The sequence below is a fragment of the Malus sylvestris genome, chromosome 13 (genome assembly GCF_916048215.2).
Source record: "Malus sylvestris chromosome 13, drMalSylv7.2, whole genome shotgun sequence".
Classification (NCBI taxonomy): Eukaryota; Viridiplantae; Streptophyta; class Magnoliopsida; order Rosales; family Rosaceae; genus Malus; species Malus sylvestris.
In genome coordinates this window covers 22,543,448-22,615,536 of record NC_062272.1, presented here as the reverse complement: position 1 = coordinate 22,615,536, position 72,089 = coordinate 22,543,448, and the positions used below count along the sequence as shown (strand labels likewise).

The 72,089-nt window shown below is 38.0% G+C and overlaps 3 protein-coding genes and 1 non-coding gene across 7 annotated transcripts; 2 read left to right on the top strand and 2 right to left on the bottom strand.

Moving 5' to 3' along the window:
* Positions 1–42,108: 42,108 nt before the first annotated feature.
* On the top strand, positions 42,109–48,752 carry LOC126596192 (auxin response factor 19-like). The gene is made up of 14 exons (XM_050262704.1): positions 42,109–42,758; positions 43,093–43,211; positions 43,645–43,743; positions 43,842–43,898; positions 44,043–44,198; positions 44,274–44,358; positions 44,459–44,549; positions 44,735–44,899; positions 45,047–45,169; positions 45,346–45,421; positions 45,526–45,664; positions 45,943–47,783; positions 47,888–48,078; positions 48,187–48,752. Exons 1-14 carry the CDS (start codon positions 42,695–42,697, stop codon positions 48,323–48,325), a joined length of 3,345 nt encoding a protein of 1,114 aa, XP_050118661.1. The 5' UTR covers positions 42,109–42,694; the 3' UTR covers positions 48,326–48,752.
* A 636-nt stretch (positions 48,753–49,388) lies between these two features.
* On the bottom strand, positions 49,389–56,650 carry LOC126596193 (proteasome subunit beta type-6-like). Its single transcript, XM_050262705.1, has 8 exons — positions 56,392–56,650; positions 56,179–56,255; positions 55,306–55,361; positions 54,762–54,834; positions 54,338–54,449; positions 53,410–53,483; positions 50,250–50,324; positions 49,389–49,799 (listed from the first exon to the last, which is right to left on the bottom strand). The coding sequence occupies exons 1-8, from the start codon at positions 56,504–56,506 to the stop codon at positions 49,662–49,664; spliced, it is 720 nt and encodes a 239-aa protein (XP_050118662.1). The 5' UTR covers positions 56,507–56,650; the 3' UTR covers positions 49,389–49,661.
* A 59-nt stretch (positions 56,651–56,709) lies between these two features.
* TRNAP-AGG (transfer RNA proline (anticodon AGG)) lies at positions 56,710–56,781 on the bottom strand. Its single transcript has one exon. It is a non-coding gene; the product is annotated as a tRNA-Pro (tRNA).
* Positions 56,782–59,297: 2,516 nt separating this feature from the next.
* Positions 59,298–70,921, top strand: LOC126596601 (DExH-box ATP-dependent RNA helicase DExH10-like). 4 transcript variants are annotated; one of them, XM_050263235.1, is made up of 17 exons: positions 59,299–59,858; positions 60,273–61,237; positions 61,755–62,069; positions 62,247–62,351; positions 62,481–62,549; positions 62,918–63,085; positions 63,174–63,245; positions 63,328–63,444; positions 63,933–64,142; positions 64,259–64,417; positions 64,735–64,824; positions 64,956–65,048; positions 65,268–65,421; positions 65,704–65,852; positions 65,938–66,033; positions 66,531–66,623; positions 70,531–70,921. In XM_050263235.1, the coding sequence occupies exons 2-17, from the start codon at positions 60,275–60,277 to the stop codon at positions 70,639–70,641; spliced, it is 2,964 nt and encodes a 987-aa protein (XP_050119192.1). In that variant the 5' UTR covers positions 59,299–59,858; positions 60,273–60,274; the 3' UTR covers positions 70,642–70,921. The 4 variants fall into 4 exon arrangements, with proteins under 4 accessions (XP_050119195.1, XP_050119192.1, XP_050119193.1 ...); XM_050263236.1 differs by having other exon boundaries at positions 60,206–61,237; positions 62,293–62,337; XM_050263234.1 differs by having other exon boundaries at positions 60,206–61,237.
* The last annotated feature ends 1,168 nt before the right edge of the window (positions 70,922–72,089 follow it).

The window sequence follows — 72,089 nt, the reverse complement described above, 5'->3', positions numbered from 1 at the left end:
CTTATGAAATTACAACTGAAGGTAATCAATTCATATTGCAAGTATGTTCATGGCTTTGAATTCCCCCTAGCTAAGGGGGGTTTAGTTCCTCATACTCACAAAGCAAAGATAAACAAATTTAGACATTGAAAACAAAAGAATGAAAACACCTAAAAACGCTCCAACAATCCAACTTGAATGGCAAGCACGTCCAAGGGTCCTCCTTCTTCTTTTTGTTGCGGCACAATGTGTGGTTTGATGGATGCATATGGATATATGGATGGGAATGGCTGAATGTGTTTAGGTTGGATGGAGGTCACGACAAGGAAAGGGAAATGAAGGTGCATGGAATTGTGTTTTTGTTGTGGGAATGTGTAGAATGGTTAAGAAGAAAAGACTCTGCCTTGCGGCAGAATGTGTCTTCCTCCCTTCTCCCTAAACTGTCCCTCCTGGATGTGTCTTTGGATGGATATATTTATAGGCTAGGGAGAGGATGTAGTGGGTGGTGGTAATGAGTGGATGTAGTGGTAGGTGAATGTGTTGGGTGGTTGTAATGAGTGGATGTGTTGAGTGAAATGAGTGGATGTAGTGGTAGGTGAATGTGTTGGGTGGTTGTAATGAGTGGATGTGTTGGGTGAAATGAGTGGATGTGTTGGATGAAATGAGTGGATGTAGTGGTAGGTGAATGGATGTGTTGGGTGAAATGAGTGTGCTAAAATGGTTATTTATAGGGAGAGGATGATGCACAAACTTCAAATTTCATCCATTCTTTTTGTTCCAAGCATATGCTATCCATTCCATGCCAAAAAATGCTCCAAAATGCACTTCTTTGCCACATTAACCCCTTGGACCTACAAACACACGAAAATAGCTTAAAATACTAAAATAACTACGAACTAACAACATAAATGTCAAGAAACAAGCTAACTAAGTCGCATAAATATACTCCTATCAGGCCCGGGTCGGGATGTGACAAAAAAACACACCCTTTAGTTTAAATATATTATTGTGTAAAGAAGAATAATGTTCACATACCCAACAAAAGTAAACAAAATGTATAGGTGATGATCAAATTATGAGGTAGTATGATTGAGATCTTAGTGTCCAGAGGATACAAAAAAAGTTGTAACTTAACAAATTAAAGTTGGGATATGTAGAGAATGTGTATATATCAGTTATGCTCTTCCATAATTTTTCGCATAAGTGAAGCCCCACAATTATTTTTTATATTTTTTATTTGGAAGAAAGTAACTTATATTCAGATTTCAGAGGGAAAAATAAGGGAGTTTTAACGAAAAGTTCGCAGTACTGTTCATTTTAACGAAAAACCACATTTTTACACTAAAAAGTCAATCCTGGTACTATTCACTTTACCTTTTATTTTGTCTTTGTCGTTAAAACACAAAGTTTTCAAGCTATTTTCATTAGTTTTTCTTGGAAGAAAATAACTTATATTCAGATTTCAGAGAAAAAATAATGTAGTGATTAATAAATTAGCAATAATTAGCAAGCTCATACCAGGGAGGAAGCTCCATTCATACATGATCACAACTCAAAGAAAACCTACCTTTTTTTTTTATGGGAAACCAAAGAAAACCTACCTAATTAACGAGCAAAATGACATTTCAAGGCATGCACATGCTGTATAATAATTATATAGAGAATTAGAGTGAAATTTATAAAAGAAAGAAAAGGAAAACTGTATATAAACAGGATACATAATAAACAATAGAACAAGTAAAAAGTACAACTTAATTCGTAAAAAATGAGGTAAATTATCCGATTTTCTTTGAAAATAAAGGAAAATAAAACCAATTCTTTATTAGTATACTGATATTCACTGTTCTAAAATTCTAGGTGGTTGGTCTCCGCCCCGATTAGTTCCTAGGCATTTGAAAATTAAGAAAGTGTGCCTAGACCCGCTTAGGCGTCCGCCTAACTCACCTAAACCCGTCAAAGTACCCACTTAGATCGTGACTCTCACTTAGACATAAAATTAATAACTTGCATTTTGCATTTTATTTGTCAATAAAATGTATGAGACTTGTTGAATACTTGGATGAACACTCATTATATGCTTATTTCCCATGTTTTAAATATATATGTCCTAATACTTTATAATCTACATGTCATTTTTTGTTTTGCATTTTATGTATTTCTATACAACTATGTGTTTTCCAAAGTATAAATAGGCATTATTATACAATATTTATACATCTGCAACCCAACTAGCCTAGTATCTTTAAAATCTTACTGACATCCGTGTACAATTTACTATTTTAACAAGCGATGCTAGCTGGTTTTATATATAATTAAGAAGAGTTGTTTGAATGAAAGAATATTGACAACTCTTTCATTTTTTTTCTTTTTCCAACAGCTCATTTTATTACTTGGGAAAACGTTTTTGTACCATATTCAATATTTATAATGTGACAAGTCATTATTTGATATGACTTGTTCATATTAATTATGATATATGTGATGTGAAAATGAGGTCTCTCTAAACATTATTATTTTAGCTTCTATTATTAAACGCGGGACATACGAAAAAAGTTTAATCACATATGCGCTCATGGACATATATATGATGATTTGCGGGATCAGGAACAACAAATGTTAGGTAATATTTGATATCAAGCTTATAAATAGGATGTTAACTTTAACATTATCCTTAATAATGCCTTCAAACCCACGTAAGAATTGCATTTTTATGAGAAAATGCTCTTAGAGCTCAAGCGCCATAACTGAGCCTTGAGTCCTAGACCTAACCCTAGTTAGAAAGCCGAAGCTCATGATCTAAAACCTTAGAGTCTGACCCGTAAGAGAAAAACCAAACCCTAGCTCAACCAAAAGCAACTTCATATCTTAGAATTGTTTGATTACTTGATATCATTCCATTCTCATTCTCATTGGGCATGTCATATAACCAAAAGCAATTTCATATATCTTAGGTTTGTTTTTTATGAGGATGTGAGGAAATATATATATATATATATAGAGAGAGAGAGAGAGAGAGAGATGTGAGGAAATATATATATATATATATATATATAGAGAGAGAGAGAGAGAGAGAGAGAGAGAGAGAAAGAGAGATTTTTAGATCAAATTATGTGTCATCAATAAGAAATAAGCACGCTAATCAACACTTAATTAATAATCCAATAATTTCCAACCACATTATTTAGTTTACAAATTTGATTTAAAAAATTTAGTCTTTCTAGCATTACTCTTATATATATATATATATATATATTAGATGACACACCCCGACCCATGATGTCCACTAGGACTTCAAATCCAGCTGTGTTGGCCGACACCTGGAAGGTGACAAGGCCATAAAGTGTAGTGATGCGGAAGATGTGAATAAATTTAAACCTAAAAATGCCTAAATACAAGAGTGTGCCGTGAGTGGGTATGAACCCATTTCACACGTGATGACAGAGCATAAATACAATACAGTAAAATAAGGTGAGAATTATAACATTGATGGTAATCGTCTACACCAAGATTTGCGAATAATCCTCGTCGGCACGAAAACTCTACTACTAGAACCTGGAGGGGAGAAAAACAAGGGTGAGTGGGCCTGAAAATAAAGTTTTAATAAAAACCTTTTGAAAACATTATAATCCCTTGCCGTAAAACGTGTATAGTTTCCAGAAAATAATAATACTACGTAAGTACGAAAATGAATGCACAAGTGCAGTGAAAACAGAAACATGCTATGTCACAACATCTCAACAATAATAAATGTAAGCTAAGTGTGAAATCTGTCTAAATTAACATGCTAGTCGGAGTCACCTAATGTGACATGTACGACTGGACCTACTGCTCATCAAACTATGTTTGCACAGAAGTTGGAGTCACCTAGTGTGACCTGTACGACAGGGCTGGGTGTAAATATGTACGCTCTAGTGCTATGATCACGTGATGGCTAGCGTAAATCGCGGGTCACCTACGAGTCGAAACTACCTAATGCAGTCTGTACGACAGGCTAGCACCTACTTGGATCCAAGGCGAGCGTGCCGTGCGGAAGGTGAACATACACGTGAAGCCTGTGCACTGGCTCAGGGCAGGAGCACTAACACCGGGATGCAGTAATGATGAGCTCTAAATGAATATATGTATGCCAATATGATGCAACAATTCCAATCACAAAGTAAACTCACCTGAACTTACCTGCGCATTTTCACATTTTCATAACAATGTAACATTTTAAATATAACATTATTTAATCATGGCATGATATGCATAACCCAGTTCAAAGCATTTGTGGAAATTATAAAGTTTATATATATATATATATATATTATGTTGACGCACAAAATTAGTGAGGACTTTGGTACAACAGAAAGTGTTAAGTTTGTGACCTTCGCTAGATTGCTCCGGTCACTAGAGTGGATAAGTATGTAAATGGATAAAGACAGGGAAGCAAACACAAGATGTACGTGGTTCATCTAGATTGGCTACGTCCACGGAGTAGAGAAGTTCTCATTAATTGTGAAGGGTGTACACAAGTACATAGGTTTAAGCTCTCAATTTATGAGTACTAGTGAATGATTTAGTACAAATGACATTAGGAAATATCGTTAGAGAATGATCTCTATTTATAGAAGAGAATTTCTAGTTTCATTCTGACATTGACACGTGTCGTGTTGTGATTGACTTCTGATGTTAACACGTGTCGCGCTATGATTGGCTTTTGATGTCGACACGTGTCACGCTGTGATTGGCCTCCTGATTAAAGGGAAACTCTTCTGGGTCCTTGACTGTATAACGTTGATCAGTACTCAGTAGTTTTGGGATTGGTCAAGTATGGTACAAACAGTGCTCCCCTAAGTTCCCGAGTGAGGGAATATCATCGGTTGGTGACTTGCAAGATCCAAGCCATTGAGTAATCACAAAACTTCTAAGTACTGAAGTGTGGTATGATTTTCACTTGCCTTATATGTCTCATATGTAGATGTGACATTTTCTCTGGAAGTACTTTTCCTCCATCCAGGGGTGTTATCTTTAACAGATGAAGATGCACAAAGTAATGTATCAATTTCACTTGAAGCTTACTTGTAGTTTCGGGCTTGGTCAAGTGCGATACAACCCCTATAGTAGGAGTCCCTCAAGTCGTCGAGCTAGGAGATTTGCCAAATGAGGTAACAGACAAGGTAAGTAATCAGACTTCCAAGTAAGTAACCTGGATCGGAGGTTCGACTTCGACTTCTGGTTGATTGTTCTCCTTTTCATTGTGTCGTAAACAGCAAAAAGGATAAGGAGACGCAAATAAAGAAGAGATGATATGAGATACTTTTGCTTTTGAAGAAGTAACTTTCCACAGGCTTATTCTTGAACTCGGCTGGAGGGTTTTCTGGTTTCCTACAAAGTATAAGGCCGACTCAAGAATTTGAGGGTCAAAACAAGTTCATCAAATCTAGAGTACGTTCGACCCTGATGATATGAGATACTTTTGCTGTTGACAAAGTAATGGATGTATTGGCACGTGTTCTGTTACGCTTGTCTCCACATGCTTCCTTGTATCATTTTCACTTGCCCTATCTGTTCCTCAAGCAGATGTGGTATCTTCTCTGAAAGCATAAGATGTTGAAGATGAGTACTAGAGAGCAATGCCAGGTAAGTAATCAGGCAAGGGGTTACAGGCTGTCAGTTCCTGACTGGAAGCTTGATTCCAAGTGCTAACTGATTGCTCTCTTTCTCCTTGTCTTGCAGGTACGAACAAGGCCAAAGGAAAAGACAGGGAAAAACATGATATGGGATACTATTGCTTTTAACCCTGATGATATGAGATACTCTTGCTCTGGTGTGGCTTGTTTGCAGAGGTATTATCGGGGGAAAATAAGCTGAGTATTTCGAGAGACTCTGCTGAGAGTGCCCTCTTGGATGTGAAGAAAAGTTGAGCTTTTTTTATTTGCAGGTATGCCTAGATGTGAAGGATGAAGGTCGACATATATAGGAATTATCCCAACAGCGAATGGTAACGATGTTCCTTTACCCTTCTCGGTCATAGCAATGTAGTGGGAACTGCAAGATTCACGTGTTTTAACTTTGTCAGAGCATTTTGAAAAAGTGGTATGTGGTATCTGGAAAGCTGATGTTGCATGTGAAGATTGCAGACAAGCTTCATCTAAGGAAATGTAGCTCTTGAAGTTCGGAGAGCGGTGCCTCTTCGGTTTTCGAACAAGCAATCATGTCGGGGATCTTGCTCTCGAGATTCGAAAAGCGATGGCTCTTCGATTTTTGAGAAAGCAATCCTGTTAAGAGTTTGGCTCTTGAGATTCGGAGAGCGGTGCCTCTTCGATTTTTGAGCAAGTAATCCTGTTGGGAGTCTGGCTCTTGAGATTCGGAGAGATATGCCTCTTCGATTTTTGAGCAAGTAATCCTGTTGGGAGTCTGGCTCTCGAGATTCAGATAGTGGTGCCTCTTCGATTTTTTAGCAAGTAATCATGTTGGGAGTCTGATTCTCGAGATTCAGATAGCGGTGCCTCTTCGAATTTTGAGCAAGCAATCTTGTTGGGAGTGTTTTCTCGAATGTGAGTAAAGGTTGGACATTTTTGCCAGTTTGCCTTGCCACGGAGCACGGAGGTTGACACACATAGGGACTTTCCAGTTATCAAGCAGTGATGATGTTCCTTTACCCTTGTGGGTAATAGTATGGTAGCTGAACCTTCAAAATTTATGTGTCTAAACTTTGTCAGAGATCTTTGGCAAAGTTATCTGTGGTACCCGATGAGCTGATGTTGCGTGTAAGGATTGTCAACATATTTTACTCAGGAAAATCTGTTATTGCTTGTAGGAATTTTTCCCTTATTTTTGTACTTCAGAAATTTATTGCACCTCATTTCTCTTTCATCATTTCTGAGAATGTCTGGCCTATCCGACTGTCATTTTGACTTGAACTTTGGTGAAGAGGCAGCCATGCCCTCTCAAGACAACATATGGCGCTCATCCTTCTTATCCCCTACTGTCCTCTTACAGTTGGGGACTATGTGATAAAGAATGATATGACAGTTGCAATGGTGGCCAGGAACCTTCATACTCCCAAAGATAACAGACTACTTTCCAAACGGTCTGATAAGTTGGCTGTTAAGGATTCTCTAGCTCTCAGTGTTCAGTGTGCAGCATCTGTGTCTAATATGACCCAACGCCTATTTGCTCGAACCCACCAAGTTTAATCATTGGCAGCTGAAGTGATAAGTCTCAAACAGGAGATCAGAGGGCTCAAGCATAAGAATAAACAGTTGCACAGGCTCGCACATGACTATGCTACAAACATGAAGATGAAGCTCTACCAGCTGCAGGAATCTGATGGTCAGGTTTTACTTGATCATCAGAAGTTTGTGGGTTTGTTCCAAAGGCATTTATTACCTTCGTCTTCTGGGGCTGTACCGCGTAATGAAGCTCCAAATGATCAACCTTCGATTCCTCCTCCATCTGGGGTTCTGCCTAGTACTGAGGCTCCGAATAATCACCTTCTGGTGCATCCTCTTTCTGGTGCTCTGCTGACTGCTGAGACTTCTCCTGAGCAACCTTTGTGAAGGCTCCCTCTTGTTTGTTTATTTTGATACATGTATATGTACATATTTGTAACTTATCGAAGATATCAATAAACAACCTTTGCTTCATTTCAACGTATTATGTTAAATACACTAAGGCCTTCTTTAATAAGTTCTTTGAATTTTTTTCTTTTGTTGAAGCTTGTATGTTGACGCTTTGAGAGTGAAACATGTATGTTGAGGTAGTGCTCCATTAATTTTCCGAGTGAGGAAAACTTCTCGGTTGGAGACTTGAAAAATCCAAGTCACTGAGTCGTCGCCTCCCTTCCGAGTATCAAGGTGCAGTAGCATATGGTACAAGCATATTATAAAAAGGAAAAATACCCACTCATCTAAGTCCGCGCTACAACTCCTTAGCACGAATATCGAGACGTCACGAACGATCGGTGCCTAGAACAATTATCAAATCATGTCTAAGAATTCTTATTAATAGAACATGTAACTTACATATCCAATTTGGGAAGATTCGTATGTCGGATTATGGATCCGTAAGTTTCTAATATCCTCAAATATTACGTACTATAATGTATCAAAGTTTGGTGACAATCCAACGGTCGGATTGTCGATTCATTTACTAACCAAGTGGCAGCCATTAACGGAAATACAACCAAACAACGGAAATTTCAGAAAACGGAGGGTGGATTCGGGTTTGGCATGTCGAGGAACCTAAGGAGGGACCTCGGGTTCCTCCTAGCGCCGCCACATGCGCCGACATCACACTCATAAGCTCACGCGCACCGCGCGCATGCAAGTATGATGATGTTTCGATGTTTATAGATCGACTTGACAAGTCAACCCATTTTTCATTCGTCCAGAAGGACTACATTTTTTACCACTTGGTAAAATTACCCATTCTTGAATTTATTGGATTTTCTGGCATTTCGATCATCATCTTTTCTGATTGTGACTCCATATTCACTCCTTTATGCTGGAAAGACATTCTAGTCAACTTTGGGTACGTGTCTACTATACTGCAGTTCATATTAATTCGAAGACATGTAGACTGTTCAGAAGAATTGCTTGGATATTGAAATCTAGTTATGATAATTAATTCTTCAATCACCTGTCAAATACTCCGTCGAATGGATCGTTACCGTTGGTGATTGAATATTCTGGAAGTTGTTTTTGTAGGGTGATGGCAGGCAATCAATCTAGATATCTTGAACTTTAAATTTGATGGACTCGTTTTGACCCTCAAATTCGTGAGTGTTCTTTTAGCATTCTCGACTTAGTCTTTCGCTAAATTCGAGAAGAATTCAACATGAAACTGCTCGCTAAGACATCATGAACTTCATTGTTTGACCATTTGGTGTGTATATCATGATTGCATCTCTCTGTGATACACGTTTTATTTCCAAGTTTTGGGAAGCCTTTTTTAAGGTTATGAGTACTGAGTTTTTGTCTAGTACCACAGTGCACCCTTAGACTAATGATTAATCTAAAACGAACTACTCAAACTTTAGTGGACATCCTAGGTCAGGGTGTGTCATTAGAGCCAGCTGGTCGACATGAAAAGCCAATAGCCAAACGCTCTCTACAACACTTAATTTTTGTTGTCCACGAGTTAGGCTTAAATTAACCACACGTGAAGAGGCACATGAAAATGTAAAGAAATATCGCACATCAAAAATGTACCAAAGCTTGCATGGACTTATAGAAATTAAGTTACTTTTTATATTACCAATTAATTTGATGATAAAACATCAACTTATTTCATAACTACATACAGTAAAGTACTTTTCTGTTCAAATGATATTTTTTTTGTTACGATGAAATATTTATCTTCAATCTGTCTTCTTTTTCTTTTCGATGAGCATGCTTCATTATCGTTAAAGAGATGTCAGTATTTTGTCCGCAAATAATACTTTCTCTTCGAATAAAACAAAAAATGAAACATGTCATATCGTCACCAAAACATGTCATGTGATCGTTCTTATGATGAGAATAGAGATTCCATGTTTCTTTTTAGGATATTCCCGGTGAACTAGGGATAAAAAATATGTGACATAGGGCCGGAAGTATGAAGGATTTTGGCATTTTAGGTTATGTTTCGACGATGTATTTCCAAATTCAGAGATAAATGTTAAGTTTTTGAGAAATTGATCACAAAAGCTAAATATGAATCATATGATAGATTATAAATGTCTTATATAAGCATTATAAAAGTATGCGCGTGAAATTTTTTAATTACTACTTAGAATACAAAATTTATAAATGAACTAGGGATAAAAATATGTAACAGAGGGCTGGCGATATGAAGGATTTTGACATTTTTAGGCTATATTTCGACGATATATTTCCAAATTCAGAGATAAATGTTAAGTTCGTGAGAAAGTGATCACAAAAGTTAAATATGAATCATATGATATATTATAAATGTCTTATAAGCATTATAAAAATATGCACGTGAATTTTTTTAATTACTACTTAGAATAAAGAATTTATAAATGTCTAATCCTCTCATCTAACTCCTTATAATTTGTGAATGAGGATCTTTTTTGGATTGCCTTTGCAGGAATCCTCTTTAGATCCTTTTATCTTTCGTTACGTACTATTTATGTTTAATTTTAAACGAAAAAATAATTTTCAATTGCAAAATGACAAATGAATTGATAAGATAAACTAAACACTAAAATCCTCACGAAAAGAATTCGAACAGAAGGTTGTTCCATAATCTGTCACATATTAGCTTTGGTATCGGTGTTGGAATACTAGGAAATCCTTCACCCAAAGCTAATGCCCCAAACCTAGCAAGGGCTAGAGTTTTCAGGACAAGGATTGTCTGCTCTTCCATTTTTCATGCCCTTCCATGCCCTTCTGTTTTGTGTGGTCACGATTAAGCCACGTTAATATTTTATATTATTTTTTTATAAAGATAATAAGATAAAAATGAATAGTAATATAAAATGTTAACGATCCGTAACGACATAAATAAGAGGATATGGAAGAGCATGGAAAAAAGAAAGGCAGACAATCCTTATCTTTGACTTTGGCCTCACAAAATGTGAGAGAAAAAAAATAAAGAATACAAGAGAGAAGTTTTGGAACGCTAATTCGCAGAGGCTCCCAATTGCACTAAAAGACAAAAAATGCAGGCGTGCGTGCTCTCTACTCCAAAAGCACAGTCCCAAAGTTCCACCACCATTCTCGCTCCTTCTCGAAATCCCACTTTTTCCAGAGATTTGATGTTACTGTGGTCCCTACTGTCTCAAAGCCCTTTCCCTCCACTTCTAAGTTGGAGGAGGATTGTCTGCCCTCCAAGTTTCGGTGCCCTTCCATGCCCTCCTGTTTTGTGTAGTCACGGTTAAGTCACGTTAATATTTTATATTATTTTTTTATAAAGATAATAAAATAAAAATAAATAATAATATAAAATATTAACGTGGTTTAACCGTGACCACACAATCAGGAGGGCATGGGAGGGCACGGTAACTTGGAGGGCAGACAATCCTCCTCCTTCTAAGTTAACCCTAATTTCTGATTTATATGATTCTTTCAGTACACGTGGCATTCTATCAATAGGGCGGTGACTCCTGCGCGCCACTAACATCGGACTCTGTGAGTCCGTTAAACCTGCCGGGTTTCCGGCTGCTTGAATGCACGCTCGCGCCACTGTAATCACTGTCAAGAAAGGATAACCGGATAGGGACATTATATTCCTCAAATATATTATATTTTGTTTCTCATGAGGAGTGTGAAACAAGTAAAACTTAGAAATATCAAATGTTTTAGTTAGACCTCTTCTAATATTTATAAGAAGAGAAATCCAATTAGATTCAACGATACTTAGTATTTAACAATTTGTTTGAATAGTCACATAGTACTATGGTTTAGTGATATTTCTCTTCAGTTGTAAGTGAGAGCTTTTAAATTCGATTCTTACCCAAGGCGAATTTGAACCACATTATTGCTGGCCAATTGTGTGGCTTACCCCATTCCCTCACCCCCTTAGTGTAGATAATATCATCTGTTCAAAAAACAATTTGTTTGAGTATGATGCCAAAACGTAAAAGTGCAAACAATCTGGATCTTCAACGCCAAATTGTGAGTAACTACTAATGAAGAATATTTAATTCAATGTACGACTTTTATTAACGTTCTAAACAGCTTACGTGTAAAAATGTTTGACAAGAGAACAATATTACTTATGTTGCGTATTCTAAACGCTTTGCAATGGTTTTCAAAAACTAGCAAGGGACCTCAGCATATTGCATTAATCATATTCTTTTACTAGCTACAGCCTACATGTAGCATATTATTTGTACAATTAAATAGCCTATGTACACGAAGTGTCAAGAAATAGTCCCCCTTGTAAGATGCACCTTCTTAGATAAACACGAACTGTCAAAGAATAGTCCTCTTGTAAGATGATCCACCTTATGGTTATACAAACTTTTGGGTGAGAAGGGAATATAAACACGAAAATAGACTAACACTAATCAATCATTGGTGTAATGGTGTTGCGTTGTTCAATATATTCAAGTTCTTTGGCCATGAGTGAGGATGATAACACATCTACGGTCTTAGGATGATCATGTTACCACCACTACATTTTATTTTATACCGAATTATATTGAATCTTTAATTTTCAAGATTTAAAGTTTCTTTTTCGTGTCTTAAATAACGAGAAAAATCATCACAACTAATTATCTTTTTTAAAATAATCAATCACTTGTAGGAAAGTCATTATATAGAGGTCGTGCACATGCAACGCCAGCTAAGGTTTTTTTTATGAAGCTTGCAGTTGGTGATGATATTAATTTATATATATGGATTAGATAGGCTTTTAGCCAAACCAGCAGACCCTACAACCCACCTCTCCAGGAAACATGAGGTGTGGATCCACACCGTGACACCAATGGCATTTGCTTGTTGGGATTAAGAAAAGAAATAAAAACGAATTAACACTGTTCATTTGAATTAAGTTATTCTCATATTTCCCTGAAAAAAGTTAATGTAACATATAGTAAAACCTCAATAAATGAACGGTCAATCCCAACCTGGGCCAGTGTACCAAGATAATAACTTCCAAATGTTTCTTATAATCCTTCAAGGCCAACGAGTGTAGAAAATAATAACTGATGAAATACACGAAAGAAATAAGGCAGAAAGTTCATAATACATAGAAATTTTTTACTTAACAACTTCTATTTTCTCAATTCAGCTCTTTCTCAAAATCCTTATCTCATCTCCAAATTTTTCTTTTCCTAAACCTTATCTCATCAGTCAATGCAGATTTTTCTACTCCTTTCAAATTAGATTCCATGGAGAAACAAGAAATGATAATTATAATGATTTGGAGTTTAAGAGATTACGTGTGTGTGTGTGTGTGTCGAGAGAGAGAGAGAGAGAGAGAGAGAGAGAGAGAGAGAGAGAGAGAGAGAGAGAGAGAGAGAGAGAGAGAGAGAGAGAGAGAGAGAGAGAGAGAGAGAGAGAGAGAGAGAGAGAGATTATGTTCTATGTACATATATCTTTCTTTTTTTTTTTTTAGAGAAAGACGATATTCAATATTCATTTCAAACAACACAGAACAAGTACAATTTGAGAACAAACTGAGGAGTGTGCACAGTGGTCCTCAATAAAACATTGCCGAAGCTTTCAACTCGGTCCAAGGAAAAAGAGTGTCCCGCACAACGAAATGACCTATCCTCAAATGTCAATACATAAGCAAATTACAAAATACCCCTAAGCAAATCAGGGGGATCTTCCGCCCTCAAACTTGTTAGCATTCAACCATTGATGTGCAATGAGCGTCAATCGTGCAGCAAAGCATGCGACCATGACTTCCACACGCTGCAAAACCAGCCTGAACCATCAGCTGAAAATGTCTCCAACAAAGTGGATTAGTTGGACCAAACAACCACTTACCTATGCCCGTAGAACTACGAACACAAGATCAAGGTCACTCGACACAAATCGCCGTATACGAACATCGTGCAGACTCTCTCCTAGTGAAATCCAAGAAGACCTAGGAACCCTAGAGAGTAAACCTGACAGTTTCTGGCACGAAACGAAAACGACACGAAAATAACGGATTTCAGGTCAACACGATAACTTATCGAGTTATTATCAGGTGACCCGTTAAGAACCTGTTAATAACGAGTTCTTAACGGGTATACATGCGGGTAACACGTGGGTAACTCGTTTCGACCCGTTAAGAAAACATTTATTTTGATAATTTTAAAGTTTAATTACTAAAAGATTTATTATAAAATACAATAGCCATATTAATATATACAATATATTCTATATTAAATATATAGTTTTGTATTATTATTCTATATAAGTTTTTTTAAAAAAAGTTTTAGTCATTATTTATTTTTATTATGAGAGTTTCTTATTATCATTACTAGGATAAATTTTACTTAACATGTTGTTGTCCAATATTAAAATAAACTAATATAGTATTTGTATAGGCAAGAACTAAGAAGACATACATACAAGTATGAAAAATGTGAAAGAATATATAAACACTAGTGATTCATCATTATTCCTCCACTAGTAGATAATGATTACACTTACATTATCGTTCAGATTTTTAAAATCATCCAAACCTTCACGAATAATGTTTTTTATTTGAGGAAAAAATTAATAAAATTAATAAAATTAATAATAATTATTGTAGAAGTGTAAAAAATGTAAAAAAAATAATATATACAATCACTCATAGTGACGAACTTTACAACTTTCATGAAGGGGTCAGCTTCGAAATCCAACACTATAATTCATAAACCTTAAATTTATATTTAACCGTCGATTACCATTTACACTTTATTATTCTTATTGAATTTCATTTTTTAAATTTTCTTTTTTAAAAACATAATCATCTGGCGGATGTAAGAAGATGAACGGTTCAGATCTTTGATATCACGTTTTGATATTTACGGTTAACTGAAATATGAGTCAATATCATATAGTTTGTAAAAACTTTATAAACATCGAGCAATATTTTCACTAACCATAAAACTCTGAATATAATATCAACGATCCAAACTGTTCATCTTCCTGCATCCTCTAATAGATCAAGTTTTCAAAAAACAAAATTTGATGAGAACAATGAAGTTTAAATGTAAACAACAATCAACGGTTAAATTTTGATCTATGATTTATATGATTATAGTGGCAAATTTCGAAGTTAAGCTCTTCATGAAAGTTGTAAATGACACACCCCGACCGAAGTCAAAGCATGCTGGCCGTCACGTGAGAGTGACGTAGTCATGTGCACAGTGCGGAAGCGAAAAAGATAGCAAATATACGAATAATTAAAAACCACATTACAAGAATGCACTACTAAACAGAAGGTGATAGGAGTTAATTACAACAGTAAACACTCATATTTCAGAGCATAAAGTCTAGGTGCAGTCCAGCAGGACAAGTACTAGTTATACAATACCAGGAATGTCCTACTATAATATGGATAAGTCAAAACTGCCAACGTCCTCTAGCCACCAACAGCAATCTTACTTAAAACCTGAAGGAGCGCAAAACAGAAAACGTGAGTGGGCAAAAACAAATGTTTTACAAAATCATTTCATTTATCAACATACTAACCCCTCGCTGTAAAGCATATATTAATTTTCTAGAATCAAGATGTAAGCATATACGTATATATATCTGAAATCATAACCATCCAATTCATGCTTCACAATATCATTTTCATATGTATGCCATGCTAAAATATAACAAAGTAACAATCCAGGTAAGAATAATTTCATAAAAGTGTGATATGTTAGCCGGAACTCCTACTGTAGTATGTACGACTGAATTCATAGCTCAAACTCAATCTAGCCAGAGTCACTACTATGACCTATACGGCAATATACTGCACATACGTCGGAACCCCTGGAAAGGGTCTGTACGACAAGGTTAGGTGTAATATAATTATGCTCAATTTACTCTCTCAATACTAGCTGTGTGATAATACGTTAGTCACCTACGAGTCGGAACCACGTATAGTGGTCTGTAGGACAAAACTGTGCACCTAATTGGATCCAATGTGAGCATATGGTGCGGGAGGTGACATAATATACAGGCACGTGCCAACTCTCTCTGGCTAGATCGCAATCACCCGGGGTGCAGGTTTATGAGCTCATCGTTCATCAATACATTTATAATCATTCTATTCACAACTAAGGCCTTTGTCTTAATCACATCTCATATAGACAATCAACATGTTCATCTCATTTATTGAATGGCTGCATCTAATCTCTTGTTAGACTGCCTACGTACCCTAAACAGGGATCAAGCTGTTCGTAGTTCACCTAGACCAAACATAACTTACCTGTACTTACTTGTGCCTCCACAGCACCACAATTATATATATACAACCATGAAATGTATATTCAGAATATAAAGGCATTTGGCATATTATTTCAAAGCATACTTGCATTTAAAGCACATTTCTGGGAAATATATCAAGTATATGATTATATACTGAAAACAAAAGCCCACTCACTGATAAGTTGAAGGGTCGTAGCCCCCGAGTCACCCGTGGATACGCTCGTCCTCGGGATAGGTTTCACCTATATGCGAATTAACTATAAAAACGTTATTTTTAAGCACATATACAAAACTAGCTAATAACTTCTCATATATTGCTCAAAATGGGTATATGAATATACCACAGTGATCTACTCGACGTCGCGGACGTCGAGATATTTTTAAAATAATTTTCCTAAGGCCCACGCGCCTTTACGCGCAGGGGAGGCCACGGTGCCACGCGCCCCCCGCACGCATCATCTTCTTCGTCTAGACGCCGAAAAACTCGCCGGCGCCGGAAAACTGGGCAACCCTGTAATCGACGATTTCTCACTCGTTTCTACACCATTTTCCACATACTTTATACCAAAATGAAGATCTCACAAAGATGAACACAACCATACCTGACTTGACCTCCAACTTGCTTGGAATTGGCAGGAAAAAAGCCTCGATAATTCCGGTCAAATTTGGAACTCCTCGTTCTCACTATTCTGATGTCCAAAATCTTCAAACGAAGTACTCCGAGCTTCATATGGACCTCATTAAGCTCCCTATAAGCTTAGATTTCCCTAAAACACAAGGCATTTGGCATATTATTTCAAAGCATACTTGCATTTAAAGCACATTTCTGGGAAATATATCAAGTATATGATTATATACTGAAAACAAAAGCCCACTCACTGAAAAGTCGAAGGGTCGTAGCCCTCGAGTCACCCGTGGATACGCTCGTCCTCGGGATAGGTTTCACCTATATGCGAATTAACTATAAAAACGTTATTTTTAAGCACATATACAAAACTAGCTAATAACTTCTCATATATTGCTCAAAATGGGTATATGAATATACCACAGTAATCTACTCGACGTCACGGATGTCGATATATTTTTAAAATAATTTTCCTAGGACCCACGTGCATCATCTTCTTTGTCCAGATGCCGGAAAACTCGCAGGTGCCGGAAAACTGGGCAACCCTGTAATCGACGATTTCTCACTCGTTTCTACACCATTTTCCACGTACTTTATACCAAAATGAAGATCTCACAAAGATGAACACAACCATACCTGACTTGACCTTCAACTCGCCGGGAATTGGCCGGAAAAAGCCTCTATAATTCCAGCCAAATTTGGAACTCCTCGTTCTCACTATTCCGACGTCCAAAATCTTCAAACGAAGTACTCCGAGCTTCATATGGACCTCATTAAGCTCCCTATGAGCTTAGATTTCCCTAAAACACAAGGTTTTAAGTGAGTATGAACAATGCATGAAAATTGGGTTACGGGTTCACGAGTTTTCGAAGGATTCCTTACCTAAAATGGGTACCAATCAACTCGTAGCACCACGAGGAACACAATGGTGCACCCAAAACCTTCGATCTGTGGAGTTTGGGGTGGTCTTGAAGCTTGTCCGTACGAATGGCAAGGAGGGAGAGTGAAACCGAGAGAGAGTACGGGAGAGAGAGAGAGAGAGAGAGAGAGAAGGATGATGTGTGTATGTGTGTGGTCCTCAAGTCACCAACCACATCTCAAAATTTTCTAAATTCCAATTGGGTCCAAAATAATAGTGACTGAACACATTGGCCCTCAACCACACATAGCCACACGACGCTCCAATGCTCAAGGGCAGTTTTGTCTTTTCACATCCATTATAATAAAACAATGTACGTTCCCGGGACGGGCTGTGACAGTAAAGCTTGTCATTACGAGCATTTATATATTTTTTCTATATTTTTTTTACACTTCTACATCAATTGAAAAACTATTAAAGACTTTAGGTAAGTGAAATATACTTAAAAGAAAAATGCGTTTTTATGTTTTGGATGTGACAATATGATATATATATATATATATATATACTTATTTAGTATTATGTTTTTCATTTGATTATTTATTGTTTTAAAATATATTTTCCTTAACGGGTAACGGGTCGGGTCATATTACCTGTTAATATTATCGGGTCGATTTGGGGTCGGGTCATTTTACCTATTTATTTTAACGGGTATTACAAGACACGACCCGTTAAGATATCGGGTATGACACGAAAACGACACGAACACGGAAAACACGACACGAATATCAGGTCTACTAGAGAGTAATTTTCCTAGAAGACCAGGACTAAACTAATAAAACTAAAATAAACTAAATTAAATAAAACTCGCCCGAAGTGAACAAAAGGAAAGAATCGAGAAGGGAACCATAATCTGGCACATCCGCCCAGTGGGAATGCTGGCTTCCACACACCAAAGACTACAAGAGCAGTTGCCAGGAGCACAGTGAGTGCATCCACCGAAGCCATCGGGAAAGGTGACACCACCATGGAACCTAGTTAGCGAACGAGATCCAACCCACCTACAGCACAGATCTAAAACCCACACCAAGAATACAAGCGCCAAATTAAAGAAAATCTTGAAAGGGCATGGCCCGGGTCAAGATATGGGGCATAGATCCATGGAGGACTACACCTAAAATGGTGGGAGAGAAGCAAGGGAGGGGAGGGGAGGTTGGTAGAGGCCGGGAAGGAGGGGTCGGGATTGGGAAGAAACTCGAGTATGGCGGGGGTGGAGGATGGCTGTGATGGGGAAGAGGAGGGTTAGAGAGGGAGGAAGAGCTATGAGAGGAAGGGGAGAGGCTGCAACAGGCCCCCAACCATAGCCAGAGGCCAGCAACTATGGGGTTGATGGCTAGGATTTTTTATGTACATATATCTTAGTTTTTCAGTAAGATACATGTATTTTTGTTTTTAATAAGATACACGTATTTTTATAAATAAAAAAAAGGCATAAAATTCTTTACAAATTAATAAGTATTTATTTGTTGATAAATTAATAAATTCACCGATATAACAGTAACCTTTAGAAAATAATATTTTTTCTTAGTCTCAACATTATTCATTTATATAGATTTTACTGTAAATCTTTCTTTGAGCAATATTGTAGATATATAGACATAGTTGAATATGTCAAATTGGTCCAGTGAACATTTAAATTTGAAGTGGCGTAGTGAACAAACTCTTTATATAGGCTTATTTAAGGTTTCTTAATGACGTAGGACTTTAACTTCATATCCTCATTGCATCCGTAGAAGCATTGACAACTTGTCACTTATGTATATATTTGTATGAGTTATATATATATATATATATATATATATATATCTTCTATTGAGGGATCTTTCGACTAAATTTATTTGAATGACATCTTATTGGACACATATTTTAACAATCTGAATTACCTATTTTTCAAGTTTTCATTCATAAATTATATTGCAAAATTAGATAAATTTGAAACTATAAATGTGTCTAATTGCGGCAAAAAAAAAAAAAAAAAAAAAACAAACGAATATAGTTTCAAAAACACTAAAATGACGACCGCCAAATCCAATCACCAAAAAACACTATAGCATCACCAAAACAAGGTCAATACAAGCCACCTTTTCATAGTGAGAGAAAGGGCAAACCGTAAAGGTGACGTGCTACATATATTTCTTTACAAAATAGGAAGCAAATCACAACAAGATGTTGAACTACACATTTATTTTTTAACAAACGATATTATTTAGGGAACTTTAACGAAAAGCACCCGGTACTGTTCACTTTAACAAAAAACCAAATTTTTACACTAAAAAGTCAATCCTGGTACTATTCATTTTACCCTTTATTTTGTCCTTATCATTAAAACTCAAAGTTTTCAAGCCATTTTCATTAGTTTTCCTTATTATTTACACTAAACGGGTGGGGAAGTGGGCTAAGCCTCATAATATGCTAGCAATAATATGGTTCAAATTCGCCTTTAGTGAGAATTGAACTTAAAACTTCTTACTTACAAGTAATGAATATTATTAGATCGTAGTGCTAAGTGGCCTCAACCACGAATCTTGTTACTTATTATAGTTGATTAGAGCAAGGTTTCTCTCCTTGTTTAGAAGGGAGACGGCTTTTATGCATCAGCACGTGGCATATCTCATTCAACCATCTACTCTCTTCTAAACCTCCTAGTTTAGAAGCAAGGTTTCCCCTAACACAATAGGATTATTAGGGGTGCGCAAATATCACTTAATATTAAAAATCTTGTTAACTCATCAAACTCATCATGTGTTGCACTTGTGAGTACTTATTCATGCGTATTTCATCACTATAAAACCTCTAGGCGACTTGGGGTAAAAACTTGTTGGCTACAACTAGCCTTCGAGGAGCGAAAGATATGTCCATCAAAGTTTAGTCAACTGAATTCTTATTCAGTCAGCTAGGTAGTGGGAAAAACAATCCTTGGAAAGAGTTTCCACATATATTGCAAATGATACGTTTTGACTAAAGTTTTAACGAAAACTTACATATGGAGGTTGTAACATTCACTCTTAAGCATAAATTTGAGTGATAAATTGGCAAGATTTAGTTTATGTGATATTTGAGCACACCTGCAGTATTTAAGATGGTGTTTGTGCAATTTCACTACTATTAGTGTTGTGGAGCCAAAAATAATCAAGAGGCGACATGTGGATTTTGGGTGAAAATGACAAAATTACCCTCGAGGCACACCGGAATTCCTACGCGCAAGCAGTAGACAATCATCCCACAATTAAGTAAAAAACGCCCAAATAGGTATTTATTTTTAAACCCATTTCATCAATCCTCATCAAATTCTCTCCACAAGGTAACCCCCAAATCATTCATTTTTAATAATATTAATTAGCTAATTAATTGATTTATTATTCAATTATTCCTAATTAGCTACAAATCATGAACCTCACCCAAAATACCAACCAAGTGGCCAGTTCTCCTCCTCCAAAGGGGGCTAGCCACACCCCTATAAATACTACATTAATCTCTCCAAAACCCAATTTCAATTCTCTTGCGAAATTCTCAAAATTCTCCAAACATTTTTCCCTCAAAATTCTAACTTTGGCATCGGAGGTTCTTCGGCCAAAGGGCCCCCCAATTCATCGTGGGCGCGTGAGGCTTTTAGCCTTAACCTAAGGTGTTATTTGTTTTGTAGGTGCAATTTTATCCAAGAACAAGGAGGAAGAAATTTGCATCCACAAATTGGTGCTTTCATTGAGAGTTGAGTCCCACACTCGTAGAAGACTCTCGCATCCAATGTTTTCTATTTTCTTGTCCATTTGTAGATTTTTCGTACGTTCTTATTTTTAGAATTTTTTATTTGCAAAAATTCTTTGGTAAAACGTAAAAGAAAAGTACAATGACAAAAAATTTGGAAACTTTAACGAACAAAAATTCTAATGTTCAAGAGATGGGACCATGAGGTTAAACATGACAATAAATGGAGCAACACCACCACCATAAGGCTCTACCATGGCAACCATTACGGTGGCCACCACGGCCCAAGCCGTGTCATCCAAGCTTGTCGTGCCATCCAAAGCCTATGGCACCAAGGTCACGGCCCAAGCCGTGTCACTCTAAGCCCAAGGCAAACCGGCCCGTGACACTCAAACCCGTCGCGAACCCAACACATTGCCAAGCCTAGCCCTAGCCTAGCACCCACATGCGTCACATGTCGAGCATCCCACTCATGTGGCTTAGCCTGTTACCGCCGAGCAGCCCATTCTCGTGGCCCAGCCTGCTTTCGCGGCCTAGCCTGCACCCGTGGCCCAACCTGCTCCCGCCGAGTAGCCCACTCTCACGGCTCAGCCTGCTCCCGTGGCCTTCTAAGCAGCCCAAATTGGTCCAAGATTAGTTCAACCGTCTCGGCTCCAAATTTTTAGACCAACGATCGAACTAGAAGCATTTTCATCATAATTTTCTACGAATTTGACATTTCCCAACTCAAATCTTAGGCTCGGAGTCTACCACACTTCCACTGCCCAAGGAGATACATTCATTCCAAGCTCTTCCAACCCAAATGGAGAACAACACTTGTCTTGACAAGTCATAGAGTTGACGAGCGCCCTCGCACAACAGACGACCTTGGTTAACCAACTCTTGTAGCGCACCGAGATGCAACGTGCTCTAGATGAGGTGTCCCGAAGTAGGACAACGGTAGATGAAAAACCTCTCCAGCAGCATCCCGGCAAGCAACCACTCGACCAGCCACAAACCAAGCATTCGGGCAGTGTACACTCCCAACTGGCCCTCAAGATAGCGTATACTCCCGTCTTAGTACGTAAATGAGCATGCACTCTCGATTAGGCCCACGGACGAGCATACATTCACGGTTGGGGTCACACTCTGATAGTCAACATGAGCAACCTTCCAGGCGAAATGTTCATTCGTGACTAAGCCCGCAAGGAGCATCATCCACCTTACATCAAAGTAGGCAGCACAATAGACGGAGAGAAGCAGTCACTTAATCCAGTTCAAGTTCAATCGGTAGCCTATGAGAAATTCGCTCGTCTGCTAAGAATGTACCACATACACCGCAGCCGCAACATAGATGAGTAGAATACATGGAAGAGTAGCCTAGACCAGCAAGTCACGATTGGGGGTAGCCGAGAGCTCCGCTACCCTCAACAAAGGAAAATTCAGGAAGAAGTAGAAAGACTCTTGACCAATCGATTGTGACATTTCCAACTCAACGAGGTCACCGACGAGGCACTATGATGGAACATAACCAACATAAGCAGGTCACCCTTCACGGACAAGATCGAGCAGGCAGAGCCTCCATGCAAGTTCAGCATGCCACATTTCACATCATTTAAAAGAGATGACGACCCGGAGAGACACCTAAAGCACTACCGAAGCTAATGATCCTCTATTGAAACAACAACGATCTCATATGCAAGATATTCACCACCACTCTACAAGGCGAGACATAAGATTGGTTCCACACCCTGCCGTCATAATCCATCCGGAGTTTCGACGAACTTTCTTTGGTTTTCACCAAAGAATATTCATCATATTGCTCGATCAAGAAGAAGTCCGACCACTTGTTCAACATCAAGAAGAACCCAAAGGAGTCGCTTCGTGACTATGTGAAGAGGTTCAAAGTAGAGAAGGTAAGGATAGTCAGATGTAATGACTCGATAGCTAGAGCAGCCTTCCAAAAAGGACTTCCAGCAGATCACCTGTTGTTCGAAAAATTAATCATGAAAGAATACCTAACTCTGGAAGACTTTTTCGCTCTGGCAGAGAAACATGCACTTTAGGATTAGGCTCGCCGATGCACATTCAAGGACTTGAAGAAGTACTCAACATCACCTTCCTACTATCCAAACCAGAAGTAGTGGATAACCTATTCATATGTTTGACAGTATCGGAAGCAATAATAAGCTCTACCATCACACGAAAAGAGCTAGGGGCTAAACTACCTATATTCCACAATTCAAAAGCTCTCATCGATGCTACTAGAAATTCAAAAGCTAACTTTGGTGATAGTTATTACAACCCGAAAACTCAAGTTTTACCTTTAGATGCAAGCAGTCATCCTCATGACGCACTGTTCCACCCAATCCAGACGTGCAATGATAAAGGTGTAGACACTAGCGGATGCAAACTTTTCTGACAAACACAACAACTCAGCCCAAAGGCGTGCCAAGGGCAGACGAACAATAAAAGGATACATTCGGAAGCAAGTTTTGTCCTCGTCGCCCCAACAGATTCTACATTTGAGTAACATGTACCAACAGTCAAACATCACCTCCTGTTACGTGTCACACGACCTTAGCCGACCCTTGCTCCATAATTCAACTCTAGAGTGGCCCAATACCGGCAATTGAGCATCTCTTGATGCGTGTATCATGGCCCTAGCTCTACGAGTCCCTAGCATGCCTTCACACCTAGCCTAGGTGACACAACATAATGGCCAAACGACGCCCAGAGGTAGCCGAGCACGCCCTAGCTGCGCCTACTCCACCCGATGGAGACTTCTAGCATTTGCATGTCGACAGCACATCCAACTACAAAGGTTCGAAAACAGGCGTAGTCCTTGTCACCCTAGACGATTCGATGCTTAAGCAGGCGATCACTTTAGGCTTCAAAGCATCCAACAACGAAGCAGAGTGCAAGGCCTTATTAGCATGCCTCCGAATGGCAAAAGACTTGGCGGTGAAAAAGCTCGCAATTCATTCTGATTTCCAGCTAATCACTAGCCAGACTACTTGAGGCATTTTAGACTTACACCCTTACTTAAGTTCTACATGCAAACAACATTCACACGGAAGCATTAACCGGCCTAGGCTCCTCTTTCGACCACAAACTTAAACGCTATATTCTGGTGAAGTATCTAGACAAGCCAAACATAAAGGCAGAGCCAGCTGCCAAGTGTCACAGGTTAGTACTTAGTACAAATCCAAACTGGCAAAGTTCTATTATAGACTACATGGTCAATGACACATCCCCCACGGAAAGGTTGGAGTCTAGAAAGCTCCAAATAAAGGCAGCACACTACTACATGTGGAACAACATTCTCGTTTAAAGATCCTACATTAGACCATATCTCCACTGCCTAGCGCCTTCTGACGACCTAAAGGTTCTAAGCTCAATCCATGAAGTCGCTTGTGGAAATCACTTCAGAGGTCAATCCTTAGTACAAAAGGTTCTAAATGCAGGCTACTACTGGCCTACCATGCACCAAGACACTAAGGAGTTAGTACAAAAGTACGACCACTGCCAACGCTACAAGCCGGTACCAGCACTGCCCTGCCAGCCACACCCACAGACTAGTCATTGGCCGTTCATGCAGTGGACAATCAACTTGGTAGGGTCAATGCCGCCCGCTATTTGGGGAAAAGGCATGATGATTGTGACAATTGATTACTTCACCAAATAGGTAAAAGCAGAGCCCATTACTACCACGATACAGACGGACATAGAGCGCTTCATATGGAGGAACATCATTTGCCAATTTGGCATCCCTTAATCCACCTTCACAAACAACGCTCCGTAATTCGTAGGCAAAGATTTGGCGAAGTTCTTCCAAAAGTATGGCATCAAATAGTACATATCCATGCTGAGATATCCTCAAGGCAATGGGGAGGCCGAAGCATCCTATAAAACAATCCTCGACTGCCTCAAAAAGTCTCTCTCCGACAAGAAGGGAAAATGGCTAGATGAACTCCCTAGATATCTGAGGGCATATCACACCACTAAACGACGAGTCACCGGTAAGACTCTTTTCTTTTGACATTTGGTTCATAAGCGATCATTCTTCCTAATGTCATCGTGCCAAGTATCAGCACTCAACTGCCAAGCATCGAGCTGAATAGTAAGGAGATGGCCACAAACTTAGATTTGGCATAAGAGAAACGCAAGCAGACAATCACCCGCATCGCAGCTTACCAGCAGTAACTCCTCTCCAATTATAACAAAAGGGCCAAGATCCGGTAGTTCCAGGCTGGAGATTTAGTCCTAAGGAAAACCTTCATTATTACCAACAGAGATGGCTCTAAAAAGATGAATCCTATCTGGGAAGGTCCATACAAGATCAGCAGAGTAGATGGTAAAGAAAATTACACCTTCGCCACTATGAACAACAAAGAGATTGAAAAGTAGTGGAACACCTACAATATGAGGAAGTACCATATGTAACCTTCCGCTATATCAAAGCTCGAAGACTCAAGCATCTTGACGGGCAGTACCTCGCAAACCAAGAACTATTTAGTTGTAATGTGATCCCTTACAGCTAAGTTATTCGTTTGTTTGACTCGTTTTTCAATGAGGAATTCAGAAGTAATCTACAACTTGGCTCTATTGCATGCTTACAACAACTGATCACTCTTGCACTTCAAAAGAAGACCGCGCCCTTCTTAGAGACTTATCGTAGGAATTGCGCCCCCCGAGAGACCAACCATGCTTTCCAGTGCCAGAGGGTAAACCAATTTTTCGACACCCACATGGGTTTGCTCTCCAAGGTGGGAGGATAAACTTACACTCCGAATATCCAGACGTGGATGAGCCGGGCTGCCCTGATATAACTATGTGCACGATGGCTTGCATTGGGATTCCTAGAAGTAGCCACAATGGCCTTTTTCAAGGCTTAGCTAACTGAAGGATTTTTGGTCTATTGGCCTAATTCGAGGGAAGCGGGCCTTAGAGACAAAAGGGGCACATAACACAGTACGCCCTATAAACAGCTGCCTTAGAACCCTAAAGCTGCTACCGAGTGCACTAAGGTAGCTTACAATTTCCAGAAAACTACCTACGGCTTGCCCTTCAAGCAGTAAAGCCATACTAGACTTACATAACCGCACATTCTTGTGAAAGGTTAAACAAGCTAGCATGCATATACGAAGCTTTATTCATTGTCGACATGCTACGTAGTCGACAAGCTTAACCACTGCCAAGCACGGAACGACTTACACCAAGTCCTAAAGTGTTGTGATACTTGCTATGCAACCTACGAAATTGGAGAAAGCCAAGGTTAACAGCCTAGTGGTCACGCGGACTTGTCTGCTTTTGTAAGTAAGGCGTCTGGCTACTGACCCTATGGCTAACAACTTTGCAAAGTTCTACACCAACACCTACGGCTGCATCGGCTACGAGGGCCTATCTGTTTATAGAAAAGTAGCACACCTGCCACTGGTCTATAAAGTCTAAAGGTTAGGGCATGAACAAAAGAAGCAAAGTTGAAGAAAAGTGAAGGAAGCAAGTTTATTAAATTTTCTAGCAAAATTGATAAACAACTAGCAAAGACCGAATGAGTTCAAGCAAAGCAAAAAGAAACGAGGGAAACAAAGAAAATCCTAAAGACTATTTAGAATACTACTCTTCAGCAGGTTGTACACTTCATGACTACTCGGTCGCCAGACCTTCAGCAACCACGATATTCTCAACAGCAACACCATCCGGTGCTTCACCCCTAACTACTCCAGCCTGGGCACCAACATATCCGACTACTTCACCAATGGAGGCCTCAAAAGTAAAGGTAAGCAAGTCTTCCGGAGAAATAGAGAAGGTTTCAAAGTTTCTCCCAACAAACTCGAAGTCAGACGGCTTACCAAAGAAATGATCTACATAACCCAGCTTGTAGAAATTGGTCTGACTCTAAACAAGCAGAGCCTCGAGCCTAGCCTTCTCACCTTTCAATTGCCTGATATCCTCGAGCAGACCAACACGGACGCGTTGTAGCTCATCCACTTCTTTCTTCAAACTTTTGTTGATCTTCAATGCACCTTAGAGTTCCAACACTTAGGGTTCAAGCCTATCAATGACCTTCTTGAAGTGGATCACTTGGTTATAAGCAGCAATCAACTCTTCATCATTTACATAAGCAGGTTCAAGCCTATCAATGACCTTCTTGAAGTGGATCACTTGGTTATAAGCAGCAATCAACTCTTTATCATTTACATAAGCAGCGGAACGAAGCTAAGAAACGGCATGCTCAAGATCTTGAATCTGAGGTATTTGACATCTGATCTCATTCTATGCACTTTCATACTTAACTTGGATCACGTCAAGCCTAGTCTTCAAGTCAACGATCTCTTAGCGAGAGGTCTCAAGTTGCAAAGAATGAGGGCAGAAATATTATACCCCTTCAAAATGACGAGCTCAGATTCCAACCTCTTGATTTTCTCGGCTGAAGAATAAGCTTCAGCTGCCACAACCTTTGCCACCTCCTTGGCAACCTTGGTATCCTTTTGGTTAAGGAGCATATACTCGACTGCCAGAATAGTCATCTTCTGCACATGGCAAGTAAGGCAGTCTTCTTATGCTCGGTCGTACACTTCACAAAGAAACTTGGGCAGACAACCCCTCTACACCATCGACAAACTTGGTACAAGCGCCCGTGTCTTCAAACAAATCTGGTTTCAAAAGTGCACAAATCTCAGCAGCTTCCCAAAAAACAGGCTTAATGGATTTCTAACAGCTACCTACGCAAGTAGTCTTCTTCTTTCCAGCAGGTGAATTAGTCTCAGCAGCAAGAGGAGTGGGCCTTGGTGCCGTTTTAGTAGCAAAGTCCACCTTATTTCTCTTCATAATAGCAAGCCTTTCTAAAGGTGAACCATACTTAGCTCCCAACGGACATCTTGGTACAGACTTTGTCACTAGGGGCATAATATGACCTCTACGCTGAGCAATCTTATTAGCAGTTGTACTATCCATTCTTGACATGGCAGGTGCCATAGGCTCAGAACTAGCAGCCTCATTTTTCTTCTCATTAGAAGAAGTTATGTCAATCACATGCCTCTCGGCAGCAGGTGGACCCTCACGAGTAGCGGAGGAAGTCTTCAGTTTTTCCTCAACCGACATCTTTTAAGCAGGAGGGGAAAATCTCTTCTTTCCATTTTCATTCATAGTAGGCTCCACGACAGCGATCAGACGAGCCAATGCATCCGCCTTGATCCTCTTTACCTTCTCTATCGGGAGCAACCCACCTTTTTCCCGACGAAGATGATTAAGCAGCCAACGCCATTCACGGTACTCAATAGGGGAGCTCAACCCATACTGGCTTTTCCCTTATTTTTTCTCTCAAACCAGCAGGCAGAAGACCTGCATGCCTAGCATTCCAGCAACCCATGAGGCCTACGACCTCCTTATCTCTCTCAATCTCCGGCTTTGCCCTCGTTAGGTCCAAGAGCCCAAATGACATAAGCCATGCGGCTTGCCTAGCATTGCGCCCCAGCGCCTCAATCCGTAGCCCCAGCCATGCAAGCTGCCCTTGGCTCTAGCCAAGTCGAGCAGCCTAAGCAATGGTCCTTGCCACAACACCTCCTTGGCCCATGCCGAGAAAACTCCTAGCCCCTGCTAGCCGACGTACCGCACCACTCCGATGGTTACCCCGCAACAGCACTATCTAAGAAGAAGACAAGGAAAATTGAATTTTTCTTACCTCGGTATAACACGGAGAAGACGAAGAAATCAACGAAAGACGGTTATTTGTACATGCAAGATGTAGAAGATTCCTAGAAGAGGGGGAACAAATATCCTCTAAGCTCTCTCTCTTTTGTAAGGTAAAATAAATCGCTCTCCAAATTTGATTTAATAACCCACTTAAGGTGGATTTAAATAGGCTTTGAGAGAAACTTATTTCCTTTCCTAGAATGATCTAATTTCCTATTAAAGAGGGAATCAACATCAATATAGAAAACAATCCTACGTTTCTTAAAGTAAGAAGATCTTTACCCCTACTGCCCTTTCCTACGAGCAGCCCAATAGGTATGGGGGCATTTGTGGAGTTAAAAATAATCAAGAGGCGACACGTGGATTTTTGGGTAAAAATGACAAAATTACCCTCGAGGCACACCATAATTCCTACACGCGAGTAGTAGACAATCATCCCACAATCAAATCAAAAACACCGAAATAGGTATTTATTTTTAAACTTATTTCATCCATCCTCACCAAATCCTCTCCACAAGGTAACCCCCAAATCATTCCTTTTTAATTATATTAATTAGCTAATTAATTGATTTATTATTCAATTATTCCTAATTATTAGCTACAAATCATGAACCTCACCCAAAATACCAACCAAGTGGCTGGTCTTCCTCCTCCTAAAGGGGCCGGTCGCACCCTTATAAATACTACCTTAATCTCTCCAAAACCCAATTCCAATTTTCTTGCTAAATTCTCAAAATTCTCCAAACACTTTGCCCTTAAAATTCTAACTTTGGCATCAGAGGTTTTTCGGCATCCCCCCCCCCCCAATTCATCGTGGGCGCATGAGGCTCTTGGCCTTGACCTAAGGTGTTATTTGTTTTGTAGGTGCAATTTTGTCCAAGAACAAGGAGGAAGAAATTTGCGTCCACATGTGTTACAACATATTGTTATTATTAGTAGTTATGCAATTGCATATCTTACTTACTTCAAGGTTATGGTCATTTGGAATTTCTTTTGTTAGGAAAAAGCATGAGGGCAATGCTACTGCATGCTAAATTATTGAGTTCTCCTTCCCAACTAGTCTTCTTCGGGTCCGAAAGGGGTGAATGATTGTGGTTTGCCACTAATTGTCCTCTTTTTAAAAACCAAAATGAAAGCACATAAAAAAATATTACCTAATTAAACTGGGATGAGAAAATAATTTAGGCTAGCTTTGCTACATCAACAAGTAGTTATTTGGACAAGTAAAAGATTTGTTAGGACAAATAAAGTAAAAGGTTTGCAACAAGTCAACTAACAATTAGAAAGCAACCAAAGCAAAACCAAAGTTTCTTAATTTTCACTTATGGACGAGACCATTCCGTGTAATTGCATGTGAGATTAATAAGAGATCGGTCAGTACTCAGTAGCATGCAATCTTGGATCTCAACGCCAATAAGCAATAATAGATGGATAATAATTAGGTGACACGACACGAAAACGATACGAAAATAACAGGTTTCGGGTCAACACGATAACTAATCGGGTCATTATCGGGTGACCCATTAATAACGGGTATACACGCTAGTAATACGTGAGTAACCTGTTTTGATCTGTTAAAAATAAATAAATTATAATTTTAAAGTTTAATTACTAAAAAAATTATTATAAAATACAATAGCCATATTGTATGTATTGGTATATTCTATATTAAATATATATTTTTGTATTATTATTCTATATAAGTTAAAAAAATTAAGTTTTATTCATTTATTTATTTTTATTATGAGAGTTTCTTATTATCATTAATAGGATAAATTTTACTTAACATGTTGTCCAAAATTAAAATCAACTAGTATAGTATTAGTATAGGCAATAAGACATCCCTACAAGTATGAAAAATGTGAAAGAATATATAAACACTCGTGATTCATCATTCCTCCACGAGTAGACAATGGTTACACTTACATTATTGTTTAGATTTTTAAAACCCTCCAAACCGTCATGAATGGTGTTTTTTATTTGAGTGTAAAAGTAATAAAATTAATAATAATTATTGTAGAAGTGTAAGAAATGTAAAAAAAAATATATATATATATACACACACACATACAATCACTCGTAGTGACAAGCTTTACAATTTTCGTGAAGGGGCAACTTCGAAATCTGACACTATAATCCATAAAACTTAAATTTGTATTTAATCGTCAATTGTCGTTTAGGCTTTATTCTTTATATTGAATTTCATTTTTAAAATTTTCTTTTTTGAAAACATGATCTTCTGGGGGATGTAGGAAGATGAACAGTTCGGATCTTTGATTTCACGTCCCGATATTTACGGTTAATTGAAATATGAGTCAATGTTATATAGTTTATAGAAATTTTATAAACACCAAGCAATATTTTCACTAACAGTAAAACTCTGAACATAATATCAATGATCTGAATGTTCATCTCCTTGTATCCTCTAATAAATCATGTTTTCAAAAAAGAAAATTCGAAAAAACAAAATTTAGTGAGAAAAATGAAGTATAAATGTAAACAACAATCGACGGTTAAATTTTGATTTATGATTTATATGATTATAGTGGCACATTTCATAGTTAAGCCCTTCACGAAAGTTGTAAAGCTTGTCATTACAAGCATTTATATATTTTTCACACTTCTACATTAATTGAAAAACTATTAAAGACTTTACTTAAACAATAGCCATAGGATAAATGAGAAGAGAGTGCTAATGTAGAAAGCCTCATTGAAAATATCATCAATATAACTCTTGCAGACAATATATCAAACCAAAGTTCCAATACCATTTCCCATGGTGATTGATGAAAATTGAAGAGTTTGATTGTAAGAAACTGTGCAAGTTCCAAACCTTGAAACATAACTCCCTTAATTTTGCAAATCTTTTGAACATTTGATATTTTGTAATGTTCTAATGTTTTTTTATTTTTTATTATGCTTTTATTTTGGATATGTAAATATGTAATACTTGAAAGACAAATGCTTTTTTATGTTTTGAATGTGATAATATGATATGTATATACTGATTTAGTATTATGTTTTTCATTTGATTATTTATTGGTTTAAAATACATTTTCCTTAATGGGTAACAGGTTGGGTCATATTACCTGTTAATATTATCAGGTCGATTTCGGGTCGGGTCATTTTACCCTTTTATTTTAACGAGTATTACACGACACGACCTGTTAAGATATTGGGTATGACACAAAAACGACACGAACATGGGAAACACGACACGAATGTCAGGTCTCTATGGACTCATTTTTTAATTTGGCTTAATAAAAAATTAATAATTAACCAGTAGAGGTCTTAGGTTTAACATCACTATAATAACTAACTAGTAGCTACTCTATTTTTGAAGAGTTTTGATACTTAATTATGCTTAATCTACGTAGTTATCATGTTGTACTAAAAGCTTTCTAAATATGCAAGTGGCATTTTACCATAGTAGTGAAAATGTTTTGAGTCCTTACATAACGACGTGGGTTCGAACTTCGTCGGGAGCTAATTTAACATCTAATCTAAAAAAATTATCGTTTGACAAAAAAAAAAGGAAATAAATAAATAAAATCTAGGTATCTATATTTTACACGTAAGAATTCAGAAATGGTCTGTGTGGAGCCAAAAATATTCACAAGGCGACACGTGGATTTTTGGATAAAAGAGGACAAAAATACTCTTGAGGCATACCGAGATTCCTACGCACGAGCAGCGGGCAATCATCCGTTAACCAAGTCAAAAATGCCTAAAGAAGGTAACAAATAAAAGTTATTTCATCCATATACTCCACAAGGTAACAATTCCAAACATTCCATTTAAATTAGATTAATTGGTGAATTAATGGATTTATTTCCTAATTAATCCATTCAATCACCAATTAAATGACTCATTATGCCAATTAATCCCCCATTACATAACCCACTACCCAAAAATCCCAAATGGCCGGCCACCCTTGTTGATCTCATCATATTCACCTATTTTATCACATTAATTAGCTAGTTAATTTGGCAATAACTTTATTTGCTAAATTAATTAGTCAATTATTCCCATAACTCCTAAATTCAACCTAAATCAAGAACCCTATCCCTATAAATAGGCTCTCATTCTCACCAAAAAGCTAGGTCCTGACTCTTGCTAAAATTCTCCAAAGCTCTCAAACACTTTTCTCTTAAAATTCTAACTTTGGCATCAGAGGTTCTTCGGCCAAAGCCCCCCCTTCATCGTGGGCGCGTGAAGCTCTTGGAGTTGACCTAAGGTGTTAATTGTTTTATAGGTGCAATTTTGTCCCAAGATCAAGGAGGAAGAAATTTGCATCCACAGTCTGGATATAAACAAGCAAAATGTCTACATAAGTAACTTTTTTTTTTTCTTCAAATTACTTCCTCTTTTTCTAATTTTCTCCACAGGATTACATTCCCTACAAACAAAAAAAAAGTGTAGTTCAATTAGTTCATGCATCGCATTTTATTTAAGGAAAACTAATGAAAAGGGTTTGAAAACTTTTAGTTTTAACAATAAGAACAAAATAAAAAGTAAAGTGAATAGTATAATAATTGATTTTTTAGTGTAAAATGTGATTTTTCGTTAAAATAAACAGTACCAAAAACTTTTCGTTAAAGTTCCCTTTTATTTATACAAGGTTCAATGATTTCTGAACCACAACTACTTGCCCCAATTTCCAATGGCGATTAGGGGTAGGTGAGTCTAGGAAAGCAACATTCCTTGAAAATACATAGAGCAATTAACGGACGCAACTACCTTTATATGAACCCTATATCATTAAGCTTAGTTACTTTAGTTAGAACGAGAACACAGCATTGACATTGACTTTTTTTTTCCTTGATTTGAGTACGTCGATATTTTTACACTAAGAATATGAGAGTTCGGTTAAACCACATAATGAGCTTTTTAATTTGGTTGACTTTTAAATATACAATTATCCACAATTTAATTAAAAAGGCTTTCACATTAACTCTGTATGAACATTATAAGAGATGATAAACTCATAATTCTGTTTCTTCATGCACACTCATATTTGATCCTGTCAATTGTTGCTTAATAATTTGAACCGCCTATTTTTCAAGTCACCTTTTAAAAAAACAACCATGCAAAATATCAACCAAATCATAAATCTTATAATTGTGCTTTCAGTATTAAGTGAGAATCATAGTTCGTTTATTTATTAAAAAGCAATTAGATGACAAAAACATTAGTTGTTCTTTCCTTTTTCTTTTTGCAGAGTTGACGTTTAAAAAGTAACTTATAAAATAGACAGTTTAGATCATCATGCAACATTGCATGAAGGTAGAACAAGAAGGTTACTAGCATTTTTCTTTGAGTTTTGGTTTGGCATGTTTTGTCTTGTCTCTTTCTTATACAGGCGACAATATTACCACTTCAATTTACACTAAGGGAAGGAAAGAGTTAATCCAAAATGCAATGAATCGAAGAGAAAGATCCTAGTTAGCAGCGCAATCCGCCTGACACACCCCGACCCGGAATGCCCACTTGGATTCCGAATCGAGCTGTGCTAGCCGACACCTGGAAGGTAACGAAGCCTTAAAGTGTAGTGTAGTGGAAAATGTGAATAAATTTAAACCTAGAAGTGCCTAAATATAAGAGTGCGCTGTGAGTGGGAATGAACCCATTTCACACGTGATGTCAAAGCATAAGTATAGCACAGTAAGATAGGGTGAGAATTATACCATCAAAGGTAATCGTCTACACCAAGATTTGCTAAGAATCTTCGTTGACATGAAAGCTCAGCTACTAAAACCTGGAGGGGGTGAAAAATAAGAGTGAGTGGACCTAAAAATAAAAGCTTTATAAAAACCTTTTTGAAAACATTATTACCCGTTGCTGTAAAACTAGTATATTTCCAAAATATACATACTACGTATAGTAAGAAAATACTTAATGTAGCCTGCAAAATTTCAAGAATTCATTACGGCACAATATCTCGTAAATAAGGGCATGACATCCATAATCACAAAATCTCACATAAGCAACATATCATATCGGGTGCTCATCGACATATGTTGACACACGTGTCAATATGCACTTATTTATAAGATATACAAAAAATTTACCTAAATCCGTCTAGGCGCTAGCTCGCCGCCCGATTAGCGCGTAGCGGTTTTTAGAACCTTGAATAATAATATACACTCTAGTACTACAATCATGTAAAGATTGGTGCTATGCGCAGCACATATGAGTCGGAGTTGCCTATGGCAACCTGTACGACAGGATTGGCACCTAAAATGTATCCAAAGTGAGCGTACGGTGCAATGTGCACATACACGTGAAAGACTGGCCCTGACCCGAGCGAGTACCAACACTAGTGTAGCAAACGATGAGCAAATAGCATCAATATAGCCATGCCACAACCATTCAACAATTCTAATCAATATTGTACTATTCATGACCATAAATATAATCAAGGCATCTCCTTATAGTAAGCTTACATGTGCATCCCATAGGATTATTTCATCATTTCCCAACAATAAGGTATTTCTTATAAACATTAATTTAACCATGGCAATTGCATAAAGAATTTATTAATGCTTGTATATATGGAAACTAACCAATATATATATTAAGAAAAGACCCACTCACAAATCTTGTCGCCGAGTTGAAACCAGCTCTTAGCATCGAGAGTCCTTGCGATCCATTTTGCCTAGAAACGAAACCATTTAGGTAAATATAACGTGCTAATGAAATTACGCATTTTCGTACAAAGTACGGCTAATAAATGAACTATCCTAAAATGGTCGAATTTCAAAAAATGGACCGCGGATTCGGAATCAGTAAGTCGAAATATGCTAAGGAGGGTCCCCGTCAAATTTTACAAAAGTCAAGTCTCTATCAAAGGTGAGGTCCATAACGCTACATAAGTCAATTTGGAACATCCACCCCCGTAACTTCCTAAAGTCCACACTATGCATCTAGAACAACATACTAAAACTTCTTTACGATCCAACGGTTGGATCTTCGCTAATCACAAATTCAAGTGGCGGTCAACATTGGATTTTACAAACTTTAGAAATTCAATTCGGAAAGATTTGTATGTTGGATTCCTAATTCATAAGTTGCTAATGTCCACAAATATTACGTACTATCACGTATTAAAGTTTGATGTCGATCCAACGGTCGGATTGTCCATTCATATAATAACCAAGTAGCGGCCAACTAGGCAATCCACTACGAAACTATATTAAAACATCAGGATTTCACTAAACGAATGTCAATTATGGAATTGGGGCATCAAATTAGCCTATGATGGTCAGGTGGGGTCTCGGCCCACGCGGTCGCCGGTTGCCCCGACTCGTCGGAAAAATCAACTATTTCAAAAAATTACCAAATTTCATAGAAATGAATATCTCAATGAGTAGAGCAAGTTTTATACCTGTGGCCAAGTCCAATTTGGCCGGGAAAAGCTCAAATTTCCCTCGAACTCGCCAGAAACCCTAGACTGGGTGAGCTTCGATTATCCTTCCTCAGTGTTCCGACGCCCTTACAACTGGTTGGGTCTTGTTTCTGGGTCCAAGGGGAGTTGATTAAGGATGATGATGGGTGGTGCAACTCACCGGATTGGCGGATCGCCGCCAAGAAACCGTTGATGTCACCGTCACCAAACACCACGAAATTGGCCCAATTTTCGTCGAATCTTGGGTGAAAAATGAAGGAGAAGAAGTATGGTGGTGATTGCAGGTGATGGTTGGGTGAATTTCGCTTGAAAAATTGCAGAAATTGGCTGGAAATCAAACTGGGTCACGGTTGGAAACAGTTTTGGTCCGGTTTGGATGCTCTTCACCTCTCTCATTTCTCTCCTCTTTCTTCCTTCCGATTGGCCTCCCACTTCCTCCTTTATTTCTGATTAGGCAGCCCTCAATCCCTCATTCTCTCTTTTTTTCCTTTCAATTCCAGTCATCTATCTTTTTCCTTTCTCCATCACAGCCATCCACGTGGTGCTTCCATATTTTCTAGAGCATTCTAGATTATGGTCAAATCACCATGTCGCCCATAACTTCGTTCATTAATAACTCCTTTGTTATAACTCCAAATTAAGTTCCGTTTGTGCCTATCGTCAAGTTCTTCGAGAATACTGTACAATAGTAGCTTGTACACATCATGAAGAGACAGTCAATAAAAGTCAACAATCTCACCTCTAGGCATTTTCGTCAATTCACTCATTTAAAATTAATACAATCGTAAAGTTAGGGATGGGTTGTCATACTGCCACTTGCTCGTCTTGTTTTATACTACCCGAACTTTAGTTGTACCAAACCAGTTTAAAGTCATCAGTACAAAAATTAACAACTAAGAATTAACTGCAAAATGATTTGGTATTCAATATCTAAAAGGTACTTAAAACTTCAAAGTTAAAAAAAAAAAAAAAAAAAAAAAAATCTTTGATTTTAAAATTTCTTGTGAACGAGTTGCTCACGAACTTTGTAAGCTAAATGTGGTATACCTCAAGCCTGATTTGTTTCTATCATGATTTGATATCCGACGACCCAAATTCAAGCCACAAACTCGAACTATATCGAACTGATTTACAACCCTATTTATATGATAGATCTTGCATCAATATTGGTGAAGTCGTCGACTTGTTGCTTGAGTCTGTTACAAATTTTATTTTGTTTTGGTTGTGCAGTTAATTTTTTATTAACTTTCTAGGTTTTTACAATAAACAATAATTTATAATTAAAAAAACTAAAATCGGAAATTTAACACATCCAACCCGTAAACATCATGTTGAAGATGAAAAGAACAAGGAAACACAAAGAACCAATATACAATAACTTTCATCATGTGCACAACGGACAGTGATGGTGACGGTCAAGATATTGGTCAATTAACACATAATCATGTTTGGTTTTGTAGCCAATAACAAATATTCATGTGTTAGTTTATATTGTGAAAGGTACAAAGGGGTAATTTGAGGTAATCTCCTAATTAACTTTAGGGTAATTGGTGAACATCTCAATAATACAAGCTAAATTATTTGTTATCGTAGCTAGTCAAATGAGGTAAATGTTAATTTGACTAGCCACTACTTCTACAATACTAGCTATTTTAGTTTAAGTTAAAATATTTTAATATTACAGTTGCATGAGTCATGGGTGTAAATTTAATATAATCCTTGTAATAAAGAACTACCATATTAAAGAAATTGGTTTGTGCTTGAATTGAAGTGATGAGGTCGCAAAGCCCAAATTTCGTCTTCATTGACCGAGTAGCTGTGAACAAAGACGACAAGAAAGGTGGCAGGATTCGAACCTATGGTCGGCCCACCTCTAACCCGTTGGGTTGGGTGGCTGTGGGCATATACTTCCAACTTGATTTAAGGCGTCAGCAAAACAAAACATTGCCGTCTCTTTCAAAAAGGCCTTATTTGATTTGATTGTATAGTCTTACAACGCTACTTGTAAGTATATATATACATCCTTGAGAGAATGATGAAATTACTCTGACTATATTAGGGTATGATTATTTTACCCTAATACTCTTATACACTTTTAAGTTGGTATAAGAGCCACGATCCTAGGATTGAGACCTAGCTAGTTCTCTTATCTACCCTAACCTTACTAGCCTCATGCCATAATACCAGAGATGTTACGACAATCGTGAAGTTGCTGCTTTTAAATCATAATCTCTTCTCTATTGTTCATGATAATGCTGCCAATACCACATATATACCATGATGGCTACTACCAAATCTATTGATGGCATAGGAACTTGCCTGAAAATGGTGAAGAAAGTGATGTCAACCCCTAGTTTTCTCTTACACATATAGTACCTGTTCGAGATACTCCTTCCGTTGATACTTATGAGGTAAGCATAAAAAATATAATTAATAGTACTCACGAAAATTTGACTGCTGCATATGATGGACAATTTAGGTTGCCACCAAAGGATACACGGGGAAGCTCTAGACAAATGCTTTCCAGAAAATTTCAAGAAGGTGAAGTATCCAATTTCAAACTATGTATCTACACAAAGTTTAACTCATGCTAGTAAATATTTTGTGAATTGTTTACCATTGTTATTCTTACCAAGGTGCAAGATGTTTTGTCAATTCGAAATGGGCTGATGCAATTACTGAAGAGATGAAAGCTCTTGAGAAGAATTAGACATGGGACTTAATACCACTTCCATTGGGAAATAAGCTTGTTGGTTGCAAATGGATTTATACTATTAAACATAAACCATATGGTACTATTGATAGATACAAAGCTCGATTGGTTGCAAAAAGGTTTTACATAGAATGAAATTAATTATCAAGAGACATTTTCTCATGTGGCAAATATTAACACTGTTCAAATATTGTTATCGCTTGTTACATGCCTTGACTAGTCCTTGCAACAGTATGATATGAAAAATACTTTCTTACTGATGATCTGCAGAAGGAATTCTATATGAGTTTGCCACCTGGATATAGCATCTCAAGGAGGACGGGTGTTGTATGCAAATTAAAGAAGGCTCTGTATGGACTGAAACAATCACCAAGAGCGTGGTTTGACTAATTTTGTTCAGTTATGAAGAAATTTGGTTATGTGCAGAGCGATGAAGATCACAATTATCATTCATGTGGATGGCATGATTATGAATGATCATGATATTGAAGAAATGAAGAATCTAGAAGTTTATTTGGCATTTGAGTTCGAAAAGAAGAATCTTGGTGGTTTGCAATATTTTTTTGGAATTGAAGTTACTCGATTCGAATAGGGAATATTTTTGTCACAACATAAGTGTGTGTAGATTTGCTTAATGAAATAGGCATGTTAAGGTGCCAACTGATATATACACCTATAGGACAAACTCATGGAATGGAGGAGCTTCCTTATCAAGTTCCAGCTAATAAGGAAAGGTATCAAAGGTATATTTGTCACAAACAAGACCCGACATTGCATATGGTGTGAGTGTAGTTAGTCAGTTTACGCAAATTTGGTGAAGTTCACATGAATGTCATTGTTAGAATTCTTCGGTACTTGAATTATTCACCTGGAAAAGGTCTCATGTTTTCAAAGCATGTGCATATAGATGTGATGGGATATATAGATGTTGACTGGGGTACAAAGGGTATAAGGTGACGATCTATTTCTGGTTACTTCACATTTGTGGGAGGTAATCTTGTTACTTGGCGAAGTAAAAAGCTGAAAGTTGTAGCTTATCGAGTGCTAAGGCAGAATATAGAGTGATGGTGAAAGGCTTATGTGAGCTATTATGCATAAGACGACTTATGGGGGAGTTGGGGATTTGATAGGCAAAGTGTAATAAAACTTTATTGCGATAATCAGTCAGCAATTAAGATTACTGAGAATCTAGTGCAGCATGATAGATAAAAGTATGTGTAGATTGATCGTAATTTTGTTTATGAGAAATTGAAGGAAAAATCGTGCTAATTCCGTATATGAAGAGTAAGGAGCAGCTTTTGTGACTCACTTGTAAAGATAGCCATCGATGATATCTATGCTCCACCTTGAAAGGGTGTTGCATGAGTCATGGGTGTAATTGATTAGATTGTATAGTCTTGTAACCCTACTTGTAATCCTATACATACCTCCTTGAGAAAACAATGAAAGTACTCTGATTATTCTACACTAATACTCCTACACACTTCTAAGTAATATTTTATATTAAACACAACAACCCAAGCCCTTTTTTCTCTTAAAGCCCATAAACAATACAATTTTATAATGCTTAATGTTTAGCAAAAATTTAACTTTCTCTCCTCCTAGCTAAATCTAGCTAGTTATTATTCACAAAGTTAAGATAGCTAGTTATTTAACTAGATTTTTTTGCTGTTGTTAAAATAGTCAAAAACCTCATTTAGTTAGGCTGTTTGAGATGCACACACCAATCTCTACTAACATGTGGGGCAACAGGTTTGGTTAGGATGTGTTGTAGCTGGTAGATGCAGCCAAGTCAGGTCAAGGCAGATGGAGGTCTTGGATCGGGCAGATTAGGCAGCGATGCAGGTATTGCCAAGCGAGGGACTAGGGGCGGGAACCTACTTTTTTTTGTAGTATGAACGACAAACAAAAATCCAAACCAGAAAACAAAAATTTCCACAGATCAAAACTAAAACAAACAAACGACACAAGCAAACTGATACCCATCTAGAGCATATCACACCCAAAGGATCAAACCTACTTTGATACCAAGTTGAAAATAAGAACATCAATACGAACAAACAAACTATAAACTACGAATATATTAACAAAAATAATAAATAAGAATGCTAAAACGGCTACAAACTAAGGGCTACATCTTGATTGACTTGTTCGCTACTAAATAACAACATGACACTTTATTTATAATAAACTAGCCCAATCCCCAATAAGCAAGGAAACACATACCTAATTCTAATGGGTTGGCTTAAAACCCAAACAGTAAAATAATCCTAAATATTAATATTGTCCAACAGATGCTAGAGACGTCGAGTTGAGATGCCGTCGAGATTCAATTTTATTCCTTTGAGATGTCATGATTCAATCGAGATGCCGTTAAGAGGGAGTTGAAAAGCCTTATTGGTTCTCTCGACGTGCCAACAATGAGATAGAAAATGAACTATTCATTTCCTAAGACCATCTCCAACCCTGGGCTAAATTCTAAATTACCCCCCAAATTACCCCCCTAAACACTCTCCAATCCATGCTAAAATTTTAGGCTAAATGCCAAATGCTATTTCTGGGCCAAATACCCCCCAGCTTTCCCCTCGGGCTAAATGCGAAATGTTTATCGGAATTTAAATTTTTTAGATTAAAATGTTCATAAAATTAATTTACAATAATCTACATATTTATTTTTTTTTTAAATTGATTTAAGAAAAAAATTTAGGCTAATTTCATTCTTTAATAATTCCGGGCTAAAATTTTAGGGTAGAAGGGTTGGAGCAGAAAAGATGTTTCTGGGCTAAAAGCTAAATTTTCCGGGCTAAAAAATTTGGCTTTTAGCCCAAGGGTCGGAGATGGTCTAAGGGGACTCATTTTTACTTCTCACACATCCTTTTAATTTTCAGTTGTCAAATCGGATAAATCGAAAAAGATTAAAGGACATAAATAAACAAGCGGTGTGTGAGAAATAAAAATGGATATGTGGATAGCACACCCTTTTCCTAAAAGGTGTTTAAAAAAAAAAAGCTACTAGAGATTATTAACTTAGGGCAAGGCCATTTTTAATTGATAAGTTTGTAATAAATTTAAATCATAAGTTGTGATTATTGATAATTTAATTATTAAATATGAATTAACGTGTTTATTTTCTATTTATAATATATCATCTAATTTATAAATGTAATCCAAAAAAATATATTAGGATGGCATTACTCTTTTCCGTAACTTTACTCCATAAGGTCAACTTAGAGCCAAAGCCCCATTTCAGTGAGTGCCATTTTCAAGGAACAATAGAGAGAAAGAGAGAAAGAGAGAGAGAGAAATTATAAAAGAATTGTTTATTTTGATGTAGAAAGAGAGAAAGTGAAAGAAAAGAAAAAGGGAGCAATTGAGCATTGGGAAGAAGAGAGAGAGAGAGAGAGACGAAAGGCAGTGTCTGGGTGGTGTAGGGGAAGATAGGGGGCAAAGCTTCAGCATTTGGTCTCTCTTAGTCTCAGCAAGCCCTCCTTTTTCTCTGCCCCTCTGTTCCCTCCTTTTACTTCGCCGTTTCCCCCCCTTTACCTCGCCGGAAAAGCCCCTACCCTTTCCCGCGAAAGCTACAAACTTTTTCCGGGAAAGTTTTTCTTTTCCATTTTTTTTTCAGTTTGTTTCGGGTGCTGCAGATTCTGCCGAGCTGATCTGAGCTCAGCTGATAGAGAACTTGGTCCGAGTGCGTCGTCCGGGAGCTGAGACGAGCTCGGAAAGCAGGTCCAATTCCTCGCCAATATATCGCCGGCGATATGCGCAAGTGAGAATCTCGGCGATTTATACAATTTCGTAAAAACCCAAGTCGCCGGAGCAAACAATGAAGCCGCCGGCGAACGGCGCCGGAGCTTCCGTCGCCAACTGCGCATCCAATTCATGCCCAGGTCGGTGCTTTCTCTCTCTAGAACACTTAAATCGATTTAGTCTCCCTCTCTCTAAAAACACGATGTTAAAAAAAGCAGCGGATGGATCGGTGGATCGATACAATTGCTGTGGATGTATTTGATTTGTCTGTTTATATCGTTTTGTTCGTTACAAGTTTTATATACGGGACTCGGCAGTTACGTTCTGAGATTCCCAGAATCCAGATTCTTACAACCTTTGAGTTGGTCTTTAATTTTCTTTCCCCCGTTTGCGTTTTCTCGGAAAACAAACGGAAAAGACGGGGGTTTTGTGCTGTGGTGGTTTCTGACGAATGGGTGGCCGACACGTGTGCAGGGGGAGAGAATGTAAAGAGCATAAACCCGGAGCTATGGCAAGCGTGCGCCGGGCCGCTGGTGAACTTGCCGCCGGCGGGGACCCACGTGGTGTACTTCCCTCAAGGCCACAGCGAACAGGTGGGTGGGTGTTTTTTTTTATTATGGATGTTGCTATCATGCGCCGCATCAGTGTTTCTGCTTATCTATCCGTCACACTCTGCTCTGCCATTTTTATGAACTCATGTGTTTTTTGAGTTCATTTGTTAATAGCAATCTGTTGGTGGCCTTCCGTTTTTAAATTTTCCCAAAACATATATATTAAAACATAGAAATCTTGTGGTCTAGTGCTACTTTATTTTCCGAATAAAGCAATTGGTGTTGATGGGTTTTGAAGCATTTAGGATTTACAGAAAGAGAAAGTGTGGATGTGCGTCATTTATTGTTACTGTTTTTGTTCAACAATTACTCTTGTAGCTAAGTTTTTATTTGGATTTAAGTAAATACGTTTATTATTCTTGCTTCTTTTTGGAGGCGGTCTGTACTGATTTGTACCTGAAATTTCCGATTCCAGGTTGCGGCTTCTATGAAAAAGGATGTGGATGGTCAAATACCCAACTACCCGAATCTTCCATCCAAGCTACTATGTCTCCTTCACAATGTCACCTTGCATGTATGGGTGATTTTATCTGCTTTAAGTATTACTTTGTAAACAGATTTGTATTCTTGATCATTTCTACTTGATTTTCTCATTTATGTTTGATTTACAAGGCGGACCCCGAAACAGACGAAGTTTATGCGCAGATGACACTTCTGCCCGTGTCATCGGTAAGGACTATGTTCAAAATGACCTGACGATTATTACGTTCTTATAGTACTATGGACATGCCCTTCTGTCACTTGATCATTTTCCATTGTTCTTTAGAAGGTAAAAGTTTCTGGAACCTGATTCATCAATTCGTTGTCGTGTAGTTTGACAAGGATGCACTATTGAGATCAGATCTTGCGCTCAAGACAAATAAGCCCCAACCAGAATTTTTCTGCAAAACATTGACAGCAAGTGATACAAGCACTCATGGAGGTTTCTCAGTGCCCCGACGTGCAGCAGAAAAGATTTTCCCTTCTCTCGTAAGCAAGTTTACATCATTCCCAAGGTTTTCCACGATAATTGCAAAGTTTTATAGTGTTTCATCTTCTACATAGGACTTCTCCATGCAACCACCTGCCCAAGAACTTGTTGCCCGGGATTTGCATGATACTGTTTGGACCTTCCGCCATATCTATCGTGGTATGTTATCTCTTTAGCCATTTGAATGTACATATATGGATGAACCATTAATATCCTATTTCTAAACATCTCATGTCATTCCTTGATTTGCTTGATTCAGGGCAACCAAAACGCCACTTGCTTACAACAGGATGGAGCCTATTTGTTAGTGGGAAGAGGCTTTTTGCTGGTGATTCCGTCTTGTTCATCAGGTAATCAGGATGAAATGGAAATCTTGGGATATTCTATTTTGGAGTATTGAATTTTTACCGTAAGTATGATTTGTTGGTAAAAGTGCCTCTTTCAAGTTATACGGATGTATATTTTAGTTTCCTCTTCCCTATTTTGGACTGGAAAATAAGCAACTTCTTCTGACGGTCACACTTTTCATGATCAGGGATGAAAAACAGCAGCTTCTTTTGGGAATTAGACGAGCAAACAGGCAACCCACCAACCTATCATCTTCAGTATTGTCAAGTGACAGTATGCATATTGGAATTTTAGCAGCTGCAGCTCATGCTGCCGCTAATAATAGCCCCTTCACAGTATTCTACAATCCAAGGTTAACATCTATCAATTTTTTATTCCGAATGTATCATCTTTATTTTACGACTATAGAATCCTAATTGTGGGAGCGACTCACCTTTGTTATTACTCTTCGAATGATTTCACTATATATTATTTTTAAAATATACTTTTCCAAATGCAGGGCTAGTCCATCAGAGTTTGTTATCCCTTTAGCCAAGTACTACAAGGCAGCATGTGGCAACCAACTATCACTAGGCATGCGTTTTCGTATGATGTTCGAAACTGAAGAGTCAGGGACAAGAAGGTAGTTGTATACTTGTATCTTTAAGTTCTATGTAGAATTTTAGTAATCTTGGCATCACTGATCTGGTACGTAATTCACAAAATATACTTAACAAACTAGAAATGGCCTGCTGAATATGATCATTTGAAAACCTTATGGTAGTGTAGGAGTTGAACATAAGAAATTTTGTTGTGCAGGTACATGGGTACAATTACAGGAATTAGTGATCTTGATCCTGTTAGATGGAAGCACTCACAATGGCGTAATTTGCAGGTAAATGTGATGGCAACTTCTCATTGCATCTCTTCCCTTGGTACTTACAGTCATCTTGTCGGTCATTGAAAATAACCCCTAATGCCTCACATTTCTTTGAATAGGTTGGTTGGGACGAATCAACTGCTGGGGAAAGGCGTAATCGGGTTTCAATTTGGGAAATTGAGCCTGTTACTGCTCCATTTTTCATCTGCCCTCCACCATTCTTCAGATCAAAGCGTCCCAGGCAACCAGGAATGCCAGGTAAAAGATATACTATATATTGAAGGATGAATTATACTAGTTCTTCCTCCTCCTATGATAAATGTTTGACCTTTGGACTTCAAGGGTATCTTTTTTGTGATCTTTTGTATGCTACAACAAACTTTGACTTGAATCATTTGGAGGCTTCATTATCCTTTTCCTTGCATGTTTTATTCCCTCGTTTTGAGTCGGCCAAACGTGCTGTTAGAAACTTAACCGCATTTTGAATTTGGATTTTTGGTGAAAAGACATCAATAACTTTGATTTTTCTTTCGCAGATGAGGACTATGATATGGATAATCTTTTCAAGAGAACAATGCCTTGGCTTGGTGATGATATGTCCATGAAGGATCCCCAGGTTCTACCTGGCCTAAGCTTAGTCCAGTGGATGAACATGCAGCAAAATTCTTCCACAGGCAACTCCATGCAGCCAAATTATATGCATTCGTATTCTGGTTCAGCTATCCAAAACCTTGCTGGAGCAGATCTTTCTCGGCAGTTGGGCTTGTCGGCTCCTCAAATACCTCAAATGAACAATTTACAATTCAATGGCCAGAGGCCACCTCAGCAAGTGCTTGATCAGCTCCCAAAGCAGCCATCCTCATTGAGCCCGTTAGCACCCATGATACAACGTCAGCAACAGTTGGGAGATAATTCTCAACCACCCCGGCAAAATTCGGTCAATCAAACTCTGCCCTTGAGCCAAGTTCAGTCCCAGCTTCTGCAACCTCAGACCCTTGCCCAAAATAACAGTGGTGTTCTTCAGCAGCAATCGTCTGCTCAAAACCATCTTCAAAGAAACATACCTCAGAACCTACAACAGCATCAGCAGCAGCAGCATCAACAACAAATTATGGGTCAAAATCAACAGCAGAGTTTTATTCAGTCTCAACCGCCAGATCAAATGAACCAACAGTTACAACATCTTTCGGATAATCAGCTTCAGTTTCAACTGTTACAGAAGCTTCAACAGCAACAGCAGTCACTTTTAGCACAGCAGGCACAGCAACATCCCGCCCAACAAGTCCAACTCCAGGACCAGCAGAGGCAAATGTTTGATATGTCCCAGAGCTTCTCGAGGCCTTCTCCCACCCAAATGTTAGATATGCCTCAAATGGCACCAACCGCGCATCCTCAGTCAAGAACAATGCCACAGCAGATGACAAAGAATAGTCACAGCCAAGCTAATGTTCGGTTTTCTCAACCACCTCAGCAGCCAAAGCTTCAACAGCAGCAATCTGGTATGCTGCCTGAAATGTCCGGGCACATGGGACTCCCGAACACAACCACCAATCAGCTCTCTACAGTGGGTAGCAATATTATGACAGCGGTTGCAGGAGCTGGGCAGTCTGGGATTACAGATGAGGTTCCATCTTGTTCAACTTCACCATCCACAAACAACGGCCCGATTGTAATTCAACCGTTGATGAACAACAGATCACACCGAAACTCATCAATAGGGGAGGACATGGCTCAGTCTGCCACCACAATATTGAGTTCTGGTGCCATAGACAGAATGCCATCTCATGGTAACTTGATGAAAGATTTCCAACATAAGTCTGAAGTTAGGCCGTCAGTGAACATTGCTAGGAATCAAAGTCAAGGAATTCTTACACCGCAAGCATACATGAACAGTGCAGCGGCCCAGACAGATTACTTGGACACATCATCTTCAACAACTTCAGTTGGCCTCTCTCAGAATGATGTCCATTTACAGCAGAATAACGCCCCGTTGCCTTTCCATCCACAATCAATGTTATTCAGAGAAGCCAGTCAAGAAGTGGAAGTTCTGGTAGATCAGAGAAGCAATGTTCCGTATGGTTCTAACATTGATGGTCAAATAGGGATACCTTTGAATCCTGATCCTATGTTGGCCAAAGGCGTGGTGAGGTTAGCAAAGGATTTTTCAAATACTCTCTCTTCGGGTGGCATGCTTGGCAACTATGAAAATTCGAAAGATGCTCAGGTGGAACTTTCAACTTCAATGGTTTCCCAGTCCTTTGGAGTTCCTGATATGACATTCAATTCGATTGACTCAGCGATAAACGATAGCAGCTTTCTGGACAGCGGCCCATGGGCACCTGCTCCGCCATTTCAGCGGATGCGGACATACACCAAGGTTTGATATTTTAAATTCAAAACAAAAAAAGAATTGTGATGCTCTCTATTTCAAGCTTTTCAGATTATGTCTTTTGCTCTAACTTGGTTAATGTTTATGTATAGGTGTACAAACGCGGAGCTGTAGGGAGATCCATAGATATGACACGCTATTCAAATTATGACGAGCTTAAACAAGATCTGGCTCGACGGTTTGGTATAGAGGGACAGTTAGAGGACCGAGGGAGGGTAGGCTGGAAACTTGTGTATGTAGATCATGAGAATGATGTTCTGCTAGTTGGAGATGACCCTTGGGAGTAAGTCTTTCAATCTCATTCCTGTTTGCAAAATTGCAGGCCAAAAGCATAGGAGTCTTCATTTGTCATCGAAACATGTTTCTTAACTATTTGTTTTGCCTATTCCAGGGAGTTTGTGAACTGTGTTCGCTGCATCAAGATCCTTTCCCCGCAAGAAGTCCAGCAGATGAGTTTGGATGGAGATTTTGGCGGCAACGCTGTGCTCCCAAACCAAGCTTGCAGCAGCTCGGATGGTGGGAATGCCTAATGTAGCATGCCAATACGCTGACAGTTTTCTCCCTATTAGGAGCTTTAGATGCTTATAGGAAAATCTTTCACGGTAATCAGCATGGCATAAAGATCAAAGTTTGACCTTTCCGGTGACTTAGCCGTTACTAGTTGCTGGAGCAAGCAGTTTGAGAAGTGGTATTTCATGGTTAAGGTTGGCATCTAACTTTCTGCCCGAGCTCTTACATAAGCACGGGAGAGAAGCTGAAGTTCTGAACAGAGGATCCTAGTCCGAAATTTCCGGCCTAGTGAACAATCTGGTACGGCATGTTTTATATTCGCGGATACAACGATGATGTCTGAAGTCAATTTTAAAATTCATTTGCCATTTTGCTTTTCAGATTGAAATTCTCCCACTCAAGTACATTGTAAAAATCAGCAGCATGAAATGAACTTTCTTAAATAAATTTTGCAAAATTTTGACTGATTAACGGTGATGGAATAATGTTCCAAAACACGTTAAGATCAATGTAGCAGCATAACCTAAGGCCTCGTTTGGCGTCAATGATTGGATCAGAATTGATAATCCACTTGATTCAATGTATGTTAAAGAATAAAAAATAGACGTCAATTCCAAATTGTCGAAATTGTTGTAGTTGAAGGTGAAAAATGGATTAGTTATGAAGAAACATGTCTCAGCTGGGAGTTCGGGAGTTGAGGCGTCCATTTTTCCTTCAACAAATAATTGAATCGAGTGAATTATGGTTTATCAATTCCGATCCAATCTTTGACACCAAAGGAAGCCTAAAAAGATAAATGAGTTCTTGTTTTTTCTCCGGATTTGCATGCATCAACGTTTGAATTGGATTAGATTGATTCAAATCTGACTGCCGAACTTGGGATCGTCGAACCAGATACCAAGCACGAGACCTCAAACCGTTGGATTCTGGACCTCAAGGAGAACTTCCCTGCAACGGTGGTATAAATCAAGCGTTGCAGGTGAGTTGTTCTGCAGGACCTCAACCCCGTATGTTTATGTTTCGATTTACCTGCGTATAAGATCTCTCTTTCGTCTAGCAATTCGAAATATGAACATACAAAAGTAATATGGAACAAGTCACTTCAAATTTGAGATCAAATGATCCTACAAATGTAACAGTAACAATTTCAAGGGGATCCAGTCAAATTCTTTTATAAACTACTTATCGAGCAGGCAGCAAGATAAGTTCAATCAAATATGAGATGGTAATTTCAAACTGTCAAGTACATCTTTCGGAGTACAGACTGAAATCCCCGCAGTGAAGACTAGGGCAAGAGGAAGCGTATCATTCATGGTATCGCTGGGGTTTACCTAGTCTTACGGGAGACCACGATCTTCAACTTATCATCATGTCCGGACCAGATGATGATGATGACAAGATATCCAGCAAAGAATTCTGGGGTTCGAGCTCCTCATGCCAGAGCGGAAGGGTGTCACCTGGATAATAGTTTCTCGTCACCCCCTCTGAATTTATCTGCAAACAGAGCATACAATCGCAAGAGAATATAAGATAGAAAGGCCATAAAAAATGAAAAACATACTTAGTCAATGGGAACTTTGCAATTTTGGGACGAAAAAACCTGAAAGGTTTTAGTTCAATCCTCACAACCTTGATTAAACAGAACCAACACATTCATCGAACGGAAATAACAGCTTTTCACTACCGTATAAGAACGCAACAGATTGTATGCTAAATAAGTTAATAGCTATACAGCTTAATTTCAAACTCATAAGAAGACCATGTCACTGAAATAACAAGCATTACGCAATTTCCTTTGTGTTTTGAACTAATTAGACAGTCTACAGATAGAAAACACATGCTCGGCAGACTATGGCTGCAGGTACATCAGTGTGGAACTAGATATTTCTATTCCCAAAACCATAAAGTAATTGCAGACTACAGTAGAATAAAAGAAAAACTCACAATGACAGTTCGAACGACACCACCACTAGCACCATCTCGAGCAATAGCGAGGGAAACTGCTTTCACCACCAATTGCTGCAGCAAATTAATAGCAGTTGCTTTAAGTGAAAAAATTCTACAAAGTATTCTCTCACCAAGGAAGAAATTAGTTTCAATGGACAAGGTGGATGCAATCAAGGAACTAAATACTGATACAAATGAATGTTTTGAAGATGCAGAAATATATCAGTTAAAGATTGATGTTGAAAGAAATTAGGTTGTGTATAACCAAACTTTTGAATGGAAAAACAGAAAACAAAATATTGGGATACATTTTTATCTTGATATTGGTACCCATTAGTAATATAATAGCATAAATATTTTAATTATTTCTGTATTTCATAATTATTCAAAGATAAGAATTATTTCCATGTTTATGAATCCAAACAAACAAGGGAATTAGTACATGTCCATTTATAAATTCTGATTTTTACACAAAGTCCAAGTTTATTTCCCTCGACCATAGTGTAAGAATGAGAGAACATTCAGCTGGAACCAAAAGGAATTTGAGCAAGTCTACGTAATATAACTTTAAGAAAGAATAACAGAGATTAAACAATAGTAAGAAAAACAGTTCATGTTGCATTTCTTAGTATTAACTATTAAGCAATCAAGTAATCCATCATTTAACAATAGACACAAACAATTACATGCATACACCTTTACCAAAATAATCTCATTTTTTTTATTTTAATAATTTACTGAAAACTGACTCCTATAGTACACAGGGAGTACCTGTGTAACATAAGCAAAATAAGATTCCAGGAAAAACAGAATCAGAGTTTTCAAAAGGAGTGTTGAAGTCCTCTGAATAGGAATGGGCAAATACCCATTGGTTATGGGTAACCGCGGTTACCTGCCCATTTAAATTAAACGGTTACGGTTATGGGTAACCGTTTAAATAAATAAACGGTTATGGGTATAACCGTTTACCCGCGAAATTTAAATGGTTGGTTATGGGTATTAAACACGGTTATAAACGGGTAACCGTTTATCCATTTATTTTATATATGTAAAACTAACACAAACCATGTTCTCGATCCAATAATACTTAGCACCCAATAAATTAGCAAGGAATTCATCGGTCCTTCTCTCAATAACACTACTACAAGAATGATGATTCTCATCATCAAGGAATTAGCCAAATTAATTTAAATTCCTTGCGGGTAACCGTGAAATTGACAGAAATGCTTTGACAGAAATGTCTTCTAAACAATTTTTGTAACCCAATAATACTTAGCAAATATTATATTTACCTTCATTGGTAACAATTAAAAATATCGTCCGTAAACTATTATTTCAATTATTGGAATGGTATAAGGACTTAAAAAATTAAAATATGGATATGTATGATGAATGTACCTATAATGGTGTTTAATTGTCAAAAAAAAAAAATTTATGACAATTTTTTTTAATTTTCAAGTTGTTAAAAAACATGTAGACGGGTGAAAAAAGGGTAATGGTAAAAAAAAAGAAGATAAACGGGTTAAAAAGGATAAATGGGTAAACGGATATTAAACGGTTACGGTTAAATGGGTATGCGGTTATGGGTATGGTTAACCGTTTATAAACGGTTACGGGTATGGGTATAACCGTTTAGGCAATTACCCAACGGGGTAAACGGTTATGCGGGTATGAGCATAAGCGATTATGGGTAAATTAACCGCGGTTACCCGCCCGCATAACCATTGCCCATCCCTACCTCTGAATCCACTCAAAAAACCATCTTAACAACTGATCCCTCAATTATATCATACGTGTGTTCCTTCAAAGGCTCTGCTACTTCTCTCAGGCCACAAATACTACAGACTACACAAAGCTTCCAAATTCCAAACTTTGTTAAATTTCTAGAAAAACTTGCCGTGCAACCTCAAAATCGTCTGTGAAAAATGAACAGAGACCTTGGCATAACTCATATATAACCACAAACTACGAAATAACACAAACTCATATTGATCAAGCTAGTGGACAATGCGTGCAAAATATGAGTCAGACTCTTCTATCATCTTGTGCAGATCTTTAGCCACAAGGCGCAAAATCATCCCGTGTAACATCAAATACTAATTTATAGTCAAAATCTTCTCCAGCAGGTGGCCCTCCTAAAGAGCGCACACTGCACAATGACTTCCACATTTCCTTCAAAGACAACAACAACAACAACAACAACAAAGCCTTTTCCCACTAAGTGGGGTCGGCTATATGAATCCTAGAACGCCATTGCGCTTGGTTCTGTGTCATGTCCTCCGTTAGATCCAAGTACTCTAAGTCTTTTCTTAGAATCTCTTCCAAGTTTTCCTAGGTCTTCCTCTACCCCTTTGGCCCTAGACCTCTGTCCCGTAGTCGCATCTTCTAACCGGAGCATCAGTAGGCCTTCTTTGCACATGTCCAGACCACCGTAACCGATTTTCTCTCATCTTTCCTTCAATTTCGGCTACTCCTACTTTACCTCAGATATCCTCATTCCTAATCTTATCCTTTCTTGTGTACCCACACATCCAACGAAACATCCTCATCTCTGCTACACCCATTTTATGTACGTGTTGATCCTTCACCGCCCAACATTCCGTGCCATACAGCATCGCCGGCCTTATTGCCGTCCTATAAAATTTTCCCTTGAGCTTTAGTGGCATACGGCGGTCACACAACACGCCGGATGCACTCTTCCACTTCATCCATCCAACTTGTATTCTATGGTTGAGATCTCCATCTAATTCTCCATTCTATTGCAAGATAGATCCTAGGTAGCGAAAGCGGTCCCTCTTTGGTACTTCCTGATCTCCGATCCTCACCCCTAACTCATTTTGGCCTCCACATTTCCTTCAAAGGAAAAAGAAAAAAAAAAAAAACCTATGTTCCTTCCAAAACACCAAAATAGCAGTCCAAGTAAACCAATTACCACCACAAGACCAGCCACCCCACTTCCCTATAACCCTAACTAAAACACCATACAACAAAGTAAACATCGTACACAATACTACAAGCAATTTTGGATCTCACTAATTTATTTCTCATTGTCACAATGATGAATGAATCAAACCTTGGCACATTATTAATCAGAAATATCAAGGAAGCCAGCATTGAAGAAGTACAAGAAAATGTCAGAAACATAAAGACTACATACCTCAGCTTCCTCTTTGGTCATTCCTTCCTTCCACTCTTGATCAAAGAAACCATACAGATAAGTGGAGCCAGATCCTGGATGACACAAAGATCTTGAGTACTTCAAGCCACTAGTTTATGGTAATTCAATAGCATTAAGTGGCAAGAAAAATTAGAGGACATGTGCATTTACTCAACTATAAAAATTCAAGTAGAGTTGAAAGTTCAAATTATTTTACACCGTATGATGATACCTTGTTAGAAAGAATTTTCTATGAATGCTAAAATATAACCTTAGGTCATCTCCAACTGAAATGGCTAAATATAGCCCCGTCCAGAATTATAGCCTTGCAAAATATTATTTTTAAATGCCCAATGTCAGGCCATATTAATATACCATTTCCAACCGAAGGGGCTAAACATAGCCTCCTCAATAATTTATTAGTTTCAAGTTCATATTTTAAATTTATTAGTTAATTTATTAAACTACCTTTTAATGTTTTCAAATCTAGTCGTTAAATTTGAATCAATTATTGCGACTGAGTAGTTGGGCCTTAGAAAAAGGGCTAGGAGGGGGGTTACATTTGGCCAGCCTGATGCCTCTTTGGCCAAATAATAGCCTGGTGGGCTCCTTGGAATTATAGCCAAGCCTTCGGTTGGAGATGAATTTTTGGACAAATTAGGCCATTTTTTGGCTTTTGGAACTTTAACCCTCTCCACTGGAAATGGTCTTACTATGCTCAACGAGAAAGCAGCCTACTAACAAAGAGTAATATAGAAATTTACACCAACTCATAAGCAAATGCAGAAAAGTTTCATATGAAATAAAGGAGAAAAAAAATAATTGCAGGGAAAACCATTTCAACCATGACAAGGAAACCAACAAGAGAAATATAGAAAACAAAATAGAAGATCTTTATAAAGAACATATGTGAGTTATAAAAACACACCTCCAATAGCAAAAGGCTGCTCTAAAATTGTCCCTCCAAGTGGTACTCCATATATTTTACCTCCTTCATACTTGTCCCAACCACCAATAATCATGCCAGTTTGTAGCATATTCTACCACATATAGAAAGAATACATAAGGAATACGAAATATACTAGCAAATAGTTACACATGAAGCCGCAATCATGACTTATACAAATGATGAAATCACAAACAATATCTGAAAGGAAAAGATTACTACATATATCATTAGAATTTTATATTATAAAATATTTCCAGAATACTTTTAAATTACAATCAGATGCCATATTCTTGAAGAGGGGTTTCACACAATAGAAAAGATTTAATTCATTAGGAGGGAAAACAAACTAAAGCACAGCCTGATGCAAGGGTTGTGTAAGGAAAAGGAATACCAAGAAACAAACCTTGTTATTGTATGAGAACAACCTGATAAGGTTTGCGGCAACCTTGACTGTTGCAGGCTGGCCCAGCTGTATCCTACACAAATCGAAACTTTTTACTGATAATTGCAAACAAAAAATAAAAAAAATTTACCACAAGTTTCAAATGTTTACAACTTCAACCTCTAAAGCATAACTTTGAAAACTATTTATCAGGCTGCACAATGTTTAATGTTTCATTTAATTTTCAGCAAGAAAACTCAAACAAAGAAAATGCATTCAGCAAGCCCAAAAAGCATTTGATGCCACAAAATGAAGTCCATTAGATGAACAAAAAATCTTTGAAAATCATCGTAGGTTGGGTGCAACAAAATGCTTCCCAAAGGTACTTCAGTCTGCTTGGAATTATGTCTTTAAGAGTTATTGCCAAAATTCAGCATGTCAAAATTATATAGTTGAAAGCCACTGAAAACACCTACGAAAATAAGAAAAAAATATGCAAAATTCTTATACAAAGGGGAAGACAAAAAACAGTTAGTTTAAAACCAGAAGTTGCTCTGTCACTTACGTGTGCTGATGGAGAAAGTGACGCACGTAATCAGACACAATTTGAGAATCTGCAGCCTGGGAATAGAATAGTAGACAGATTAATGACAGAATACAGAAACTACAGAGTCTTTTACAGAAAAGGCCTTGTTACTTAACTATAGAACAATGTTCCTGAGATATTGAATGATTCAAAAACAAAATAACAAAACAATAGTAAAGGGAAATAAAGAATGAAATAGGTAGAAGCGGTTACGAAGCTGCGTCTGCAAAAGATGTTGTGGAAGATATTAGGTCTAGATACGACTAGGAAACATAAGAGAATTCGTGGGGTCTATTGCACTTGGTTTCTTACGAAAATCCATGTAGCCAACCCCAAATAAGGTTTAAAGGTGTGTGGAATCGAATTATTCTTTTTACTATGACATGCTAGAGCCCAAAAGATCTAACCAGCCACCAAACAATCGCTCAGTTTTCCTAAAATCTGGAAAACGTAAGGTTCTAAACAAACAAGAGTTACGAGATCTTAACGGAGGACATCCAGAAGGCTATTACAGAACTTTCCTAAGTAATTTTGTTGTTAGGATTGCGTCAACTACATCTCCGAAATCTTATAATCAACTTGGTTTTGTGTATAACTAATTTAGATAGTTCAATTATTTTACCATCAAATTGAACAAAGCATACTATTAATACAAGACATAACAATAATAACTTATTAAATTTCCTCTTTCTCTTGCCTAAGGCCAACAGCTTGAGCGGCGGAACACCATTTAATCCTCACACATGTATGCAAACAACAGAAATCACAAGCATTCACACAAAAAAAAAAAAAAAAACATCAAATTTGTTCAGTAAGTAGCAAAAAAAAAAGGAAGCAGAGAGAAATAGATACCGATCCGGAGCGGCACAAGTAGACATTATCAGTAAGCTGAGTGATCTTGTCGGATGCTCGATTTGCAACATAAACACCTAAAATCATCAACAAAAATCAACCAAATTCCGCCCAAAAATAAAATAAAATTGGGGAAAGGAAAAGGAGCTCAAGTGCTTCGCCCTACAAAAACTAAAAGAGAGAGGAGAGAGGGATGGTATGATGGTATTTTACCAGTGCTGGTACGAGAATCGGCGCCGAGGACGACGCCGCCATTGTAGGTGACGCCGATGATGGTGGTGCCCATGGAGTGAGGGGCATTAAGGTCATTCTGTATCGACTGATCCATCCTTGAGGAAAATCGCAACGCCTAGTGGGGAAGGGAAGAGGGTCACAGTCTCACAGATAGGTAGCAGCAGAGAGAGAGCTGCACAAGTCGGAGAGACCAAATACTGCTCCTGCTGCTTTGCTTTCTTGTACGGGAGGAAAACATAAAAAAAATAAAAGGATTAAAAAAAAAACACAAAAGGAGGAAAAGAATTAAAAAATGTGGGGGCATTCCGAGAATTGAACTCGGGACCTCTCGCACCCTAAGCGAGAATCATACCACTAGACCAAATGCCCTTTGTTGTTACTTTGCAGGAAATGGTCCTAAATAAATGTAGTTTACACATAGTGAATAGTATAAATCAATCGCTATCTACCATCAAACTCTCTATGTCAACCAAAAGATAGTAGAAAAACAATTCTGTCCTCTATTTATAATTCAACAAAAATATTAAAATAAATCATGAGCATTAAGATAATTTCGCACAAAAAGAATTTTACTGTTTTTCTCTTTTTCTTCACCAACATATTATCAAAACATTCCACCCTTCCCTATCTCTTCTTAATTGCACAAACCCCCTCTTGAAAAACAAAAAAAATCTGGTCTCACACACAAAGTGTGTGGATTTAGGCTAGTCTATGATTATAAAAACTTTTTTCGGTATACAAGTGGCTTGTGTTTTAAGTAGTTAAAATTCACACATACAATATCGTTTACTAGTGGAAGTTTACTAGAACATAAATTTCTGTTGTGTGGCTACTATGCGCATGGGTGACTAGCGTACAAGAGTAGAGTGATATTGATATGGTTACACATCACGAAATATAAGTAATACACGTGTTGTAATATGAAGGAATATTTATTGATACTTGATGTTGTGGTGTAATCAGTAAACGTGTTCATAATGTAGATAGATCACATAACAAAAGAGGATACATAAATATTAAAACCCCACATAAGCTAAAGCTATTTATTTGCTGCAAAGAGGCCGTAGAGATAAAAAATTAACTCGTTCACACGGGGATTGGATGTTGATAATGTTTGCACGTTATTACTCATGGTAACTTGTTGAGCAAAGTTTATTGGGTAAAATGGGAATGTTGTTGAAGAATCATGTCCGAATAAGAGAAATCATAGTCTGAACCATTCCTCTTGATTGCATGGATGTTCACTTTGCCTAAAAATGTTTGAACAAAACTAAGTCCCAACATATCAGCCATTTGATTTGGTGATGGATCCCGCGGAAATATGGAGGACCTTTTTCTTCTCTCCTCATCACATGGCGATGAATCCTGCGCAAACTGCATTCTTTGCTTTTGGTCCATCTTTATGACGTTTTCGTGTTGTGTAAAATGACGTTTTTATATATGCATTGACTAATCTCAATGAATTTTTATTCTTATATGCGAAGCTTCAAGCCTTTTTTCAGTGAAATTGAATTTCAGTTAAATTTTATCTCATAGTGAATCTTACTTAGGGTTCACATGCTCTAAGTTTTTTAATTTGGTTTGATAGTAGAATTTTAATCTCTTCACGTAAAATTCACATGTGTTTATTTAATGGAGAATTAACAAAAGGTTATGTTTGAAATCCAATCCTTAACGGGCTCATCACAAGAATTTAGTTACAATTCTTTTTCCATGAGAGTCACATTAAAAGTAGGGTATCCTATTTGGTAAAAACCAAGGAATAAAATATCGGTAATATCGGAAATATCGGTAGTTCGAAAACACGGAAATATCGATGGAAATATCGGGATAATATCGATATCGATAAAAATTACATGGAAACCACGGAAATTGTAAGAAAAACTTGGAAATTTTTATTGAAACTTTGCAGGATGTTTATTTAGTCAATTATCTATTAGTTTATCACAAAAAATTGGAAGGAAATGCATTGCATAATGGATTTAACATTATCAAGTTGATTATATAGCGAGTTGACAAACATTGTGAATGTAGAAAATATGTAGTAATTAATTAAAGAAGTTTAAACACACCAATTGGGGCTTATTGCGGCAAGTTTTTTAGACATGACCTCGCATCAAGTCGTCTTTTGTGTTAATTTGTAATCTTAACTGGTTTTGTTGTGTTGTGTCAATTAGTTAAATTAAGCGGTACATCCAATTGGGGCTTATAAACATTTTAATTCTCCTTAAAATTCTAAGGGCATTTAATCAGGATTTTAAGTGATTCTTTAAAGTTTAAGGGGTATTCGATCATGATTTTTAAGAAATTCATGCATTCCAAATGTATTCATTTAGAAATTGATTTGAAGAGATTTTTAAAAAGTTGGGAAACTCGAAAAAATTAGAAATATTTCACATAATAATTTAAACATTCTCAAATCGCTCCCTGAAAATTTGAGGGAATTAACTTAAAATTTTACATAAAAGTTTTAAAAATTATTAAACTTCATCAAAATTCATAAATTTTTAAATCTATTATAATCCTTTAAAATCTGAATGGAGTAAAAAATTCAAATCTAAACCTAATATGAAACAATCACTAAATTACATAGAATTTCTAAACCAAATCTAACAAGGATCAATTACAATTCTAATACGATGTTGTAATTACTTGGAGTTTTTTAGGGCAATATGTAACACCCACCCCCATTTATAAAGATATATTTGTGTAATTATCCCCTAAACATTTTAATATATCAAATTGATCATCTTTGACTACCAATCAGGATCCAAAACATTGGATCCCTTTCTTTTTGAAGTGGCCACGTGGCAGCCCCCCTCCACTCTTCTCTTTTCTCTCTCTGTTCCCCCGTGACTCCCTTCTTTTCTTCTTCTTTCTGTTTTCTTTTCTTATTCTTCTGTCTCCCTCTCGGCTCTCTCTCATATCTCCCTCATCTCTCTTCTCTGCACCGCAGCACGCACGCACCCATCTCCCTGCGCGAGGAACATCACCATCACCATCTCGTCCGTCGTCCCCATCGGCGCTCTCTACTCCCTCTCCCTCTGGCTCTCCAACTCCGCCTACATCTTCCTCTCCATCTCCTTCCTCCAGATGCTCAAGGCCCTCGTGCCCGTCGCCGTCTACTCCATCGGCGTCGGCGTCGCCTTTCAAGCAATGTCGCGATAATATCGCTAATATCGCGATATTATCTCAATTTTTTGACGAAAACCTATTGGATGTGTGTGGAAATATCGGCCCTCCGAAAAAAACGATAATATCGATTTTTTATACCAGCGCCGTTATTTGGATAGCTCTGCAACAGACAGTAAAACCCTAATTGCCAGGAATTGGCTCTTCCGATAAAACCCTAACTTTGATTTGAACACTTGTCCTATAGTACCGTACACTATATGTCAAGCTAGGGCCTTGGCTCTCACAGGGGAAAGCTCGGTTTCAGCATTCAGGTACGCCAATTTCAGAGCAGAAATTGCTCTCATCTCTCTCTCTCTCTCTCTTCCCATTTTCGTCCAAGTTCTCACAATTTTCGTGGAATTTGGGTTAACTTAATTAATCTGAATCTTCCTTAGGGTAACCTAGCTGACGCTGGTCATAGGTGCAATGGCTGTTCATACCTGAAATCCAAAAGCAGTTTTTTTTAATAAAAAATAAAAAATCAAACTTTTTGTGTAATTTATGGAATATTTGTGACGATTATATTCTTCCAAGTATTGGGTCTTATTGATTTTCCTCCAAAAAAAGACAAAGTAAATTACTTTTGTGTTGAACAAACGACATTTTGTTTCATCTGCAGAAGGAAAACCCAATATTATTAGTAGGAGAATTTGTTGGATTTAGCTTAGAAGTGGATATGGTTTTAGGGATGGAAGAATCTCCAACGCCTGCGAAGCGAAAAGAACCTGAAGCGTCAGAGATCACAGAAACTCCCACCGATGAATTTCCCCTGAAGCGACGCCATTTGACTCGAACATGTGTGCATGAGGTTGCAGTTCCCAGTGACTACGCTTCGACCAAGGATGATTCGGTTTATGGAACCCTTTCGAATCCTGTGTATAATGGCGAGGCGGCCAAGACATACCAATTTACCCTTGATCCCTTTCAGCAAATTTCTGTGGCATGCTTAGAACGGAAGGAGTCAGTTTTGGTCTCCGCCCATACTTCAGCTGGTAAGACTGCAGTCGCAGAGTATGCGATTGCCATGGCTTTTAGAGACAAGCAGAGGGTTATATATACTTCGCCATTGAAGGCTTTGAGCAACCAGAAGTATAGAGAGCTCAGCCAGGAGTTTGATGATGTTGGATTGATGACTGGAGATGTTACACTCTCACCTAATGCTAGTTGTTTGGTTATGACTACTGAGATCCTTAGGGGAATGCTTTACAGGGGTTCAGAGGTTTTAAAGGAAGTCGCCTGGGTTATCTTCGATGAAATTCATTACATGAAGGATCGTGAAAGAGGGGTTGTTTGGGAAGAGAGTATTATATTTATGCCTCCAGCTGTTAAAATGGTTTTTCTTTCAGCCACAATGTCGAACGCGACTGAGTTTGCAGAGTGGATTTGTAATTTGCACAAACAACCTTGTCATGTGGTTTACACAGATTTTCGACCAACTCCTCTGCAGCATTACATTTTTCCAGTGGGTGGGAACGGGTTGTATCTTGTGGTGGATGAGAATGAACAATTCAGGGAGGAAAATTTTGTGAAGCTTCATGATACTTTCTCAAAGCAGAAGTTGGGTGATGGTCACAGAAATAACAAGGCTAGTGGGAGACTTGCAAAAGGTGGGAATGCATCTGGGGGTTCAGACATATTCAAAATTGTGAAGGTGTGCTCTTAAACTTTAACCTTCGTTCTTCCCTCTTGAAGGTTTGCTCTTCCTTCCAAAGGTGGTTTTTCTAGTATTTGAAAAAAATATTACATCTTTTTACCTGTTATTAGTTCTAATAAGTATAATTATTATTGTCCAAAAAATATTACATCTATTTACCTATTGTCTGAAAAGTAATTTGGTCACTGTTTAGGGTATTTAGTAGGACATCTAAAGGTTATAGTTATAAGAACAAGGAGAAAGAAAGAAAAAAGAAAAGTAGAGTATAAAATGATCTCAGAGCGTAATGTTTTCTTTAGTAGCCTGTTTGGCAAGTTGCCTAAAGGCTGGGTTATCACATGGACTGTTAGAAATGAGGCTGCTCCCCACATTCAAGGCTCTTAGAGCAAATACTTCTATATTGATCCAACAAATTTTGGTCCTTCATTCAATTGACATCACTCATATGCCTATCTTTCTTCGTTCATTCACTCATTTACTTATTTAATACCACTTTTATGCCATAAATTTTCAGATGATTATGGAACGGAAGTTTCAGCCAGTTATAATTTTCAGCTTCAGTAGAAGAGAGTGTGAACAACATGCGATGTCCATGTCTAAGCTTGATTTTAACAGCCAAGACGAAAAGGATGCTGTTGAACAGGTTTTCCGTAATGCAATACTCTGCTTAAACGAGGAAGACAGGGAGTTGCCTGCTATTGAGTTAATGCTACCACTCCTTCAGCGAGGAATTGCTGTTCATCATTCCGGCCTTCTTCCTGTTATCAAGGAACTGGTAGAACTTCTTTTCCAAGAAGGCCTTGTAAAAGCCCTTTTTGCTACTGAGACAGTAAGAATCTTTCTTAAGCACCTTTTTCTTTCTGTTTCGGTCTCCTTTTTCATATATTTAGTTTAGAGCTGTACCTTACTTAGTTTCTTTCTGTCTTAGATGTGAAGATAATAATTAGTTTCTTTCTATCTTAGATGTTAAGATAATAACTTTTCAGTATCTGTACTTTGTGAACAGTTTGCAATGGGCTTAAATATGCCAGCAAAAACTGTTGTTTTCACAGCTGTTAAGAAGTGGGATGGTGATAGTCACCGGTATATCGGATCTGGTGAGTATATCCAGGTAAGTGAAGATTTTTTTGCTTTTCTTTAGGAGAAATAATAAGTGAAAAAGACATGTGTTTGTATATTTGTACGTGCTTCATGATTATTTTCTTTTTCTGATTATTAACTATTATCTTCATTGCTCTAGATGAGTGGAAGGGCTGGGCGTCGTGGCAAAGATGAGCGGGGTATTTGTATCATAATGATTGATGAACAGGTGATTATACTAGTAGTCATCTTTCCGTAGTATACAAGTGCTACTCACTAATATCTGTATAGAGTCAAAATTGATAAATTTAACATTATATTTATACATCAATCATTGGAAGTCCTTCCATATGTTGAGGTCTTCCATTTAGTCACCTTGAGTTTAACTGTTCCTTTGCTTTGTTATGTTTCATTGTCCTATATTTTCGGAGCTAAATTAATATTTATAAAGGGTAAAATGAGAAAGATCCCTTTTATTTATTTATGTTTGGTTATATCGCATGAATTCTATCACAGCCCAGTGTGACTTGAACAAGCAAGAAAGCCATTTACTTTCATAAGTCATGAAATGAATTCTTACCTTGTTACTTTTTGCAGATGGAAATGAACACACTCAAGGATATGGTTTTGGGTAAACCAGCTCCTTTAGTTAGTACTTTCAGACTCAGCTATTACTCAATTTTGAATTTGTTGAGCCGTGCGGAAGGCCAATTCACAGCTGAACACGTGATAAAGAATTCATTCCACCAATTTCAGTATGAAAAGGTTTCTACGGAATCACATATTTTATTTGTTCTGCACCAGAATCTGGTGCATAATGACTAACCACTACGGATCTTTCTCTCTTATTTAGGCTTTACCTGGTATAGGGGAAAAGGTCTCAAAGCTTGAGGAGGAAGCGGCATTGCTTGATGCATCAGGAGAGGTTGTCTTTCTGCCTCAATTTCAAATTTGTTTTTTTTTGTTTGTTATTGTTGCATGCTTATGGATTAACGTTTTATGTGCAGGCTGAAGTTGCTGAGTATCATAAGATAAAACTTGATATAGCTCAACTTGAGAAGAAAATGATGTCAGAGATAACAAGACCTGAAAGAGTTCTGTATTTTCTTCTTCCTGGCCGCCTGGTATGTGCTGAGAATGGTTAAGCTATTTGAAATTTTGCAAACTCGCAGTTGTTTTCTAATAGCATTTAAATTCGATAATGTAGTCTCTTAGTTGAAATTTAACCTTTACTTTGTATAGATGCATATTTAATAGCTTTGGAATTGAAAAATGCGGTCTAAAGTTTTTTCTTCTAATTTCTGTTTGATGCTTAGATATGTGTTTCTTGTTGAAGTGCTATTCTGTCAGACACAACAAGAAAATATTTACTTTTTTTCTTGTCGCACTGATGTCTTACCTAATCATTTATTGATATTAATTTTTCATTTTATGCCCTGTCTTTAAGCTTCTATGTTCACTTCAATTATACAGTATATACACTAGCTTAAGGCGTATGGCTGCGTCACCTTGATAGCTTGTAAAACTTAGAAATGCAGATGTTAATTTTCCACTACAAGGGTTGTAGGTCATGTTTTTGCCTGTTCTTCAAAAGGTGTTTTTCTTTACGCAGGTCAAGATTAGGGAAGGTGGTACAGATTGGGGCTGGGGAGTTGTAGTTAATGTGGTTAAAAAGCCATCATCTGGGTTAGGCACACTGTCCTCGCGCGGTGGTGGGTATATAGTGGATACTTTGCTCCACTGTTCTCCTGGTTCAAGTGAGAACAGTTCACAGCCAAAACCTTGTCCTCCTCGTCCTGGAGAAAAGGGTGAAATGCATGTAGTAAGTTCATGCACTTGAAGCAACTGAATTGTAAAGTTCAGATGTGGTTCATTAAGTTTTCAAGTAAATGAATTGGTTTTTCTGGGGTTCCTGATATTTCTTTCCCTTTGTTTTAGGTCCCTGTACAATTGCCCCTGATTTCTGCTCTAAGCAAACTCAGAATATCAATCCCTTCTGATTTGCGGCCGTTGGAGGCGAGGCAAAGTATTCTTCTAGCAGTTCAGGAGCTGGGAACTCGTTTTCCACAAGGCCTTCCAAAGCTGAATCCTGTAAAGGTAATAATGATCAACTGTCTTTGGTACATTGGGGCAAAAGACTTTCTGTCTACCATATTATTACGACAGTTTCCTGTTGTCAAACTGTAATGTTTGGGTGGTATCACTTTAACTTAACACAGGGAATGGTAAGGATTTAATTTGCAGGTCCGTGAATTAGCAACCTGTTCTATTTAAGGCCCTATCTCCTTGCATTTTTTAAAATAAAAAATGATTATACCTTTTTCACTAAACCCTTTATTCGCGTCGATATCTGCAATAATACCACCTTTTCTATTTTTCCTATATGTTTTTCACAAAGTTGATATTGATTTTAGGATATGGGCATTGAAGATCCTGAAATTGTTGAGTTAGTCAATCAAATAGAGGCTCTTGAGCAGAAATTATACGAACATCCACTGCATAAGGTTTGTCATTTGTTTAAACTACTTTCGTTCTATAAACAAATTATTAAGGGACTCTACTGTCTGGAGAAAAATATCTTTTGTTCAAGTAATTTACCCCACTATCACTCTGCTTATTGTTTGGTTCACTGCAGTCTCAAGATGTGAACCAGATTAAATGCTTTCAAAGGAAAGCAGAGGTGGATCATGAAATTCAACAACTTAAGTCCAAAATGCGTGAGTCCCAGGTATGCCTCGTCTGTATACTTATGTCTTAAGCAGTTGTGATGTTTGGTAGAAGTAGAACCATGACTCATGGGATGATGAGTCAATGTTACGCTACATGTGTGACAACCTTCTGATGTCGCATGTAAAGAAATTTGCAAAAGATATACATACTCAACTTTGCTGTTTACACGGTTTTATTTATGTATTTATTTATCAGTTGACTTTAATTGATTCTGCAGCTTCAAAAATTTCGTGATGAACTTAAGAACCGTTCACGGGTCTTGAAGAAGCTTGGTCATATCGATGCCGAGGGTGTTGTCCAATTAAAGGGGCGGGCAGCCTGCTTGATAGACACAGGAGATGAACTCCTTGTTACTGAACTGATGTTTAATGGTGATAATCATGCACTTTTCTTTTCCCGGGCCTGCAAAAGCTTTTATCACTTACGACCTGTTATAAGGCAGGCTGTTGGACTGAATGTGGCCAATGCAATAACAGTAGAAAGATATGATAAGATAAAGAACTCCTGAAAGCTAATAAAGTTGATTTTGGGCATAGCCAAGCCCACTGGGCCAGTGAAGCTGGTCGTATTATCAATTCAGAACACCTTTGCTCTTCAGCCCTCGCATCAATATTGTTCAGCTTTCTGTAAGCATAAATGCTATATGTGTTCAGGTACATTCAACGATTTGGATCATCATCAAATTGCAGCAATTGCAAGTTGTTTTATTCCAGTAGATAAATCAAATGAGCAGATACAATTGAGGACGGAGCTTGCTAGACCATTACAACAACTCCAAGCGAGTGCAAGAAGAATAGCAGAGGTGTTATAATGTTTGGCTTCACACACTGTTCATATGTACCAATTTTATTTTTTTCAATTGTGTAACTGTTGCTACATGATTGCAGATACAACATGAATGCAAATTAGATGTAAACATTGAAGAGTACGTTGAATCAACAGTGAGACCATTCTTGATGGATGTGATCTACTGTTGGTCAAAGGTTAGTGTATTATTTTTTGTGTAATCTGTGCATGTTGGTGTAGATGCTAAAACTATAATTTGCCAAATTCGGGAGTGTTTAACAAGATAGAACATTCAGCTTTTGTCATCTTTACTCATGTAAGATGGGTTTAAAAGTTTCTTCTATCATCTCATTTCTACCATTTTGTTTTTGCATCTACAAGTTATTTATTTGTCTGTTGATCATACTGCTCCAATTTAACTAAATTTGGATATTGTTTAAGGCACTTTACTATCGGTGTCCAACTTTTTCTTTTTTTTCTCTCTGTACTGGTTTGTCTACTGTAATATATTGGTTTACTGGAAGTTGTAATGTCTGGAGGGTTCAACATTGGTAGTGTTTTTTCATTAGAGGTTTCACCTTGTAACCTTTGACTTTTTCAACCAAATAAAAATAAAAGAAAACTTTTGGGTTGTTTTAGTAAGTACTAAGGACTAATATTTCCATATTTCTTTCTCTAATAAATATTCTATCAGGGTGCAAGTTTCGCGGAAGTTACACAAATGACAGATATATTTGAGGGTAGTATCATTAGAGCTGCTAGAAGACTTGATGAATTTTTGAACCAGGTATTTACTAATTTATTTATTTTTTTTTGCTTGGATGCTTCCCGCTTGAGGTTTTCAATTTCTTTTCCAATTCAAGTTCCTGTTCTTCTTGAAGAATTGTTTTTTTTTTTTTGAGAAGAAACTATAACATTTTATTAAAATAGAAAAGTGGAATTACACAGAAGTGGATAAGAAATCCACCAAGAACAAAACAAGAAAATCTCTCAAGAGGATCTGATTACAAGTAGCAAAACCTCAACCAAAATCACTTTACAGCTGCTAACATATCCCACAATATGTGAGAAAGAGAGTAATTCTTAAAATCATTCGAAACTGAAGCCCAGAGGGCTGCCCAATGTCTTACTCTTCCGCATAGATCTGCTACCCCCACACCAGTATAATCCTAAAAAATTCTTTTGTTACGCTCCAACCAAATGTTCCAAAAAACTGCCGACACCAGACAACCCCACAAAGTTTTAGCTTTCCTCCCAATTCCTAGAGCCTCAAAATTGGTGCTTAGAAGCTCGAAACAACCTTTTGGAATGACCCAACTAACTCTAACCTCCTGAAACAATTTCCACCACAGTTGAATCATGTAAGAACAATGGAGAAAAATGTGGTTAACACTCTCCTCCTTAGCTTTACACAAACTGCACCAATGGTGAGATAAACAAATAAAAGGGCTTCTCCTTTGAATTTAATCACAAGTGTTGAGCTTCCCATTAGCCACTAGCCACACAAGAACTTTGACCTTCAGAGGAACTTTTGATTTCCAAATCTGAGAAGAGGGTGGAAAATGTTGCACAATCCCATTGTTGCTCAAGAAAGAGTGATAGGATTTGCAAGTGAACAATCCTGATAAGTCCAGTTTCCACCTTCTGTTATCTGCTCTTGATTGAGACAAGCGAACATTTTCCACTTTTTGTAATAATCTAGCCGCCTCTTCTATCTCCACCTCATTCAAATTTTTCCTTAAATCAAAATTCCAGCTCAAAGAATTGATAGAAAGATCCACAAAACTTGAGATGTTCTGATTGTGCATTCTCGATAGCAAGAATAATCTAGGATATTGCTCTTTCAATGGTCCCCCTTCCAACCAACCATCCTCCCAAAACCTCACCCTGACCTCGTTGCCCACCTCAAAATTGCAGCATTGTCGAAACGATTGGAAACCACACGAAATATCTTTCCAAGGGCTGCGACTTGAACCCCACAACGGAGGATTTGCATTCCACCCATTATCCTGCAGCCCATACTTGCTTCTTATCACCTTGTGCCAGAGAGAATTTGGTTCCTTTGGGAATCTCCACAACCACTTAGCCAGTAACGCTTCATTCCGTTTCCTCAAATTCCCCACACCTAAACCCCCTTCCTCCTTACTTTTAATAACTATCTCCCATTTCACCAGGTGGTTTTTCTTTCCTTCCTCCACCCCTTCCCAAAGAAACCCTTTCATTAGTTTTTCTAGGCGTCCAATCACCCCGCAAGGAATTTTGAACAAGGACATGTAGTAGATTGGCAAGCTTCCCAAAACAGATTGAATCAAAGTTAATCTACCTCCTCTGGATAAGAAGGCCTTCTTCCAACTTTGAAGTCTTTTTTCCATTTTTTCTACCACTGGATCCCAAAACATAAGTGCTCTTGGCCTACCCCCAAGAGGGAGACCCAAGTACTTTATTGGCCAACTACCCACCTCACAACCCCAAGAATCTGCCATCCTTTTTAATTTCTCACAATCTGAGTTTATTCCAGCCAAAGAACACTTTGCTTTGTTGATTTTCAACCCTGAAATAGTACAAAATAATTTGAGCACCTCTAATAAATTGTTCCAAACTTCCTCATCTTCCGCCAAGAAGAAAATGGTGTCATCAGCAAATTGAAGATGAGAAATCTCCACCCTTTCTTGCCCAATGCATAAACCTTTGATCAGATGATTTTCTTGAGCCTTCTCTATTAATCTACTCAAGACATTGACTACTAAGGTAAAAAGAAAAGGTGACAGTGGGTCGCCTTGTCTCAAACCTCTTGAAGCTTGAAATTTTCACCTAGGCCTTCCATTGATCAAAACGGAGAAATTTGCAGAACTTAGACATCCCTACACCCATTTCCTCCATCTATTGCCAAAGCCTTTTCTTTGTAAGACTTCGTCCAAAAATCTCCACTCTACATGATCATAAGCCTTTTCAAAATCGATTTTGAACACCAATCCTTCCTCTTTTTTCTGCCTCACCTCTTCTACCACCTCATTTGCAATAAGGACGGCATCCAAAATTTGTCGACCTTTAACAAAAGCTCCTTGATGTGGAGAGATTGTGCTGCCCATAACATCCCATAATCTTGAAGCCAGGGTTTTCACCACAATTTTGTATAAACCAGTAATTAGGCTTATAGGCCTGAAGTCCGTCACTTTCAAAGAATCTGACTTTTTCGGAATTAGACAAATAAATGTTTCATTTGTCACGGCATTTATTATCCCTGTCTCAAAGAACTCCTCCATGACCTTCAAAATATCCACTTTCAAGATTTCCCAACAATGTTGAAACATTTGCAAGGAATAACCATCTGGTCCTGGCGATTTATCCCTTCCACAATCAAAAACTGCTCTTTGAACTTTTGATTCCTCAAAAGGCCTCTCAAGCCAAGCTGCCTCAGATTCACTTATTGAGGCCCAATTGATGCCTTCCAAGCCCCAACATGCCTCTTCGTTGCTACTAAACAGGGACTTGAAAAAGTTAACGATATGTTTTTCTATCTCTTCTGCATCCTCTTCCACTCCCCTGTCATCCGCTTCCAACCTTTCTATATAGTTTCTCATCCTTCTCCCACTTGCTATTCTATGGAAAAATTTAGTATTACCGTCCCATTCTTTAGCCCATTCCACTTTACCTCTTTGCCTCCACTTCACTTCTTCCTTATAAGCCAGATCTTCCACAAGGAAAAATAACTCTTCCCTCTTTCTTTTAGCAGCAACATCTAGCCCTTCCATCCCTTCTCTCCTATCTAAATCCTATATGCTAGCCTTAGCTTCCTTAATGTCTTTCTCGACATCACCGAAAATCTCCTTACTCCATCTTTGCAACTTTCTTTTGATAGCTTTTAACTTGCTCAAAAATTTATAACCCTCCCAACCCTCCACCTGCTCAGATTGCCACCATTTTTTGAAATTGTTCCTGAAATCTGGGTGTTGTAGCCGCATGTTTTCAAATCTGAAATGACTTGGCCCCCATTTCACCTTGTTAGTAACTAGCTGGATTGGACAATGATCAGAAATGACCCTTGCCAAAGCCATTTGTCTTACCTCTGGAAAAATCTCTTCACAACCTACAGAGAACAAAAATCTGTAGCAAAAACAAATGTTCATAGAAAATGCATGTATGAACTGCATGGCAAATTTCTGTTCCATTGATTCTTTAGTTTTCACTACTAGGGGTTGGCACATGACTTCAATAGCTATGGAATAAATGAGATATTGTTGATCTTTGTTGTCTTTCTGAACATTTAGGAAGTCAGTAAGCAATTAGCGTGTGCACTGCAATGTTGCACTATCATTTGCATGAGTTTTACGTGGTAAATATTTTACTAACATGTATGTGAGATTCCTAAACACCTTTGCTTAAATATCACGTTTTTGTTCTGATCTCAAATTGCATCTCTACCTTCTCTCAAATCCCAAGTTGGAAAGTGCATGCTGAACACTGAAAAAGGGGATTGTAGCTTAAACTTGTTCTGCCCTTTTGATTAATTTTTGTATCCTGAAAATTGCTTCTGCTAGGTTTAGTTCAATTTAGAGTGCAGATTAGATATGCATGGAAATTTGTGAACGACTTATTTCTAGTTCTGAGAAATATGCCCAAATATTAATTGCTTGAGTACTTGAGGTAGCACTTAAATTATCTAGTGATTTTAACTGACTGGGTTTTATTTTCAGTTGCGTGCCGCTGCTCATGCTGTGGGGGAAGTTACTTTGGAAGAGAAATTCACTGGAGCAAGTGAAAGCCTCCGGCGAGGTATCATGTTTGCAAATTCCCTGTATTTGTAGATTTCTTCCTGCAGGCCATCTCAGGCATGGTGGAGACAAAGGTTCCCTTCACGGTCGTGATGACTGGTTGCCATGTGAGTTATCTTTAGTTCTCTAGGCTGACATGATAAGTTAAGTTTCTATTTGTTCCCTATAATTTTTGCTATTGTATCAAGTAGATTCCATTGGCCTATAATTTATCTGTCTCTCTCTTCTTTGTATACATCCAAATTCGGGAGACCTATGCGGAATGATGTTCTTAGAAAGCATTAATGGAATGAAATCATTCTTTTCAATACAATACTTTTTTGCAGATGAACTTTGAAACTTTCATTTCGCAAAGTAGAAAGAAAATCATCCCAAATGGTGAGCCTGGGTGAAAAAGGAAAAAAAAAAAAAGGGAGTTGTGGGGCTCATTTGGAAATGCTTCTTTAAAAAGCACTTATGCTTAAAGCATATAATATTTTTTTTGGGTAAATATCAGTTTACTACCCCTCAAATTTCTTGGTTTTCAACATTTGATACATGAAGTTTTTTTCGTCCTAGAGTCATACTTAAAGTGTTAATTTTGAAATAGTCTCATACATCCATTAGTCAAACTGTTAACTCTGCCGTTAATTGATGATGTGGTGCCTATGTGGACAATGACTAGACGTCTCGTGGATCTAAATGAAAATTCAAAAAAATAATTATTTAAAGAAAAGTTAAAAAAAATATAAAATGCAAAACCCAGATCGTCTTCCCAAATCCCCCCATGCCCACCCTCCCACCCACACCCAGATCTTCGTGTTGCCCAAGCTGTCCAAGATGCCGCCAAGCCAAAAATCCTATCTAATTTCGGCTTCCTTTCCTATTCCGCCAAAATCCCTTGTCTGAGTGTTAAGATAAGGTGTAGATTCTTTCATCTTCTTTCGACCTGCCATTTGCAACTGCGAATCGCGACCCACCCGTTCCCCCTCGTCACATCACCGCCGCGAGCGTCCATTCAGCCGAACCCACCTTTCCTCGTCGATTCCCCTCCCTACCCTTCCCTTTTCTCCTCCATTCATCTGCTCCTAACACAAACATTCTCCCAATATATTTGTTAGCTCTAATTCTCCAAAACCCTAAATCAAAATCAAAATCCAAAATTTTCGAATTTGATTCATACAATTAGGTCCATCTGCACAAAAAAGGAAAAGAGGATGTGAAGTGTGTGGATAGAGGCAGACTTGAAATTAGGGAACGACTTGAAAAGAAGCTCGAGGTTTTCCCCAAATCCCCCCGTGCCTACCCTACCACCCACACCCAGATTATCTTCCCCAAATCCCCATGTGCCCACCCTCCCACCCACACCCAGATCTTCCCGTCGACCCGTGTCCTCCCCCCCCCCCAACCCAAACCTTCCTTCACCACCCCACTCTCGCGATCGCAGGTGACGCAGAGGGTCCGGACTCCCTCTCCCTCCCCCACAGTCTTTCTCTTTCTCT

What these genes read in the sequence shown, in the direction of transcription:
- LOC126596193 (XM_050262705.1), bottom strand. Translation starts at nt 56,506, where the DNA reads ATGGATCAGTCGATACAGAATGACCTTAATGCCCCTCACTCCATGGGC. An exon ending in CACTTTCTCCATCAGCACAC is followed by an intron (nt 54,835 to 55,305) that starts GTAAGTGACAGA and finishes CGATTTGTGTAG; the next exon opens with GATACAGCTGGGCCAGCCTG. An exon ending in TGACCAAAGAGGAAGCTGAG is followed by an intron (nt 50,325 to 53,409) that starts GTATGTAGTCTT and finishes AATTTGCTGCAG; the next exon opens with CAATTGGTGGTGAAAGCAGT.
- LOC126596601 (XM_050263234.1), top strand. Translation starts at nt 60,263, where the DNA reads ATGGTTTTAGGGATGGAAGAATCTCCAACGCCTGCGAAGCGAAAAGAA. An exon ending in ACCAATTTCAGTATGAAAAG is followed by an intron (nt 63,086 to 63,173) that starts GTTTCTACGGAA and finishes TCTCTTATTTAG; the next exon opens with GCTTTACCTGGTATAGGGGA. An exon ending in TGCTTGATGCATCAGGAGAG is followed by an intron (nt 63,246 to 63,327) that starts GTTGTCTTTCTG and finishes TTTTATGTGCAG; the next exon opens with GCTGAAGTTGCTGAGTATCA.
- LOC126596192 (XM_050262704.1), top strand. Translation starts at nt 42,695, where the DNA reads ATGAAGCCGCCGGCGAACGGCGCCGGAGCTTCCGTCGCCAACTGCGCA. An exon ending in CTCAAGGCCACAGCGAACAG is followed by an intron (nt 43,212 to 43,644) that starts GTGGGTGGGTGT and finishes TTCCGATTCCAG; the next exon opens with GTTGCGGCTTCTATGAAAAA. An exon ending in GGATGCGGACATACACCAAG is followed by an intron (nt 47,784 to 47,887) that starts GTTTGATATTTT and finishes GTTTATGTATAG; the next exon opens with GTGTACAAACGCGGAGCTGT.